Source organism: Dermochelys coriacea, chromosome 8 (genome assembly GCF_009764565.3).
Source record: "Dermochelys coriacea isolate rDerCor1 chromosome 8, rDerCor1.pri.v4, whole genome shotgun sequence".
NCBI lineage: Eukaryota > Metazoa > Chordata > Testudines > Dermochelyidae > Dermochelys > Dermochelys coriacea.
Window position 1 is genome coordinate 26,125,346 of NC_050075.1, and position 72,089 is coordinate 26,197,434.

The window sequence follows — 72,089 nt, forward strand, 5'->3', positions numbered from 1 at the left end:
TTTTTCCTACGTTTAGTTTTCAGTTGTCTAAAATTTCTTGACCAGAGTGGAAGTTGTGTACACAAATGTTTGTGTGAATTTCATTTGTGTGCCTAGATTCAGAGCTGCACCCACTCACCATCTGTTTTAGTACAATGATGGACTACTGTAACAATCCTGCATGTGTGCAGGTTAACATTCCAGTATTTCTTAAGGATGGCTTTAGGCACACACGTACTGGATTTAGCTATGCAAATGTGGGGCAATATACTTAACTGTATCCCTTAACATTAAATAGTTAGACAAATGTTGGTGCTTACATCATCTAGTTCCTCTGCTTTTAAGTGTGAATGAAAGCCATATGTAGTCTCTGACACTGGGCTCCTATTTCAAGCTCTTATCTCAATGGGCAAGTGTCACAAAGGCTATAATGTGACTTTTCAGCCACCTGTCTGAAGCCAGCAGCAGCAGGCTCAGAACATGCACATTTAAATATGCAAGTTCATTTTCAAATCCATTTATAAACAGTGAGCTGAGTTGCTCATGCGCTGAGCTTTCAGACTGCTGCATGGAGCAGTTTACCTTTAACCAAATCTGACAGGAAATTTAGTCCTGGCTTGTAATTTGGATCCTCTGTGTTTTCCGTCACCATAAATTTTGCATTAATTTAATAGGTTTAAGATATTCTTCCTTTATAAAGCTGTTTGACTGATGCAGTCAATATTTTTGAAGCTGCAGAATGTTTATCTTCTGTGTACAAGGGGAAAATAAAATAAAAGGAACTTTAAATAGTCTAGACCAGGGCGTATCTGTAATGAAGATCATACAGTATTGTGTTTTATTATTGAGCACTATTCATCATCAGTATTTTAAAGATGATTAGCTTTTGCATGATTTAGACTTAGAGGGCTCAGTTGTTTTGTTTTACCACCAGCATAGGTAAGTGTCTCAGCTTTCCAAGCAGACTTATTCAAGAGAATCTACTGTATTGACTTTTAGCCAATGGGTAATTATAGACAAGGGTTGAGGAGCTTCTCTATAAGGGGATTAGCATTCTTCTCTTCTAAATACTAAATGGGAAATGAGCCTTTAAACACTGGCTCATTCACTGGTGCCACATGTCAAGCACAGGTAGAATGCAGACTTGTCATACTATAAAAGAGAAAAGTATCTCTACTTCCTTGTGCTCCTTTGCCTTTTTTCCCCCTCTCTGTGCTATTCAATACAATATACTTCAGCCAGCTCTAGCATGTGAACCATAAGAAAAAGCCATGTGGCCACAAATGCCCGCTAGCACAGAAGTGAGCAGGCAGCTGGCCCTCAATATCAGATGGGATGGAGCTCACCAAGAAAAAAAACTAAAGAAAAATTCAGTATTGTGTAAAAAAAAAATTCCAGCCAGAAAGGAGCATAAATCATTCAGTGATTTTATAAAGGGTCATAAATATAACAATAAAAATGAGTAATGATCCAGCTAGAATCAGCCAACTGCTTAGTCTGATGTTGTTCATGTGCACAAATGCAGCTCACTGTTTGAATGTATGGGGGAGGGCAGAAGATTTCCAAGGCCATTTTCAAACCACTATTAGTTCTAATGTGGCTAATTTAACAGCGATAAGATTAAAAACAAACAAACAAGCAAAACTTTGCTGTAGCTCAGGGAAATCTGGAAAGCTTTCTGCTGCTTTCATGTTTTCAAAATGCTGAGCTTCCCCTCTTGCAGGGAAGAATCTACAAACTGGTCCTGAATAATACCTGACCTAACATAGCACTTTGCATTCAAAGGTATCATTAATGCCATTTTACACATGGAAAATCGAGGGATAGAGAGGGTGACCAGATGTCCCATTTTTGGAGACTTTTTCTTATATAGGTGGCTATTTCCCCCCCCCCCCCATCCTGTTTTTTCACAGTTGCTATTGGGTCACCCTAGGTAGAGAAAGTGATTTGCCAAGGTCACATGTCAGGCCAGGGGCAGAGCCGAGAATAGAATCCTGGGGTGAAATCCTGGCCCCATTGAAGTTGAGGGCAAGACTTCAATAGGGGTTAGGATTTCTGATCTTCAGAGTCCGATCTAGTGACCTGTTCATTAAAGTAGGTGATCCTGTTTACTCCTTCTGTGGTTTGTGGGAGGTCTCTTCCCTGGCAGTGGGCAGGGGCGTTCCCTATTATAGGCCATTGTGTCCTCAATCTTTACAGGATGTCCTAGGGAGAGGAGGACAGGTTGTAGCTTGCACACTCCACTATCCCACTACTGTGCAGTGGGAACCAGAATAAACTCCTCTGTCTCCTTCACTGCTAGTGTGACTGGGGCAGAAAGGTGTCCTGGTCCCTTACAAAAGGTTGCTAGGAATCCATGTGTGGCTTTCATGATCACTGATGAGCTCAGTGGGGGCAGTTTTGCTGGGGCTGCGGGTGGATTAGTTGAATGATTTATTTGCTATTTTGTTCCCTCCTTTCTTCCCCCCATGCAATCCGCAATAGAGATCACATATTCCATTCTGGATTTGAACTCAAACTTAAAAGTTGTATTTTACATAATATTGTGCACACACAAAACCAAGTTAGAAGAACATTATGAAGATTGCAAAGTCAAACACTGGAAGTTGGGGAAGTCAGACTTAAGGTTGCAACCTCAAGTCAGCACCCTTGTATGTATGCATTATGATAGTCTTTAATAACATAATCACCTACTATCGTTTTCAAAGGACCCTGGCCTCCAGTCACACCCCCTCAACTCACATTCCCCATCCTCCCTATCTCCTAGACCCAATCACCTTTTTAGGGCTCCTCTTACAATCTCAGTATTCCCCTAGCTCCTTGAACCACTCTTTCCCCAGCTAGTGCCAGTTGTGTCCCCATGCCTCTCCCTGATTCCTTGTCAGATCTGTCTCCCCTCACCTCTTTCCTGCACCCCACCTAGTGTCAGTTCCCATATCCTTACTCAGCCTGTCCCAGTCTCGTTCCCCAGCTTCTCATCTAATCTCTGGTCCCTCCTCCCCACCTGCTTGCTCTATTTCCCTCCCCAGTTCCCTTCCCAGCTGTCAGTCACAGTCTCCTGCCCAGCCAGTCACACTCCCCCTGATTCCAGCTCCAATCTCTGCACAGCCAGTTCAATAAATGACGTGGGAAAAGGGGTAAACAGTGAGGTGGCAAAATTTGCAGATGATATAAAATTACTCAAGTTAGTAAACCAAAGCAGACTGTGAAGAGTTACAAAAGGATCTCTCCAAATGCGGTAACAGGGCAACAAAATGGCAGATGAAATTCAATGTTGAGAAGTACAAAGTAATGCACATTGGAAAACATAATCTCAACGATACATACAAAATGATGGAATCTAAATTAACAGTTACCGCTCATGAAAGAGATCTTGGAGTCATTGTGGATAGTTCTCTGAAAACATCCACTCAAAATGCAGCAGCAGGAGTGCTGGAACTAGACGGGGTGGGGGTCCAGTAGAACTGTCTGGCTTGAAGTGGTTTCCATCATATACAGGGCTTACAGTTTTGTTCAATGGCTCTCAGCAGCCCCACTATAAAAATTGTTCCGATGCCAGGGAGCGGCAGTCAAAAAAGCTAACAATGTTAGGATCCATTAGGAGAGGGATAGATAATAAGACTATAAATATTATAATGCCATGGTATAAATCCATGGTACGCCCATACCTTGAATATTGCATGCAGTTCTGGTCATCCCATCTCAAAAAAGATATATTAGAATTGGAAAAGGTACAGAGAAGGGCGACAAAAATGATTAGGGGTATGGAACAGCTTTCATATGAGGAGAGATTAAAAAGAGTGGGATTTTTCAAGCTTGGAAAAGAGATGACTAAGGGGGGATATGACAGAGGTTTATAAAATCATGCCTGGTGTGGAGAAAGTGAATAAGGAAGTGTTATTTACTCCTCATAACACAAGAACCAGGGGTCACCTAATGAAATTAATAGGCAACAGGTTCGAAACAAACAGAAAAGTTCATAGAGAATAGGTCATTCAATGGCTATTAGCCAAGATGGTCAGGGATGCAACTCCATGCTCTGGATGTACATTGCCTCTGACTGCTGGAAGTTGAAAGTGGCCGATGGGATGAATCACTCGATGATTGCCTGTTCTGTTTATTCCCTCTGAAGCGCATAGCACTGGCTAGATGTACCATTGGTCTGACCCAGTATAGCCATTCTTATGTTTGTTTTCCTACTCTCCACCCTCTTCCACCTCCCAGTCCCATTTTCCCTACCTCTTCCCAGCAGCCTCTAGACCCAGACTCCCCCCAAAAGCAATTATTGTTACCAGAAATCAAAATGTCCTTCTGCTGAAAATTTTCAAATGAAATGAAACACTTTCCACAAAAATGGTCATTGAGAAATAAAAGGCTATTTTCTGTTGAAAAATTATTTTGATAGAAAATCTTTGACTAGTTCTGTTTATATCCCAGCAAGCACAGGGAATCCATGCTAACCCAGAATACAAAAGTTGAGAAATACAGATGGAATTACAATATGTAGCACTGCTCTGTTACTGTATTTAGACTGCAGCAGATTTTTTAAAAAGCAATAGGGGTTGTAAATTCCAATTTTAGGTGACAAGTAGGCTGGGTAATTAAGATCCTATTTTCCTAACCCTGTGGGGTAACTTGGAAGTGTGGATAGTACAATGCCTGCACATTTCTAGCTCCTTTCCTTGGCTTGAATGTTGCACTCAGCCTTTATTATGTGTAAGGAAATGAGCCTCATTTGAATTTATGACAAGTCCTTTCTTCATAATAGTTGGTAGCAAAGCATAATTTTTACCTTCTCTGCATAAAATGTTATGCATATTGCGACAATCTCAATTTTACTTTCTCCCCCTTTTGCCTTATAAGGAGTGAAACAACCACTGTTCTTTGTTTAGAGAAAATCCAAGAATAATTTATTTTTAAGGTGACATTTTTAGTAGTGCTTGGGTGACTCAAACCCAGGGGAAGACCATGCTATTCACTGCCAAACAATTGGCATTTTTCAAACAGCTGTATAGCTCTTCCCTTGCTTTCTTCTATGTTATTTGTAGTCTTAGATATTATTTGTATAGCAGTAGCACCCAAAAGCCCCAGTCAGATTTGAGCCTACATTGTATTAGATGTTGTACAGACGTCACACACAATACCACAATCCTACCTCAGGAGTTTACAATCTAAGGTGCTGATCATGCAAGCTGCTCTGCTGTGTCCACATGCTGCATCTTGCAGGATCAGGACCTAAGGAATAAAGAATGTTATCTCTGCCTCCATTGTTCTCCTTCCTTTTTGCTTCTTACAGTCTCAGCTCTCTGTCCCATTCTCTTTACTGTATTCCATTCCGCTCTCCCAATAGCCCCTACTCCTTTATTACTCTCTTTCCCCCTCCTGCAGTTATCTTCATTTTCTTGCTCAGTTTTGTTCCTCTCATTCCTTGCAAGTGAACTTCATCTCTTCTATGAACCCTGAGATCCAACACTCCCACTTATACCCCAATATGATGGATTCCTTTTTGATATCTCTGGCTGCTCTAACTTGTGCTAGGGACAGTTTGGCCCCAGCAATCTGCAGGATTGGGGGAGGCAGAAAGATGGATTAACTCTACCTTTGCCTCCATCCACAACCCTCAAAAGAGCTTAATGCAGTTGGTTTGAGCCGTGGTTCTAGATTGCCGGAAATACATTTGTTTAATAACAGCAATGCTCTTTGTAGCATGTATCTGTTACTCTCTCAAGTGTTGGATGGTACAGTGCACGGACTCCATTTATCCATCCATGTTCTCCCTATTGTTCTAGCAGAAACTTGAAATCAAGTGGGTTTGATTCAGCTGGTAGCACTTTACCCTTTGGCAATTTAGTTGTATTATCACTCAGTCTAAAGCAGTATTCAGTGACAGTAGTGGCTTTTTGCTCTCTTAGGAACATGTATTTTGCTATGCTGTGAGACCAGTGGTCCATCTCGTTCAGTATCCTATCCTTACATAAAACCAAAATGATAAAGTCAAAATGAAACATTTTGATAATTTTCTTTTGAAAATTTTGACGAAAGCAGTATATTCCCATGAAATGTTTTGATTTTGTGGAATTGGCATTTGCTAATGGAAAACTGTGCTATTGGAAGATACTCTACTGCTAAGCTCTGGGCTCCAATGCTATCTAGTGGCAATAAGTTCCACAGGTTAATCCTGCATAGTAACATTCTCATACTGAAATCTGTATTTTTAAAGTGTTTTAGCAAAGGTGGGAACATCCAGTTTCCAGTGGTTTGCCAAACTCAGAAACAATCTTCTTTGGATGTTTTAATGATTTTTTGCTTCTTGTAAGAAAGTCTTTTCCTCTCTTTTCACAGCATTGCAGCATAGTCCTAGAAGGCAAGAGAAGGGTTAATACATTTAGTTGATAGGTACTGCAGGGAATGTAATAGTCTGAGTTTTACAGCATTATTTGCCCATAAAGCATGCTGTACAACTACTAACAAGACTGCCATTCATTTTTTCAATAAATCCTGCACAGGGGTATTAGGGTCTGTGAACTGACAATTGATTTACTGCCTGGAAAATTATTCTTTATTGATTTATATAACATTGAGGCGACTGCAAATGCTAAAGTTAGTGACACTCTTATTTAGTCAGGCAATTACAAGTAAGAGAATTGGTTTAGTACCTCTAGGTGACAACTACATATTATTCAATTATGAATTTCAGTAATCCATGAATTATAATACATAAAAGTGAGTGAGATCAGGTTAATTATTTTTTTTTGTAATATAAACACTGTCCTTTGTGCAAGCAAGTGGTTTAAATGTCAGCCTAGAGTTGTATTTTTAATGTAGCACAATGAACCAGGAATGGTTTTAATGAAGATTCTTGGATTCTTTATCTCACCCAATTTGTTATACTGTATATGTGTTAACAAATTGGGTAGAATAAAGAATCCAAGGATCATAGTATGCGCACACACACTATAATATGTGTATATAAAATGTGTGTATCAAATTTTCAAATGTGAAAATTGGTACTGATTTGGTACCTCCGTTTTTGAGCTCCCAGTATTAGATACCTTAACGAGACCTGATTTTCAAAGGGAGGAGCCCAGAAAGTGAAACTTCCACAATCACTAGAGAGAGAGAAACTCAATTTAAAGAAATACAATCTTGTTTTAGGGGAGAAGAAAGAAGAGTTATTCCTACCAGTGTGACTCACTTGACCAGGATGTTTATTAGGCATATCTTGCAGATGTGTAAATGAGCAATTGCTTTGTTCTGACACAAGGGAGTACTTTTTCTAAGAGGAGTAATATCCACTTTTACAGCTCAGGGAGTGGGGGTTAACCGAGCTGCCCAAGGTCATACAGCATGTCTGTGGCAAGCAGGAATTGAACCCATGTGTTCCGACTACCACTTGAATCCATGTGGTCTGCCACAGATACCAAATAAAATTCTCTATCGGGGTGAGATGAGGAAAGAGCTCAGGAGGGATAGTGGACAGGTTATAGCACTTAAATACACACGAGTAATCAGTCTTGCTGATTGTACAATATAGCTTTAGTATCTACAATTATCCCTTGCTGTTAAGTGTACTCCCATCCTCAGCCCTCTCCTTTTTAGCTCTATTCATTGATTGACATTGAGGGAGTGAACAACAGCTTCTACAAGTCTACCTATTCCCCCTCTCCCTCCCCCCACATCTGTCCTGAATCTCAACAGATGTTTAGGAGGACTTGAATGTGAGGAGAAAGAGGAGAGAGGCAGCAAATAAGAGATTTTAAGGTTGTGAGCCTAGGTCATGGGAATGATGGTCAGTGGTGATAAAGGGTGAAATCCTGGTGTCCCATTGAAGTCAACAGTGAAACCCACACTGGCTTCAATGAAAGCAAGATTTCACCCAGATAGTTCAGGAAGGAAGCTTAGGAGTTTGCTTTTTACCACATTGATTTTAAGGTTGCAGCTACCAAGAAATACCAGAGTATTCTGAGTCAGATTCCCTCTGCACTGAAATCATTTGAAATTTAAAATGTGATGTAAGTTACACATTGGTCATAAGTGAAAACAGGGGTAAGTTTTGTAGCTGGAAAAGTAGTTCAATTTAAACCAGTTTGGCTCTGAATGGATGAGCAAAACGAGAGTTAAATGGTGTTTCTGGGGACTACCAGGGGCTTAATCCTTCTTACAAGAGGTCTGAAATGCATTTGAAATAATTTTAACTGGGAACTTGCTTGAACAGGGAATTGCATTTTACTGCACAGCTCATGAAACTGTATTATATATTGCACTGTACAGTGATGAACCTGCCCCAGGAGTCTTCAACCTGCTTCATTATACTGAGTTGTTCTCCTTAAGCTGTAGATGGTGCCACTTTACCTTTAGCAGGGAGAGTAGGACACACCACCGATTCCAAGGCTGTTTCCAGTAGCTTTGTATGGCTGCCATTGAGCCTCTGACCCACAAAGAAGGAATCCTGAGACACAAGCTGGGTCTCTTCTACATACTGCTGTTATGAAAGATTCCAAGATAGCAGTAGTTGCAGGCGTCAGGTCTCTTGTGTGCATACAATTTGGCTGCTATGCTATTGGCTGAGCTATAAAAAGCATTCCCTTTTGTTTGACAGTTCAGAATAATAGCTGATTCTCAAAATCTCAATGAATAAAAAAAGCTACCCACACTTCCTTTTTGCAGCACAATACACCATTGTGTTCAATGCTTTTTTCATTCCATTACTTTTTTCAAAGAACAGAGATATTGGGTTTTTAAAAACAGAAAATGAGGGGGGAGAGGGTGGTGGTTGTTCTAGACAAGCAATTTAATAAAAATGCTACTGAAATGCTTTTTGCTCTATGAAAAGTAGTAAATCAATTACAAAAGCAATTTCCTTACCCAGTGTGATTTTATTGTGTTTGACCAGGGCATTTGATAAGTATTAGTTCTTGCTGAGAGCAAAGAGTACATTTTATTTCAAGCTTTGCTTTCATGTGTTTGGAAAAGGGAAGCATCAGTTGGGGAGTTGGACACTCATGCTTTTAAGATCATTTTCAGTAGGACATGGGTGTCTGAGTGCAATAGTCACTTGATTGACTGTTTCATATTTATAGTAAATAAAGCAAGAGAGGGAAGCTTTCTAGTTGTAATGGGTGCTCTGGGAAACTGCTGCAAAATTTCACATGATGTTTTTGATCTGTTTTGCTTGTTTTTCAAGTTTTGTTTTGTTTTGAAATGTTGAGGATTCCAAAACATTCTGCAGATCAGTTTGGGAAAATCTACCTCTTACCTCAAAGCAACGTGTGGCATATTCACATCTTCTCAAGGAAATGTAATGGCATCCATCTTTTAGCTTAGGAATTGATTAAAACAACACAGAGGGATACGTACACATTTATAATAGTATTTATAACTGTATGCAGATATGTGCCAGGTCATGCAAGGACAGAAATGGCCTGAGAAACAGACTTTCTGGTTCCCTGCAGTTGTGTAATAGAAGCAAGGTGTAGAACATCTCCCTATTAATCTAGTATTGGGGGAACCTGAGAATTTTGGATGTTTAGAAGCATACAGCAGGAGCCCCGCCAGGCTGTAACTGCAGTCACTAGTCAATGAACACTGATCGCTGCCATGTGTCAGGGATATATCCTTTTGTAGCCCTACCCATGTCATGTGACTGGGACCAGGCAATAAAGATCATCAGCACTTCTGTGTGTCACACCATTACTACATAGGCCATGTACCTTTTAGTCCCCTACAATCCCCTTCCACCCATAAACGCCCTGCAACAGACCCTCTTTCAGTGACCTTCATAACTCTTACACCAGTGGTTCTCAAACTGTGGGTCGTGACCTCATTTTGATGTGGTTGCCAGGGCTGGCTTTAGACTTGCTGGGGCCTGGGGCTTCGGCTTTAGGCTCCCCCACCGCCCCATCTAGGGTGGTGGGGCTTGTGCTCTGGCCCTCCTGCCCGGGGTGGCAGGGCTCATGCAGGCTCAGGCTTCGGTTCCCCATCCTGGGGTCATATAGTAATTTTTGTTGTCAGAAGGGGGACACGGTGCAACAAAGTTTGAGAACAGCTGCCCTACACTGATGTTCCTTGCAAGGAAGGACCTGTGGAGGGCCTTCCCCATCTCTAGATCTTTGATGGATGCATGGCTATCACCTTGTAAGCCTTCAGAATCTGCCAGGCAGAGTCACTACTCTGATTTTCCATTCCAGATTGCAGTTTGGTAAAGAGTAATAAATAGCTCCCTGCTAGTGCCACCAACTGTCTTTTCTAAGTAGCTTACAGACAAAATGCAAAATACAACAGCTCCCCCTGAGACAGCCAGTTAAAATTAGAAGAAGGGTAACTGGGAGAAATCAGAAACTAGGAGTAATATCATGTGACTTGTGTGACCAATCACAGCTGAACAAACCAGCTCAAAGTTCTAAAACGCAATGGGAAAATTAGCTGCAAAAATTTCGAAGTCATCCTAATACCGAAAACATCTTCACATAATATTTTGGGTGAAACCTTGGCTCTGCTGAAGTCAATAGCAAAACTCCGCTTGACTTCAGAGGCCCAGGATTTCTTTGTCTTGAGAATCTTTTTTTGAGCATCTGATGCCTGATTTGGGGCTAAGTCAGCAGCTGCTGACAGCAAATGGCACTCTTCTTATGCTACTGACATTAAACCTTGTCTGGGGCCTGATAGGAAGTATAGCCCTTGTCTACATTAGGATTTGTACCCATTGGAGTAGCTGCACGAATGTTACAACATTGATAGAGTGCTGCATTGGTACAAGTCATTATTTACAGCAATGCATCAATGCATCTACATGAACGAGTAAAATCCTCAGTGTACACAAGTGCTTAGGAATCCGTAGATTGTTTGCCTATTAATTTAATTGTGTGCCCAGGTTGTGAACTTTATCTATAAAAATGAACATCCTGTCCTACTAGTACATCTTCTCACTCTGTTTTTCACTGAAAATGGGAATCACTGACGTATGAATACAACAATAGAAATAAGAAAATGTGTATAAAATAGACAATTATGGTTAAATTCTAAATAGAAGTAGCTTTCTGATTCAAAATACTTGTTCTTACTCAATATGTCATATGTGACACCAAGAACATAAAGTGATAATGCCTTTTGCATTGTTAGCAAAACCACAATTTATAAAGTTATTAATGACTGAAAACTTTACCAATGCCATCACCACACCTAGGTGATGAAGATGTCGTCCAGTCTCAAACAGGGTTATATTAACGTGCACTAGGTACCTCTTAGAACACACCAGCAGGGTGCAAATGGGCAATTGAAGGACAACACATTAGAGAACTTTAGAAATCAACCCCCCCCAGTTCGCACCGTGGCACCATGTAGACAAACTCCTAGATGTGTACACAGCAACAGAGACTCTCTCACCATTTTTCTACCATTTTTCCAACATTTGAAAATAGCATGTATATAATATTTTGGTTATATTTATTTCTGGGAGCTACAGTTTTCACAGTTTTCAGAGTAGCAGCCGTGTTAGTCTGTTAGTTAGTATTCACAAAAAGAAAAGGAGTACTTGTGGCACCTTAGAGACTAACAAATTTATTTGAGCATAGGCTTTCGTGAGCTACAGCTCACTTCATCGGATGCATGTAGCTCATTTCATCGGATCTGAAATATGCTCAAATAAATTTGTTAGCCCTGGTCTACACTAGGCGTTGAGGTCGAATTTAGCAGCGTCAAATCAATGTAACCCTGCAGCTGTCCACATGACAAAGCCCTTTTTTTTCTTCTTAAAGGGCTCTTAAAATTGATTTCCTTACTCCACCCCCATAAAGGGGATTAGCGCTGAAATCGGTTTTGCTTGGTTGAATTTGGAGTACTGTGGATGCAATTAGCTGGTATTGGCCTCCGGGAGCTATCCCAGAGTGCTCCATTGTGACCGCTCTGGACAGCACTCTCAACTAGATGCACTGACCAGGTAGACAGGAAAAGGCCCGCGAACTTTTGAATTTCAATTTCCTGTTTGGCCAGTGTGGCAAGCTGCAGGTGACCATGCAGAGCTCGTCAGCAGAGGTGACCATGATGGAGTCCCAGAATTGCAAAAGAGCTCCAGCATGGACCGAATGGGAGGTATGGGATCTGATCGCTGTATGGGGAGAGGAATCCGTGCTATCAGAACTACGTTCCAGTTTTTGAAATGCCAAAACATTTGTCAAAATCTCCCAGGGCATGAATGACAGAGGCCATAACAGGGACCCGAAGCAGTGCCACGTGAAACTTAAGGAGCTGAGGCAAGCCTACCAGAAATCCAGAGAGGCGAACGGCTGCTCTGGGTCAGAGCCCCAAACATGCCGCTTCTATGATGAGATGCATGCCATTTTAGGGAGTTCAGCCACCACTACCCCAGCCATGTTGTTTGACTCCTTCAATGGAGATGGAGGCAACACAGAAGCAGGTTTTGGGGACGAGGAAGATAGCTCACAACAAACAAGCGGAGAAACCGGTTTTCCTGACAGCCAGGAACTGTTTCTCACCCTGGACCTGCAGCCAGTACCCCCCCCGAACCCACCCAAGGCTGCCTCCTGGACCCATCAGGCAGAGAAGGGACCTCTGGTGAGTGTACCTTTTAAAATACTATACAAGGTTTAAAAGCCAACATGTTTAATGATTAATTTGCCCTGGCATTCGTGGCTCTCCTGGATATACTCCCAAAGCCTTTGCAAAAGATTTCTGGGGAGGGCAGCCTTATTCCATCCACCATGGTAGGACACTTTACCACTCCAGGCCTGTAGCACGTACTCGGGAATCATTGTAAAACAAAACATTGCAGTGTATGTTTGCTGGCGTTCAAACAACATCCGTTCTTTATCTCTCTGTATTATCCTCAGGAGAGTGATATCATTCATGGTCACCTGGTTGAAATAGGGTACTTTTCTTAAGGGACATTCAGAGGTACCCATTGCTGCTGGGCTGTTTGCCTATGGCTGAACAGAAATGTTTCCCGCTGTTAGCCACGTGGTGGGGGGAGGCAAAATGCGACCTTGGAATGAAAGCACATGTGCTATGTATGTAATGTTAACAGCAAGGTTTACTGTGAAAGAGTGTACCCATTGTTCTATAAAATGTGTCTTTTCAAATATCACTGTCCCTATTTTTTCTCCACCAGCTGCATGTGTTTCAAGGATCACAGGATCTTCTCCTTCTCAGAGGCTAGCGAAGATTAGAAGGCAAAAAAAACGCACTTGCGATGAAATGTTCTCTGAGCTCATGCTGTCCTCCCACACTGACAGAGCACAGACGAATGCATGGAGGCATGTCAGAGTGCAGGAAAGCACAAAATGACCGGGAGGAGAGGTGGCGGGCTGAAGAGAAGGCTGAAGCTGAAAGGTGGCGACAGCGTGATGAGAGGAGGCAGGATTCAATGTTGAGGCTGCTGGAGGATCAAACTAATATGCTCCAGCGTATGGTTGAGCTGCAGGAAAGGCTGCAGGAGCACAGACCGCCACTACAGCCCCTGTGTAACCAACTGCCCTCCTCCCCAAGTTCCATAGCCTCCTCACCCAGATGCCCAGGAATGCGGTGGGGGGCCTCCGGCCCCCAACCACTCCACCCCAGAGGATTGCCCAAGTAACAGAAGGCTGGCATTCAATAAGTTTTAAACTTTTAAAGTGCTGTGTGGCCTTGTCCTTCCCTCCTCCACCACCCCTCCTGGGCTACCTTGGTAATTATCCCCCTATTTGTGTGATGAATTAATAAAGAATACATGAATGTGAAGCAACAATGACTTCATTGCCTCTGCAAGCGGTGATCAAAGGGAGGTGGGGAGGGTGGTTAGCTTACAGGGAGGTAGAGTGAACTAGGGGGTGGGGGGTTTCATCAAGGAGAAACAAACAGAAATTTCACACCGTAGCCTGTCCAGTCATGAAACTGGTTTTCAAAGCTTCTTTGATGCGCACAGCACCCTTCTGTGCTCTTCTAACAGCCCTGGTGTCTGGCTGTGCGTAACCAGCAAGCAGGCGATTTGCCTCAACCTCCCACCCCGCCATAAACGTCTCCCCCTTATTCTCACAGATATTGTGGAGCACAGAGCAAGCAGTAATAACAGTGGGAATATTGGTTTCGCTGAGGTCTAACTGAGTCAGTAAACTGCGCCAGCATGCTTTTAAACATCCAAATGCACATTCTACCACCATTCTGCACTTACTCAGCCTGTAGTTGAACAGCTCCTGACTACTGTTCAGGCTGCCTATGTATGGCTTCATGAGCCATGGCATTAAGGGGTAGGCTGGGTCCCCAAGGATAACTATAGGCATTTCAACATCCCCAACAGTTATTTTCTGGTCTGGGAAGAAAGTCCCTTCCTGCAGCTTTTGAAACAGACCAGAGTTCCTGAAGATGCGAGCATCATGTACCTGTCCCGGCCATCCCACGTTGATGTTGGTGAAACATCCCTTGTGATCCACCAGTGCTTGCAGCACTATTGAAAAGTACCCCTTGTGGTTTATGTGCTCGCTGGCTTGGTGCTCCGGTACCAAGATAGGGATATGGGTTCCGTCTATGGCCCCACCACAGTTAGGGAATCCCATTGCAGCAAAGCCATCCACTATGACCTGCATATTTCCCAGGGTCACTACCCTTGATATCAGCAGATCTTTGATTGTGTTAGCTACTTGCATCACAGCAGCCCCCACAGTAGAATCGGCCTTCCACCGCATGAACCTGCCCCATTAGCACCGTGATGTCCACATTGGCAGGGCCCGTGCTTTGAGAGAAGTCTGTGTCCATGTCCTCATCACTCTCGTCACCGCGCTGACATCGCCTATTTGCCCAGTTTTGCTTTGCCAGGTTCTGGTGCTGCATATACTGCTGGATAATGCGTGTGGTGTTTAATTTGCTCCTAATTGCCAAAGTGATCTGAGCGGGCTCCATGCTTGCTGTGGTATGGCGTCTGCACAGAAAAAAAAGGCGTGGAATGATTGTCTACTGTTGCCCTGACGGAGGGAGGAGCGACTGACGACATGGCTTACAGGGTTGGCTTAAAGGGAATTAAAATCAACAAAGGGGTTGGCTTTGCATCCAGAAGAAACTGAATGGCTGCCTCAAGGATAGAAATCAAAACCTCAAGGCCATAACTCAAAACTGGGTTTAGCAGGCCGTTGATTTCACAGAGGGAGGGAGGGAGGAGAAAATGAATACAAAACAAGTCTGGTCTATTTCTTGTTTTGAGCCACTTCATCTATCTTTATACGTCATGCCGGCAGCAGACTGCAGTATGACTGCTAGCCATCGTCACCTCCTGGGTGCTCGGCAGAATACAGTGCAGTATGACTACTGGCCATCGTCTTCTGCTAGCTGCAGATTAAAAGACACTGCACTGCCGGTAGGACTCAATCGCCAGGAGACGAAACAAGGGAAATGAGCTGGCTGAGTCACTCCCATGTTTGCCCAGGTGTCCAGTTAAAAGAGCACCCAGGACTACGTCGATGATGGCTACCAGTCATACTGCACTGTCTACTGCCAAAAGGCAATAAACTGCTGCTGTGTAGCAATGCAGTACCACGTCTGCCAGCACCCAGGAGACATACGGTGACGGTTAGCTGAGCGGGCTCCATGCTTGCCGTGGTATGGCGTCTGCACAGGTAACTCAAGAAAAAAGGCGCAAAACAATTGTCTGTCCTTGCTTTTACGGAGGGAGGGAGGGAACGGGTGCCTGACGATATGTACCCAGAACCACCCGTGACAATGTTTTAGCCCCATCAGGCACTGGGATTTCTACCCAGAATTCAAATGGGTGGTGGAGACTGCGGGAACTGTGGGATAGCTACCCACAGTGCAAAGCTCCGGAAGTTGACGGTTGCCACAGTCCGCCGACTATATGCATTTAGAGCATTTGTGTGGGGCACACACACTCGACTGTATAAAAACACTTTCTACAAAACCGACTTCTATAAATTCGACCTAATTTCTCAGTGTAGACATACCCTTAGTCTCTAAGGTGCCACAAGTATTCCTTTTCAGTTTTCACAACATAAAGCATGGCAGATGGAATCATTTCTGGCAATTCAGCCCTAAAATTTAATTTGCTTCCATAAAAACATAATAAAATCACATCACAATAAGTGCAACTTCTTGGCCAAAAAGATTAATTGATCTTAATTTGTAAAATGATATTTTTTTTCTTGCTGAGGTTAAAGAGAGAGAGAGAGAAAGGCAGGGTGTTGTGTGATTAGAGCCACAGCCTGGGACTCAAGGGATCGAGGTTTGATTCCCTGCTCTGCCACAGACTCCCTGTGTGACCATGGGTAAATCATGAAGGGCCAGATTTCAATGGAAATTTCTGTGCCTAGGTGCTTTGGAAATCCCATTAGCTGCTTATCTGCATTTTAAGGTACCTAAACCTGGCCTTTAGTCTCATTTTGCCTCAGTTCCCCATCTGTAAAATGGGTTAACACTAACCTTCCTCACAGGGAAAATACATTCAAGATTGAGGCTTTCAAGTACTATGTTAATGGGCGTCCTATAAGTACTTGAGACAGAGAAGCACTCTTCTTACTAGGATAATCCTCTCAGCCACTTCTTTTGCTGAATCCAATAGGCTGGATCCACCCATAATGTTAATGGTTAATTTTACTAGTCTGTGGATTTACAAAGCAATATGTGGTAGAGTTTTTTCTCTGAACTAAAAGAAGGCAAAAAATGGATATGTCTCGTGATAGCTGGCACTGAATTTCTATATTTATAGAAAAGTATCATCCTTTGGGGACTCGACTTGGTTCACCTCTAGATGCTACTTCAATATAAAAGTTAAATAATTGTATTTATTAATCATGTGTGCTTCTGCTCCCCTATGCAATAGGTTCTAGTGGATGTGGAGAGCAGAATTTGTGGGACAGCTTCTTGTCCTCTTACACAGGTGGGCAGGGATTGGGAGTGGGAGGAGCAAACCCTTCCTCTCAATGCTCTAAGCTAACCAGTGCACCTGAGTCAGCATGGAGCAGAGCGCCAGTAGCAGATTATCTTCTGACTGGAGCAACAGTCTCTGAGTCACCGTTGTCTCCATGGTCAGTCTGTCTCCCTTGGGCAACAGAGCTCCACATTACCCCTTATTCAGGGCAGGTTGCAAATTCCCAGTATAGCTCATACACGGTGAATCTTTGAATTTTAATAAGACTGTTGTTCTACACGTTTAAAATTTATTCCATCACCCCTTTGATGAATCTGGTCCTCCCATGTCATGCTCCCCGTTCTGTGATCACTCCCTCAAAGGAGCCCTTCCCCCAAGAGCATCCCCAGTCATCCCAATGAGAGACTGATATGAAATAAGGCCAGTGAATATAATTCAGTAACCTTGAATGTGCTGCCCATGGACCTCAGTGACCCACAAATTACAGGTAATAACACAATAATAAGAGAGATGGCTTTTATCATGAGTCATCACTTCAGCACAACTCATTTCATTTAGAGCATCTTTGCAGTTAGGTATATTAATAAGATTAATATGTGATTAGAATAATAATAAAATGTTATCTGTCTGGTGATGGTTTGACACTACTTTCTGGAAGCCCTTTCTTGGGGTACTGTGTAAATATAACACTCAATCACATGTGGATCATAATATAAGTAGTTTCTGGCAGTCAACAATACTGTTTTAGTCATTAGGGTAGCCTCTGAGATGCATTTGTACTAGCCAAAAAAAATCAAGAAATCTCTCTCTCTTTTTTTTTTTTCTTAAATTCCAAATTAAGGCATTTTGATCTCATTACCATGGATCACTTTCTTTAAACCTAAGTAGACGCTACATATCATGTAATTGCAAAAGGACCTTTTTATAGCAATTAAAATTATTTTTTCCTGTGATCTACTGTACAATTAAGATAACCTTGATAAATTTATTAGGATATTAGAACACTAATTACATTACAAACATATCCACTTATTTTTGAAATGTTTATGCTTTAATTGACTTGTTTAAACTAATTTTAATGTCCCTGTATAAGTCATCATTAACTGAACTTATTTACACACGCAAATAATAATACGGTGCTCCATTGTTCCAGCTCAGATGGAAAAAGGAGTTAAAGTACCAGTTAAATGAACTGAATTTGACATATGTCTACACTCACATGACATTACAGTCAGAACTGTGTGTGTGTGTGTGTGTGAGAGAGAGAGAGCGCAAGAGCGCTGTAGTGACATATCTTCATCCAGAAGAAATATCACCTTTTAAGGCTGGCATTAATTTTCAAAAAGAAAAGGAGTACTTGTGGCACCTGAGAGACTAACAAATTTATTAGAGCATAAGCTTTCGTGAGCTACAGTTCACTTCATCGGAAATGCATCCGATGAAGTGAGCTGTAGCTCACGAAAGCTTATGCTCTAATAAATTTGTTAGTCTCTAAGGTGCCACAAGTACTCCTTTTCTTTTTGCGAATACAGACTAACACAGCTGCTACTCTGAAACCCATTAATTTTCAAAAGTGCTTCATGGATTCAACATTAAAACTTCTTGTGTATGGAATAAGATTCCACCACAGAATGAAAATGTTAGAGCTGACTATGGGAAGTCCAGCATTTTCTAGTATTTTAACAGAGTCACGCCAGATTGTTCATATTCCCAACTGAATGACTTTGTAATTACTGGAGCGACACCACTGTACAGAGCAGTATGTAAAAATAATATTGAAAAATATAAAGGGCAAAAATTAGGAGATCGTGATGCACATTGGAAACTTCTAGGGGGCCTTATCTAAAGCCCGTTGCTGTCAACAGTATTCTACTCACTTCAAAGAGCATTGGATCAGATGCAGAGTAAATTTTTCAAAGCTTGAGTAAAACAGCTTTGCTATACTAAATATATCCTGATGCACACTGAGGCTGATAGAAGGAATCCTCAGCTTCATCATATGCTTCATGGCAGTAGTACACGTGTAGGTGGTCCATGGATAGGCACAGCTGGTGCTGGATCACTCAATGAAATTAACAGGCAGCAGGTTTAAAACAAACAAAAGGAAGTACTTCTTCACACAATGCACAGTCAACCGGTGGAACCCATTGCCAGGGAATGTTGTGAAGGCCAAAACTAGAACAGGATTCAAAAAATAACTAGATAAGTTCATGGAGGATAGATCCACCATTGGCTATTAGCCAGGATTGTCAGGGATGAGTGCCCCTAGCCTCTGTTTGTCAGAAGCTGGGAGTGAACCATAGGGAATGGATTGTTTGATGATTATCTGTTCTGTTGTTTCCCTCTGAAGCACATGCCATTGGCCACTGTTGAAAGACAGGATACTGGGCTAGATTGAGCATTGGTCTGACCCTGTATGGTCGTTCTTATGTGTGGGATGGGAAGGAGTAGAAGACATGTACTGTTTCTGTGCACTTTGCAGTTTTGGCCCTAATGGATTCACACGGTCTGTAAACCCACTTCCCTTTGTACCTAGCAAAGGGCCGTCATGGAGGTGATCCATGATGTCACCCTTCTGCCCAGGGGAAATTATCCATTTCACTGTGTTTGGCCCTAATATGCCTGTGTAAGTGGGGTAAGGATTGGGCTCTGTAAGCAGTAGTTTGCTGTAACCGATCCAGTCCCCTGAAACGGTCGGTCATGGAGTTTCACTGAGCAGTGAACACTTCACTGAAATACTCACCATCCTTTAAAGTACTGGCTTCTAGAAGGGAACCATTCTACATAAAACATAATGATCTGGGGAGTTGTTTTTATACAGCAACTTTATTCAAATCCTGCTAATCAGCAGAAGAAGAGCAAGGAATTTTTAGAGAGGAAATCACATCAAGGTTGCTCCATCCCAAAGGTTGTGCACTATAATAACAAAATGGGCTTGATCTTGAGCTTCAGGTGTGTGGAAAGGCATTTCTATGAGTGTCTGGTAAAAAGTAACAAGCAGGACAAATTGTATGGGGAAACCTGATATTCCTTAATGCGAGTGCTCTTGTGAACACCAAATTACTCATGCCCAGTCTCAGGAGTAAGGGCAAGAGAAGGGTAGGCAGCAAAGCACCATATTTGCATGCCAAGGTTGTCACTTAAATCCATGACTCCTCAGACATGCCCATTCTCTGCCCTACTTTTACCCTGCACTCTTGAGTAAGGGAGTGAGCATACAAAAAGACCAAGACCAAAATCCCTTCAAAGTAGAGGACTATGATGAGTGCTTGTACTTATGCGGACTCTGCTATGATGGCTCTATACCACCTGGTTTCTTCGATGCAGGTGAATCCTCAGTGACCTGGATCCTCTGGCTTTCAGCTGCTGTGCATCTTCCAGAATACTGGAAAGCAACTGGAGCAGAGGCAAAAGTTTGGCTCCGTAGGTCTGTGTTAGGCACGACTCTTCTGGGACTGGCCATTGCTGTGTCTGCCTTTTTCTTCCCTTTCACCCCTCAGTTCAGGCAACAGAATGAAGCCCAAAACATTGCCCTACACATATAAGATGATATGAGCAACTGCATTAGAAAAAGGATAATTGATTCTTGATGCATCTTTACCAAAAGATTTTTTTTTCAACTTTTTGCTCTTTAAAATATTTACATTCAACACATTGCAAAGGTGTGTGTGTGTGTGTGGGGGGGGGGTTAACCTGGCAGTTTTCCTCTGCACTGTTTTATCTTATTGCTCTTGGAAAGTAATCAAGCATGTCTGCTGCTAATCCACACTATGAAAAAAAATGATTTTATAGAAACATTTCCAGAATAATAAGTACACTTTTAAAATAATACTTAAAAAAGAGCTGCTGCATATGTAATTTGTCCCCTAATATGGAAATTAATAATAGTGGGATTAAAAAAAAAATCTTTAAACTACTTTTCACTATATATCATTATTCTGTTTTTGTAAAGTATCTGCCACAGTGCGATCCTGGTCCATGGCTGGGACTCCTAAGCTCTACTGCAATACAAATAATCATACTCAAGAGAAAAAATATAATGATATATATAATACAGTATATTCTAGTATAAAAAGAAGTATAGGTTTTATTACTAAAATATACTCTTCTCCAGGAAGAGGAAACTTATAGTACACTATCTGTTGAGCTCTATGTTTACAAATCTCTGTTTTAAGTTATTTTCCTATGTATATGAGAGAGAATGTGAGGACATAAATACTCCATTGATATTTTTATGAAATAGATATAGGTTTTGTTTATAGGAAAATAAACCCTCAACCCATAATCTTTAAATTAAACTCCAAATAGCTATTCATAAGAAACCTGGGAATTGTCAGCAGGCTATAATTTTCTGGGAATCTTCATCATCAATTAGGTAGAACTATATAATAAACAACAAGGAGACCATCTCCCCACCCCGCCAAATAAGTATCTGCAGCTTGTATCATGAATTCCAATAAATAGCTGCCTCCAATAATATCCTGTATATGGAAGCTATGGAGTATGATGCAGGAATAAAATGAGGAACCATAAAAAAATATACCTGAATAGACAAAAAGATGCTGGGTAAGTAAGGGGGAGGTGTGTGTGTGTATTACATACATACACATTCTATGAGTGTTTCTTTCAATCTAAATTTAAAAAAAATAAAGACATCATTTTAGGTCCCTCAAGTCTGGGTACTTAACTTGAAACACCACACAGAACTTGATTTTCAGAAATTTCTGAGCACCACCCTCTAAATTTTTGCCTGTCCAAAGGTGTCTCAAGTTGGACACACCAATACTGGAGCATTCAAAATGATGAGTCACTTCTGAAAGTTTAGCTTGTCTCATAAATGACAAGCAATTTGTCTTCTGCCACAGTCTGATTTAATTAATGTTGGAGAGGTATTGAATAAGGCACAGATGTCACTGCATTAACTCCTATTCCCCACCTGTAGAGGGTGGAAGAACTATTCCAACCTTTTATCTTTATATTCCTCATGCTTCATGGGATGTCATGAAGTCATGAGCTAGAATACCTAGGGAACCTCTGACTGCTTCCCTCTGCCTCCCACTCCTAGACTTTGCCTGAGATTATACCACATCAGGAGTCCTGTTAAAAATAGTTTTCAGTACAACAGCCTTCTAAATTGACAATTACAAATACTGGCTCATAAAGAACACATTTTGGTACACAGAACCTATAACAGAGACAATCAAATTCATTCTGTTTAATCTCTTCTAAAAGCCCCAACACTTTTTATTGCAGGCTCCTAGTCTTTATTTATATGCATAGATTTCTTAAATTAGCACATTCTATAAATAGCTACAAAGCTATTGTGATAAGAACAGAAGTGGTCACTAAAATCTTGACATTTTATGGACCTAAAAGGATATCCTGTAATCTGCCTTCGATATCTTGTGCATCAAATATCACTTACCAAACACTTTAGGATGCTCAAGATGCAGCCTTGACATACAATTTCATTATTAGAAGGGACTAGACAGAAATGCACATAGCAAATGAAAAGGTCTCTATGCCACACTATCTGTGATTCTGCTGCTGCATAAATGTTTAAATTAATGATGCAATTACTACTCCCTTTGTGGTTAGCACTAGCTGCAATGTAACAAGTATTCACATGTTGCTGAGTTATCAGCAGTGTAATAATTATTCAAATTTGCCTGATTTACTTTCTGTTAGGAGCCCAAAACTTTTCCCAAGGTCAGCAATATGTTTGCTGAGGATGGCAATCTAGAAGCAAGCTTCAGAGAACTGAGTTTATTTTTGGGCAAGAACTCTCAAGGAGAGGGGTTACCACAGAAAGATTTATGAGCGTTAATAAACACAGTGGTTATAATAATAGTAGTTAGATTTGGCATTAGATCTTAGGAGTCACATGTTCTCGCACGTTGCCTTCCATTTTACAACTTTATGCAGGAGATTATTGTGGTAAATTAGCACTTCTGCTTCGGTTCTCAACTGTATCCTGGCCAGTATGAACTCTGCATCCAGGTTGAGTAGAGGAAAGCAAGGCATGAAATTTGTAAATCCACATGGAGATTTATATATCTCACAAATGCACAGTAATCTAGAATCATCTAGGGCAGGTGGGGGTGTCTATGTGTGTGTGTGTACACACACAACATACATACTCTACAGGGATTTTTTAATTATTCAGAAATCAAGCACTATGTTTCTATAATGCTTATACAATGTGGCTCCATTCCCTTGGTTCCTAAGCATTACTGTAATAATAAAAAATAATAGATGCTAAATTTCTTAATGGCATAATTAACAATTTACTGTTACATTTGTAAAAAAAAATCATTCTGTCCTCAAAGAGTAAGTGCTGTAAGTTTGGGGAAGATATACTGTATTGTTCATACACAGCAAAGGAGTTGAATGCCCTCTTTTATTGCAAAATAGAACTCAGCCTTAATCATGGAGTCAGGACTGGAGCCTCCATGAAATATGTGAAACACCACATATGTGTAAGTGATGTCCATGGATTAAATTCCAGACCCAAGAGGTTCATTTAAAACAGGCTGAAAAAAAATGATACAAATTTTAATGAAAGTGTTTTTTGAAAAGTTTTCCTGATTTTCTGAAATTTCAGAATCAGTGAAAATAATAAATTCCACCAACCATAGAACCAGTAACAAAAATATAATAGATATAAACTTAGGTATAAAGTATAGTATAAAGTATAGGTATAAAATTGAAATTCAAAAAATGTAAACCACTATAGAAGATTAAATATCTTATGCCACATGGTAAGATTTGTCATGCATCTTTGGCCATTTCATCTGCCCTCTTCCCACTACTTCATCTCTCCAAAACCTAATATTCCATCCCTGACAAACATATTTAAACAACTGCCACCATTTAAAAAAAAAAAAAAAGAAATCAACCTGCCCTAGAAATATTGCTGCCTTTTTCCTGCAAATGTGGACTTTGCTCCTGCTGACATCTGCCTGAGTCCCAGGATGGCTATGAGTCAGACCTTGTTTTCTATGACATGTTTTCTAGATGTAAAAGTATCTAAAATCTAGTATCGTGTGGACCTGCAGGGCTAAAACTGGGTGAATCATACCTCCAGAAACAGAAAGCTCTGAGCTTCCCATTGGGATCTAATTCTCACTTCTAGCTGTGGAAGGATCCAAGATTTTGGGCATTAAAGTTGATATTTTAGGGCATACAAAAACTATTTTTGGTCATGCTGAGAGATTTTATGATTCTTACTAAGCCCTGTACAACCGGTTTCAAAGTAACAAAAATTCTTCGTTTTACAGGTGTAGTGATATGAAAAATAGCCCAATAAAATGTTTTAAAACTCTTCAAGACATTTCTAGAATAGCAATTCTTCTCTAACATACGAGACCTGATTTGCAAAGACCCTGAATTCTAGTATCTCCTATTGACTTTAACTGAAACTCTGATGCTGAGAATTTCTGAAAATGTGCTCATGTGGCATATAAGAAAATATAAGAAAAGGTTTAATAACATTCATTTGGAATATCTTACATAACTCACTGATGACTTTGCCACTCATGCATAATGCCCCTATCCCTAACTCATGCTGATAAAACCATAGCACAGCATCATGTGTGTGGGTGTGTATATATGCATGCGTATCTGATTCAGTTTGATTTCCAACATACCCTGCATTTCATGAATAAAATGACAACTCCATTTATTTTTCCAGATGCCAGATTTGAAGCTGGTGTCTCTATTTCTTGTGCTCCCAAACTCCTGCTAACTTCACTGGAAATTTTGGGTGCATAAAGAATGAAGCATCCCATCCTTCATGCTGTGCTTACTGAAAGAGATACTACAGTTGTCACCATTTAAAAAAAATCAACATTTTTTTCCCCCAACAGATACGACATGGCTGGCACAATCTTTTTCCTTTCTCATTCTACAGAGAAACCGTGGTATCTTAGTATATGTGTGATGGGGTATACAAACTGCATGCTGGGCTTAAGGAGGTTAAAAGGCAATGCTCCAGCTGGAGCTCTGGCTGGAGGAGTGGGTTAAAAGGAGCTCAGAAGCCCAGCCAAAGGATGGTGGACAGGCCGTGGGAGAAAAATACTTTGCTGGGAAACAAGATAGAAGGCTGAGCCTGAGAGGGGGCCACAGAATGGCTGAGGGCCCACCACCCTATTGAGAACCAGGAGGTCCTACATGGCCCTGCTCATTTGGACTCTTTTATTAAACTATTGACTGTTTGGACTATAGGGGCCATGCCCCAAACTGAAGGAGCACATAGGTGGGAAGTAGCCCAGGGCAGTGCACTTAGACTCTCTGCAGGGAGGACCCAACTGACGTTGCTTTCTACATATTGCTGGTCTGGGACCCAATGGAGAGGGAGAGCCTGGGTCACCTTACCATGGTCTCCTACAGGGCAAAGTCCCAGATGTGGGTGGAGGCCAAAAGACTCTGAGCATAAACCAGGCATCTCTACAGCTCTGACAGAAAGCCAAGGAACAGGAAGTCAGTTGTGCTAACTGGTAGGTAGCCTGGCCCTCCAAGCACCCTATCACAGTATGTAGCTCATGAAAGCTTATGCTCTAATAAATTTGTTAGTCTCTAAGGTGCCACAAGTACTCCTTTTCTTTTCACTGCAGTGTTCGTCTGAGGTATAACTCGAGTATTGCCCCTAGCCTGATTCGTGTCCACACACAAAAATCTCCAGCCTGAGTTAAATGGTGCTTTAAACTTGAGCTGTCTGGTCCATCAGGGCATGAGGGTTGAAGCTTGAATGCTGCTGGTTCTCAAGCTAGTAATGCAGTGGAGTTAGCTACTCTCTGTGCTGATGGTACACTCAGTCTATGCTGCTTGAGTGTTGTTTTGCAGTGTACCTGCTCTCACTTGAGCTAGATTAACTCAAGAGGAGCAAGGGTGGACAACTCTAGCTAATACTTCAGTGAAAACAAGCCTTTAGCTCAGTGGTTCCCAAACTTGTTCCGCCGCTTGTGCAGGGAAAGCCTGGTGAGCCGGGCTGGTTTGTTTACCAGCTGCATCTGCAGGTTCGCGGCTCCCAGTGGCAGATGCGGCAGGTAAACAAACCGGTCTGTCCTGCAAGAGGCTTTCCCTGCACAAGCGGCAGAACAAGTTTGGGAACCACTGCTTTAGCTCTTCATGTATGGTGAGTGTTTGTAAATGCTAAGTTTTTAAGAGAATTACCATAGTGGATCAGACCGGTAGTCTGTTTAGTGTGTCTCCAGCAGTGGCCAGTACCAGCTGTTTCAGGGGAAGATGCAAAGAATCCTGAAGTGGGCAAAGTTTTTTTTTCTGATGTTCATTAATTAGAGGTTGGCTTATGCTCTATATGAAGGACGTGTGGTTGAACTATAATAATGTATGAATAGTGTATATGACTTGGTTATTGGGGTAGTTACTGTATGTCTATATGGAGTAAATTCACTATATACATAGTGAATTTAATATCAGGCTGTTAGGAAACAAGCGGGAAGGCAATACAATGGATCCAGATAAAACACTTCCTGTTAACCTTCTGATGTGTTTAAGGGACAATACCTGAGCTGTTAGCTGTGAAGATCCAAATTCCAAGCTCCAGCCAAAGTTACCCAACTGTTTTGCCAAAGCTGGGAGCCTACAGATAAAAAGAACAGTAACAGTTATAAAGCCACTCTCTAGAGAGGTGGTGGTAGAGTGGGGAGGGTTAGCTGTCAGGATCAGCCTGACTCAGACATAACTCCTGCTTGGGGTTATGGAGCAGCTAAGCCTTCCTAAGCTTCCAGGGCAATGGTAAGCCTTAGGAAAGATATATATGCTTATATAAACTGTTGGGTTAAAACCCCTTTTCTCTGGTTATGCTTTGATGTTTCTACTGTTCAGATTAAACAATACTTTTTCAAAAGGTGTTTTTTCACTGTATTAACCACTGGTCACACCTCCTAGAGGGAAGACTTTGCAGGTGCTGATAGTCAGTCAGCCCTGCTGAGTATTCGTGGAAGGTACATATTTTGCTGTAGCCCAGTGACCTGGGAGAGAACCTCTGGATATTCTCATTTACTAATAAATGTCCAGTCTTCTTTTGAATCTTATTAAGCCTTGGTTTCAGTGATATCTTGTGGCAATGAGTTTCACAGGCTAATTGTGCATTGTACAAAAAAGAGAAGTATGGTTTTGTGGAAGGTTAATTGCAAATTTATCATTTAAACAAATAAAAAACTAAGTAAGTCTGTCCTTTCCCCAGTGCTCAGACCTATGAATACTGCAGAGAAACCCCATCTAGCTGTTATAATTCATCTTGCATAGGGAAAAAAGTGCCAAAATAAGAGCAAATGTTTTAATTACAAGAAGCAATTTTCTTAGGTAAGACAATTGCTATGTTTGCTAAATTAATTTAATATGCTACACAGTCTAGCAGAGTTTTTAATGAATGCTAAGTTTGAAAACACCACATGAAGCAGCAGTAGTTGTATTTGCATATTTGCTCAGGATAATTGATAGAATTGTTTAATTAAATATTTTAAGAGGCAATAGACTAATTCACTCTATGCAGAAAAAGTAAAACTGTGAGACTGGATAATTTATCTTGTTGAACCTTTTGTATATTTAAGCAATAAGTCCCAACAGGCAATGCATTTCTGGGCAATTTTAGCTCAGCTTGGGTGGTGGTGTAAAATTTCATGAGACGGAAAGCTGAGTAGCTTTAACTAGAGATAAGCCCCAATAAAAAGCCTGGATTCAAAATAACCCAGTCTTTGTTGAAGTTAATACAAAGTTTGTGGTTCATGCCTGTTTCTGATTATAAACACGCCGAAAGTGCAACCTGCAATGGTGTAGCCTCTGGGCACACTACAGGTGTGTTTGATCCTGTGCCCATTGATACCAAGAGCAAAGCTCCTAATGATTTCAGGTTCAGGGCCAGCATTTGGGAATAAATATATATACTTAGGACTATACCCTGGTCCCACTGAAGTGACTGATAAGATTCCCACGACTCTATTTGGAGGCAGATTCTCCATCGTTCAGTGGGCATATCTCTGTGTATATTAATGTAAACCAATAGGAAATACTGAGTTGTGTCAAGCATTGCAAACCTATTTCATCAAATGTAGTTATTTTAATGTCAAAGGCTCAAATTCCACACTGTTCAGTTGAGCAGAATTCACATTGACTTCAGTAGGAGTTATGTTTGTTTGAATAGAGCAGAATTTTTCCTAAAGCAGGAATTCCCAATTTTTTTTAATAGCATAGACCATGCCTTAACAGGGAGATTTTGTTGGATAAACTCAATTTCCACTTACGCTTCTGTGGACCACTTCCCTCCTTTTTGCAACTGCAAAACAGCCCTGTAATAACTCCAGCAATCACTTTCATGGAAAATCAAATCAGAAAAACACTTAATGAATTGTTACCTCCTTTTAATGAGTTTAGCAGGTGAAAAGAAGGGGACTTAGAAACACATGACCCACCAGCTCTTATTGATCCACTGATTAATGTGATCCACAGGTCAAAATTTGAGCATTACTGACAAAAAGCATTAATGGCAGAAAGATGCTGACCCCATAGAAGTCAATGACAAAACTCCCATTGACTTAAATGATTACACCCAAAGTGTTTAGTATTCCTCTGGTTTTCTGACTTTTGGGCTTATTTTGATAAAATTATTTTTGTATCATATTTTATAGATTAAATTTCTGCCCATAGCTTTCCAAATTGAACAGGCACTGAGCTGTTTGGCATGTAATAAAACAAATATCTTTTTTATAGGTCTCAGTTTAGCTTAAAGAGTGAATTTATACCAAGTAGGAAAATCAATGATAAACTAGTAAGGCCAGGTATGTTTGCCTTTCTAAACTGGACATTATGAAACACAACAGTGGAACAGTAAGGGCCTGGCTCTTAAAAACCAATGTATTGATGAATGTTACTAGTATTCCTTCTGAAATATGGTTTTGGTTATTTGGAGCCCCCACTCTACATATCAACAGTGTGAAAGGGGATAGCCCTCCACCCCCGAGAGCCCTGGTTGGTTAGAGAGCTAGCAAGCAATCCCACCCCTCCTGCCTGCAGCTGGGGAGCTGGTATGCCATTTGCTGCAGGGACACAGGAAAGATGAGAGTCTGGGCTGGGCGCTGGCAGCAGCCTCAGTGTGTGGCCACTATGGGTTTGTCTATGCAGCAATTAAACACATGCATCTGGCCCAGGTCAGCTGATATGGGCTCACAGGGCTTGGGCTGTGGGGGTGTGAAATTGCTGTCTTGACATTCGGGCTCAGGCTGAAGCACAAGCTCTGGGTTCCAGCAAGTAGGGACCCCAGGATCCAGCAATTTTACAGCCCCACAGACCTGAGCACAGGTCAGCTGACATGAGCCAGGCATGGCCATGCTATGGGTCTTTTAGTCCAGTGTAAGTGGACCCTCTGAGCTTATGCTGCACATCTGAATCAGTCAGAGCCCAAAGAGAAGGAGGTATACTGAGAGGTGACAAAGGGACTGATGCTGGAGGGAATAGTTGGATGGTTTGTTTGCTCATTTGCAGATCATAGACTCCAAGGCCAGAAGGGACCATTATGATCATCTAGTCTGACACAGGCCATAGAATGTCCCCATTACAACTCCCATTTGAAGTGGGGTTGGAGTGATTTCTGGGGAATTCCTGCCTCTCTACAGGCTGTCCGAGGGTTCATCACTCTCAGGCAGTGGGTGGGAGTTAACAGGAATTTGTGGCATAATGAGTAGGCAGCATTAGAGACAAAAAGAAACATTCAAACGGAGAGGAAAAAAAAACAAACCTTATTGGATCAAATTCTTCTTTCAGTTTTATCTGTGGATGTTACAGTTGATATGGTTTCCTATCAGATATCCTACAATAAACACACTTAGCTATGAGTTTAAAGTAGCTTTTTAAGCACTATATCTAAATAATGCATTGAAATTAATCATCAAATTTCTATATAAACATTAGCTGGTTAACTCGATCACTAATACCAGGAGAAGAAGAGTTATTTTAAAGGTATTGTAACAGGGTTGGCTGACTCCCATGTGCCCCCTTGTAGCGAGGACTGTCTCTGTAATGTCCTACTTCTACTTTCCTCTTCTTCAGTTCTCCTAAAATACACTCTCAACAGTCAAAAGGCAAATAAAATATTCCCCAAAGGAGATCCAGTTTGTTCAGTCTGAAGTACACACTGGCTCTCCAGGCTCCAGGCCCCATCCCCAATTCAGTATATTTTCTCCTGTCATTGGGGAGTTTCCAGTCCTCTTTCTCAGAGCTGGGTCACAGTTCACTGTCTCTGCAGCTGCTTCTTCAAGACAGCTACTGCTCCTCAAGCTTCTGTTTTCCTGGGCATCCATGTGCACATTGCAGCCACCTGCTGCCCTTTATAGGAAATTACCTGATCCCACTCAGGTGGGGCTCATCCTGTAATCAGGGCTGGTTTAGCCCCAGGCTCTCAAGGCAGTGGGGCAAGCCATCCTGTTACAAATATGCTAAATATCAAACATTATTTATTCAGGTTTAATGATTGTTACAGCCATTTGTCTACAACATGGCTTGGTAATCATCACACAAATTGTTATACTTCTGCAGTGACTGCAAATCACTGATTTTATTCTGCACTTTGGGTATCTCACCTGAACTCTGTACAGCCAGCTGGGGAAAAGGTCCATCCACCTATGTTTGGTTCTCTTCTGTCTGCTGACTTGGGGTGGGTGTTCAGATTGTTTCTTGGCACCTTTCAGGGTAAAGGAAGCCAGGGGAGTTGGGCTAGCAAGGCAGGTGTGGGCTTTGGTTGCTTTGAGAGAAAGGGTTTGTTACATGATACTTTACTCAAAAGCTGCTTTTAAAAAGGTGTAGTTTTAAATAATTAGCACCTATCCCTCTTTCACCTACCTGTGAAGCCAGCTGGATGCTGAGATAGTCAGCGATTCATGCCATTTGCGATGATGGCTTTGGTGATGTAGACACTTATTCTGTAGCCACTGGATAAGGGCTCTGATCTTGCACCACTAAAGTGAATGTTAGCATGCAAATCACTAGGGGTCAGATTCAGCAAAACATAAACATGCACTTAACTGTAAATGTGCTTAAATCCCAATTAAATCAATGAGATTTAAGCATGTTCTTAAAGTTAAGCACATGCTTATATACTTTGTTGAACTGGGGCCTAGAATAGGAGGAGCAGGTCCTAGGCCCACAACTAATTTTATTAAGAATACCAAAGAACAGTTCTGTTTGCATAAATGTTTGAATGCTAGACACTGTGTCTTGCTTTAATTTCCTTTTTGTTTTCTTTTTATTTGTCAAAGATTTGTCAAAGATTATTAGATTCAGAATAGCTTCCTTAATTGGCAGTCTTAATATTATCTTAGATAAGCTGTCAGGCTTTAAACTCCTTTCCTGATAAATTTGAAATACAATTTAGTTTCTTCTCCTTTAGTTTCAAAGTACACAGGTATCATTATTATTTTATGAGCTTTTATTTTCCTTTGGTCTTTTCACTTCTAACACTTAATCAGTTCACTTACTACTTTTCTAGGATTGCAGTGGGAAGAAATAGATATCTGGCTGTTCACTTGTATTCCAGAGACATGCATGTATATATGGGGAGAGAGAGAGAGAGAAATGGTGTCTCCTTTGCTAAGCAGCGCCTGCTGGTAGCAGTATGTGCTACTATGTTTGATATGGCATTAGCTTTTTGTTTGTTTCCAGGAAGAGTTTAAGTTGTTGGTTATGATGTGTGAATCCCTAAGGAATTTAGGTGCCCAACCCATGGAAATTAAAGGGAAATTAGGCACCTAACTGCCTTTTGCTGCTTTGAAAGTCCTGGGTTAAAGGACTTGGGACCTGCTTCTTCCCGTGTCATATGGCTACCTTTGCAATCATAAGGGTCTGTTGAGATGGATCCCCCTTATTGTAAAAGAGAGGCGACACCTGGCAGAGCAGTCTCTGCAACACCCCTTCGCCATCCCCTTTTTATTTTAGGAAATGTTCTGGCCTCAGTCTCCAAAATGAGGCTAATTTATTTACATACTGCCTGTAGTGCAAATCTCTTCAGTTTGAGAGGACATTCTCAGAAGATTGGGACAGCTGATGGTGGGAAAATGCAAGGGAGGTAGAGGTGGGATTAACCTGTATTGCTCACATGGCTGGTGATCAATGATACATGGTAGAGTGAGAGGAAAAAGTGCTGCTCCTCTGGTCAGTTTTTATTTTGTATCTCTTATGTTCTTAAACGTACATCAAGTGGGCTCAGAGATATGGATAGGTGCCCTTTGGGGTAGAGCTTTTGTGAGACTGAAATGTAATAAATACGTGTTTTGTCTGTCTGTCTGAAGCTATATTTCACGCTACTATTTAATGCTCCTGAATCACAGGAAGTCGGGTAGGGTGATACTGGTAGGAAGAGAGAAGAGTTTGAAGAACTTGCATTCCCCACCCAGGGATCCCCAGCAGAAAAAGGATCCTCCAACACTGTCCTCTGAAAAGTTTGGTATCGATTGGGAAGAACTGTTCCAGGCATGTATATGTAGGGACTGAATAGTGACTATTCATTCTTCTGGTCCTACTACCAGTTCTGTGATCTATTGTTGCTTACAACTAATTCTGTTCCTTCTGAGACATTTCTCAGTGGTTCCTTTTCAAGACGGTATTGATCCATTTGCAGGATCAAGAAGCAACATTTTCAAAGAACCACAGTTCCTGGTAACTTCTCTTTATTATTTCTTGAGCACCTAAGTGTGCATAGGACTTTACAGAATACTTAGGAGTCACAGGGGCTGCATCTGATCTCAATTACACCTGTCTATATTAGGAGAAACTCCACTGAAGTCAATGGAGTAAACGAGATTAGAAACAGGGCCAAAGTTTATACCTTGAGAATTGGACAATCTAACTCTGAAATATGACACAACAACTAATAATTCATATGCTGACAGGAGCAGATGCTGTTGATGAGGAGTTCAGTGCTGGTATAAGGTCAGCACTGGAAAGTGTCAACATTGTATATTAAGCCCTCCAGAACTTTTCAGTTTATGCCTTATTTCTTGGAGAAGAAAGTATATAGACAATTATGTGAAGGCGAACTGGGAATTTATCACACTACATCAGATTTTTTTTGTAAGACTGAAGCTACTGTACAGTTACAAAATGGGAATTCTTTTTGGATAAAATGCTTTTTTGGAGACGCTACTATTTAAGATTTACCAACTCTTTAACAACAGGCATAAGGTTGTATATTTGAAAGAAGAAAATGGGTGACAAACATTTTTTTTCCAAGGAGATAAATTACCCAATCTGATGTATCCATCAGGCTATGAACATAAATTTTCTTTGAGACTGAATGGTTTTTTATTAATAACTCCATCTTGCGACTGTTTTCATAGCACATATTCAGCTTGGAAAAAGGAATAAAATACATGCAATCTATGAATGATTTGACAACTCCCTGGCATTAAAAAGTTTGTATTATTAAATTCCATCCCCAAGAAGAGTTACTTCATATACCAATAGTTTCTTAATAGTGTGAGAGACTTTCCTAGCTTTCTGGCAGACCTTCTCTGATTAGGACATGGAAATTTTACTTTTTTGATAGTAAAAAAGTACAGCACCTAAATACATATAGGTTATTTATCCAGTAAATTATTGCTTTGGAGTTCAATTCCATTTGTTGCTTCTTGATTTATAATCATTGTAACCTGCAATACGGTGGATGCATGAAGAATACAAAAAGTAGCTGAGTTTGATTTAAGTATTCTAAGCTGAATGAAGCATTCTCACTGTAGTCGGGGGGGAGGGGAGGGAGACAAATAAAATCATGGATGATTATGCATCACTTTGGTATGTCCCTGACTCTTCTCCAGCTAGGGTAAGCCATTGCTACCTTTCAAGAGACCTATATTTAATAGATAACCTTTGCCACTCATAATTCAGAAGCACAGATTTGGAGCACTGTTGAGAATCAATATGCATCTAGAGGAAGCATCTCCCTGCAAGAGACCCAGTGAGTTGTTGGGGCAATGGTTCACTTCTGATCACCAGTGAACTCAGAAGTTGTCAGAAGAATTGAATGAAGGGGTGCCACTACGTTGGCAAAGGATGGAGCCTAGTATGACCCACATCATCTTTATATATTAGATATGATCTTTCCCCCAGGTAGACACATACAAAGAAGTAAGCCCCAACCATCTCCATCACATACCCTCAGGGGCAGGTTCCACATACCTTATGTTCTGTTCTTTTTCCTTTAGCAAACTGCTGCTCCTCTCTGTGGCTCCTTGGTCCCCTATGCAGGGAGCCCCTTCCCACATGAGCTAGCTGCAGATTCTGCTGCTCTTGAGCAGCCTCAGAGAGCATCAGCGCACAGAAGAGGGTCCCAGGCCTGGCAGGAGTCCCAACAGCTGCTGCCACATCCTATGAGTGGAAAGCTGTTATAAAACTTTGTACCATGTATCCATTGCAATGATGATCAGTCTAGTCTCAGAGCCAGCAAAATAAAATTAGTTTTCAGGGTTACAGGAATTGTAACTAAATAGTAGTCCATTCCTACCTGTTCCCCAGTTCATAACGGGCTACAGTGTGAGGTCTAACTTAGATTCTTTAGGGGCATGGACCATCCTTTTGTTCTGTGTTTGTACAGCACCTAGCACAAAGGCCTCCAGGCCTATGACTGAGGCTCCTAGACACTACCTCAATAGAAATAATTAGTAACAAAGGTCTGGCTACCTTGGTAGGGCCTATAAGGAAGGAGACTCTCTCTCTCTCGCATCACTTAAATCATTAAACTACCTGTCACCGAGTAAAGCACATTTTAAAAAATGCTCGTGTACATGTTCCAGTGGATGGGTAACATGAGTTTGAGTCTAATGGGATTAGAGTCCAAGTGATGTAGTTCTTTGGAGACCAGTTCTATATATGCTGAAGTTTGGCAGCTCAGTTAGAAACTGTACTAATATTAACTCTGTGGCTATTCCCATTGGATTATACAGCATGTGCACTTCCTCAGTGTGTTTACTCAAATGCCAAGCACTGGCCAAGTGTTCCCCTTTCTCTGAGGATTTTTTTTTGTATCCTGTGTTGACCTTGGTGGCCTGTCAATGGCGGGGTTGCCAGATCTGTATTATGGTGGCTACTATCACTCGCTCCTTACTAACAGGGATGTGTCAGAGAGATAACACACACAAGAAGTAAAGCACAGAAGGAAGGGGATTTATCTGTGCTGTCAATGATGTATGTGCACTTTGAATGGGAAATGAACAAGTGAAAGTAGAAACCTCTGCTACTGACTTGCTCACAACTCCAAAAGAAATTAATGGGAATTATTGCATACGTATATGGGAGAACAGACCCAGTAGACTGGGATGAATGAATTAACTATGCTAAGAGAGAAACACTTTTTCTTTTCTAGCAGATATTCTTCTGGCACTGGGGAAATATAGGATTACGAGTTTGAAGTTAGATAATGTTTTCCTACTAGAAAAACATGTAGTGTCATTGGAATCAAAGCTCCAGCACTGGAACTTCTCTATCATAGTAGCCACATCATTTCAATAAGTTAAAAACAAGGCAAAGTTGGAAAGTGAATTTTACCATAGCTCATCCCCATCATACCTTGCTTGTTTCAGACAGTTCACAAGTTGCAAAACATACACCTTGGCCTTTTTTTCTCATTGTTCCAAATTAGAGCTACACTCAAATCAAATTAAAAATAAAAAGTTACATCATATGTTCATACGTAATTACAAAACTTTCTTGAAAGATGAGACTTAATATGTAGTTGTATTACTCACTTTTCAGCCATAGCGAATAACCTCCATTTGTTATTTTATAGCACATAGTAGCTGTGTTTGAAACAACATGTTGGGGACTCTGTTAAACTGTAAGGACAACTCCTGTTAAAGGCTAAAGGAAGAGATGCAATTAGCCTCCTAATTCAAACCAGATGATTGAATTCACATTATCCTTTGATTTAGAACAGTGCTGAAAAGACATCTTAATGCATAGCTGTGTCCACTGGTGAACAATTAGAGCTGTCAGTTTAAGCGGTCAATTGAAGAGGTAGGTTAAACTGCACTTTTTAGCTGTTCTGTGACCTTGCAGTTGGAAATCTTCCTTTGGAATTACAATCATGGACATTGACATGGTAGCTGAAGTGGCAGAATGTAATTAAATCTGAAATACCCATGACTACACTCTTTTCCTATACATCACAAACAAATGACTCGAGAAAGGGCTGGCATTGGATGGATTGGTATGAGAAAGTATTGGTAATGGAGGCAATCTGTCAGCAAGCAAGAAGATCAGACAATTAGGGCAGCTAGTGTCTCAGGAAGGGGGGAGTGGAGGTGGGAAATGAGTCCATCTAAAGAGACAAATGAAGATGCTTTTGTTATCTCCTTAAATGAGATTTCATCTTCCCAATGGTTGCTAACGAAACAGATGAAACTCATACAGGACCAAATTCTGCCTGCAGATGAGCACAGGCAACTTCCACTGATTTTATCCAAGGGCAGCATTATGGATAGAGTCTCAGGACTGTGCATAAACCACATTATCTGTTGACTCAAATAAACCACATTATCTGTTGACTCAAGGGCCAATCATGCAAAGTGACAAGCACTCCAGTGAGGTGCTGAGTAGAGATGTTGTCAAGAATTTTTCAGTGACATGTATTTTCATTGGAAAATGCTGATATGTTGAAACTAAAACTTTATACAAGAATGTACCAGTTTCTATGAATCTTTCATCAAGGAAGGTTTCTCAGGTTCAGGATGGAATATCAGGAGAGGGAGGAGGGAAAGAGAGCTCACCCCTCCCACAATAGTCATAGATAGTGTAGGAAACCTAGGTTCAAGTCCCTGCTCTGTTTGATTCATACCAGGAACTTGAGCCTGAGTCTTCCACATCTCAGGTGAGTGCCTTGGCCACCAGGCTATTGACTACACTGGGGCAGGGCTCTTTCAGTCTCTCTTGGTGGAGCAGTTCCATTTTGTATAAATCATTAAACAATTTTGGGCCCCAGAGAGAGAGAGTGTGACTCTGCTTCCCAGTGGTTAGAGCAGTCACCTGGAAGGTGGTGACCCAGGTTCAAGTCCCTGTGTCGATAAATATTTTATTATTTATATAAAGTGGAACAGCTCTGACAGGAGAGATTGAGAGAGACTCATCAGAATAGGGAACAACCTGGTGGTTAGGGCCCTCACCGTGTAGCAGAATGGCAAAGTAGGAACTTGCCATATCCCAAGCAAGTACCCTAACCACCAGGTTATTGTGGGGTAGTGGGCAGAGTTCTTTTCTCTCTCTTTCTCTCTCTCACACTTATCCACAAAAAACTTCAAAGCTCTGTTTCATCCTTATGTGGAATGGGAAAATCTAAAAAAATTTGCAGGACAGGAAAAATGTTTCTTGCCCAGTTCTAGTGCTGAGTGTCCTCCACTGTCACTAATTTTAATAAAAAAAAAAAAGGAGTCTGGTGGCACCTTAAAGACTAACAGATTTATTTGGGCATAAGGTTTTGTGGGTTAAAAAACCCATTTCTTCAGATTCATGGAGTGAAAATTACAGATGCAGGCATAAATATACTGACACACAAAGAGAAGGGAGTTACCTTACAAGTGGAGAACCAGTATTGACAGGGCCAATTCAATCAGGGTGGATGTGGTCCACTCCCAATAATTGATGAGGAGGTGTCAATACCAAGAGAGGGGAAATTGCTTTTGTAGTGAGCCAGCCACTCCCGGTTCCTATTCAAGCCCAAATTCATGGTGTTAAATTTGCAAATGAATTGTAGCTCGGCAGTTTCTCTTTGAAGTCTGTTTTTGAAGTTTTTTTTGTTGAAGTATGGCTACTTTTAAATTTGTTATAGAATGTCCAGGGAGATTGAAATGTTCTACTGGCTTTTGTATGTTTCCATTCCTGATGTCTGATTTGTGTCCATTTATTCTTTTACGTAGAGACTGTCTGGTTTGGCCAATGTACATGGCAGAGGGGCATTGCTGGCACATGATAGCATATATCACATTAGTAGATGTGCAGATGAATGAGCCCCTGATGGTGTGGCTGATGTGGTTGGGTCCTCTGATGGTGTCGCTGGAGTAAATATGGGGACAGAGTAGGGAACAGGGTTTGTTACAGGGATTGGTTCCTGGGTTAGAGTTTCTGTGGTGTGGTGTGTAGTTGCTGGTGAGTATTTGCTTCAGGTTGAGGGGCTGTCTGTAAACAAGGACTGGCCTGTTTCCCCAAGGTCTGGGAGAGTGGGGGATCATTTTCCAGGAGTGTGACTTATTTATTTATTATTTTAGAGCAGCTACACCAGTGTCCTAGGCAATAATGAGTTAGGCAGGATGAGAATGTCCCTGTCTTCAGGGTCTGATTGTCCTCTCTCACTGACTGCTGCAGAATTGTTATAACTCCAGTGGAGTACTCCTGAAGTACACTTGGTATCCTAGAAGACCTGGAACCCTGTTGTGAATTTTTTTGAATGAGACCATTAAAATGCAAATCATGATTACTCTACTTGGATAGTAAAGATCCCATGGCATTTTTTTGAAACATGGGATTTGCCAAAGTTGTTCATGGCCAACATTTCACTTTCCCCAGTAGTGTGCCCTCTGGCACCTATCTGTTCATGAGACCTTTGTATCATCTGTAAAGTGCTTTGGGATCCATTAGGATGAATGGCACCACAATAAGAATAGATATAAAGATTGTATTTGCTGTTATCACTTTTGAAGTTCTCAAAGTACTGCTATCTCCCTGGAAATACCAGTAGTTTTTTGGCAGGTCTGTGCATGTACTCATGGACAGCTAACTGTTCCTTATAATTTAACATCCACAAATCTATATAAAACAAATGACTTAAATAAACTAGAGACAACTAGTGTGAAATTCTGCTGTAAGGTATACCCAGTATAACTGTACTGATTTATATGGGGTCTCATGGGATGCAAGTCAAGACACCTAGAATTTTTATGAATTTTAATTTCTACCCTCTGCAATCCAGCAATGAGTCAAAATATGCAAGCCTTATTTTGATCTTTCCTGATGTTTTCTGCTGCAGTCGTTGACTTGTCAAATGTCATTACACCATTTTTCCTAATGACAATAAAATATCTACTAGAGATGGGCCTAATGACCTGGAAGTAATTGGAAGAGTCTGCAAACAAAGAGAGCTGCCAGATCACAAACAGTCCTGATATTTTATTCACACAAGCTTAGAGATACTGCAATAAATCTGGATCAGCTACTGTACTTATTAAGTGAACAGATAATTAAAGCTTGAGAGAGCATGGATATTCCACCTGGGAAGATGGCACTCTTTATAAAGCAAGACAGAGAGCAAGATTGTGAGCCTGCAAAGAGCTTAATTAAAGTAATTCACTGTTACTTTAAAAAAAAAATCTGACAAACCACTGCTCTCTTTACCTGAACGCAGCGCAGGTCACAGATTTAGGGATGGAGTAAAACTTATTTAGAGTTAATTGGATGGTATAGAGAGGATCTGAGTCTTCGGTTCCATCCTGTGTGTTTATTCATTTTAGCACCTTGAGGCTAATTTGACCTGTCACTCTAAATATTGTCCATGCATGCTTTGTCATAAATTTAAGAAGTTTTTCTGTTAATATCTTGTTGAAACAAGATCTGGCAAATTTTTACATGACACTATGAAAGTCTAATAATTTTATTGTTTGGAGGATTAGATCCACTAGTATCCCAGGATGTTCTCTTTACTCTTTCCTTTCTTACTGAAGGCACTCAGTGACCTAACCCTTCTCTTAGGAGAAGCAGGAGACTCCTAAAGTAGCAAGATAGATAAAAATGGAGGTGGGTGTAAACCATTATTTTTCATGCAAGCCTCCTAGATAATGTTCAAGAAGTTGATTTGGGCGTAGAAGCAGATATATAGCCACTGCAATTTATAGAATGCAAGTATCAAGTAGTCATGCTGAGCTGCCCCCACCCCCCACCTAGATAGGAGCGCTGCATTATTTCGCATTAGATGAAATTTTTTAATACTCAAGGATAATCCCAAGTAGAGCACATACTTGAAGGATGGGGATTCTACCCTGGGAATTAGTGACTTTGAAAAACACTTCAGGGTTGTGGTGGATAATCAGATGAATATGAGTTTTCAGTGTGATTCTGTGGCAAAAAGGGCTAACGTGATCCTGTGATACATAAACAGCAGAATTTTGAGTAGTACTAGAGAGGTTATTTTATCTCCGTATTTGGCACTAGTAGATCACTGCTGGAATATTGTTTCCAGTTCTGGTGCCCACAATTTAAAAAGGATGTTGATAAATTGGAGAGATTGAGAGAAGAGCCATGAGAATGATTAAGAGATTGGAAAACCTGCCTCATAGTGATAGATTCAAAAGAGCTCAATCTACTTATTTTAACAAAGAGACGGTTAAGGGATGACTTAATTACAGGCTAGAAATATCTATATGGGGAGCAAATATTTAATAATGGACCCTTCAATCTGGCAGAGAGGTATAACACAATCTAATGTCTGGAAGCTGAAGCTAGAGAAATTCAGACTGGAAATGAGTAAATTTTTAACACTGAGAGTAATTAACCATTGGGACAATTTACCCAGGATTGTGGTGGAGTCTCCATTACTGGCCATTTTAAAATCAAAATGGGATTTTTTCCTAAAAGATATGTTCTAGGAAATGTTTTGGGGGAAGTTCTATGGCCTGTGTTATATAGGAAGTCACGCTAGTTGGTCACAATGGTTCCTTCTGACCTCGGAATCCATGAATCATGTTATATTTCTGATAAGAAGAATAGTGTATACTTTTAGGTGGCTTCAAAGCTATCTCATGAACCTTAGGTACTGTAACAGGGTACATCACACCATATCGATAACATGATCAGGAGTTACCAGATGACATGGTTACAGATAGTTTTACAAATTCTGTTTAGCTGATTCTATACACAGTAGATCTGGTCAAAAAACTAGGAGGATTGGGGGGAAAATGAGATTTTTTTCTTGTCAACTATTTCCTTTTTTATCAAAAAACATCAACAATCTGTATAGCTGGTGGAAAAAAGGGGTGTGGGGTGAGGTGAGAGGGTAGGGAATTCCCCCCCCCCCAAAAAGTTGATTTCCTCCATCCTTTATTTTTATTGAAATTCTAATTACTTTGTTAAAAATTCTAAAGTACAATTTGTTTTTACCTATTCTAATAGGCAGTTAAGTCTTTGATAAAAGCTTAATGTTAGTTTTGGTCCAAATCTTTTTAGAAACTGTCCATGTGACCAGTGAAGTCGGTTCTCCCTGTCTTTATTGTCTCTGACTGAACAGTTTCTTAGATGAAGAGCTGCTACTTAAAAGTTATACCGATATGCATGAACTAAAAGTATTGTAGTGTCAAAAGATTGCAGGAACTGAACTTTACTTAATCATTACTGTGTGGTTTGCTGCAATATCTTGCAAAATATTCCAACCCAGTGAAGACTGATTAGCTGCAGAGAAAATTTAAGAAGGAAGGGATCAAGGCCCATGCCTTGCAGTTTAGACAGGAGTTCTACTGTCTTAGTAAATTTATTAAGCTTGCATCTGATGTGTCACCTATCAGGTGTGTTCCTCCTGCCTGTTTAATAGGTTGTAATCTGAATTTAGTCCTGAAAGGGAACCATTCTCTGGAGCTTATTCTGTTTAAGGGCAAAGGCATAAAGAAGTAGGGAATCAATCATGCCATTCACTGGATCAATAGGTAGTATAATGTGGCTTAGTAAAAAAAAAAAAAAAAAAACCAGCAAACCCAAACACTGTCAGCTTGCAGTATACCATTGTGGCATTCAGCACAGGTATAAAGATGCTGATTTAAGTTCTATTTTGGCAGATAACCAATGCCAGGAATTATTGAAAGGGATTTAATTATTATAAAACATTTAGATGTATGATTTAACAGTAGTTTTCTATCTGTAATATTCTTTTGAAATAGGAGATATAAATCTTTTTTTTTTAAATTAAAAGTCCACCTGAACAGCCTGCCTGAAAGTTTGAGAAACAGAAAAAACAAAAAGAAAAGGAGTACTTGTGGCACCTTAGAGACTAACAAATTTATTTGAGCATAAGCTTTCATGAGCTACATCTGAATGCATCCGATGAAGTGAGCTGTAGTTCACAAAAGCTTATGCTCAAATAAATTTGTTAATCTCTAAGGTGCCACAAGTACTCCTCTTCTTTTTGTGAATACAGACTAACATGGCTGCTACTCTGAAACCTGTCATTAGAAAAAACAAACATTTTCAATTTTCTTTTCAGTTTGTTTTGTCCAGGTGAATTTTGCATGAGCTGAAAGAGGCTGTATTGGACTGAGAAATAAAGTCCTCTGTTTATCTAAAAAACAGATACAGTGCAAATCTCTCCCATATGACCATGCTAACGTGTTTCACTGCTTCTGTCAGGGATTCCTTTTACACATATGCCTTAATAGCAAGTCTATTCAGTGTTTGTCTGGACCACACAGACTAAGCCTGTAAGTGGTCTGGTCTACACTACGAGTTTAGGTCGAATTTAGCAGGGTTAGATTGATTTAACCCTGCACCCATCCACACAACAAAGCCATTTTTTTCGACTTAAAGGGCTCTTAAAATCGATTTCTTTACTCCACCCTCGACGGGGGGATTAGTGCTGAAATCGGCTTTGCTGGGTCGAATTTGGGGTAGTGTGGACGTAATACGACAGTATTGGCCTCCAGGAGTTATTCCAGAGTGCTCAATTGTGACAGCTCTGGACAGCGCTCTCAACTCAGATGCACTGGCCAGGTAGACAGGAAAAGGCCCGCAAACTTTTGAATCTCATTTCCTGTTTGGCCAACGTGGCGAGCTTACCTGCACAGGTCACCATGCAGAGCCTATCAGCACAGGAAACCATGCAGTCCCAGAATCACCAAAGAGCTCCAGCATGGACCGAATGGGAAGTATGGGATCTGATTGCTGTATGAGGAGATAAATCTCTGCTGGTAGAACTCCGTTTGAAAAGAAGAAATGCCAAAATATTTGAAAAAATCTCAAATGGCATGAAGGCTATAACAGGGACCCAAAGCAGTGCCGCATGAAAATTAAGGAGCTCAGGCAAGCCAACCGAAAAAACAGAGAGGAAAACGGCCGCTCCGGTTCAGAGCCCCAGACATGCCGCTACTGTGATAAGCTGCATGCCATTCTAGGGGCTGCAGCCACCACTACCCCAACCCTGTGCTTTGACTCTGTCCAAGGAATGGGAAGCAACACGGAAGCAGGTCTTGGGGTGAGGAAGATAGCTCACAGCAAGGAAGCGGAGAAACTGGTTTCCCCAACAGCGAGAATCTGTTTCTCACCCTGGACCTGGAGCCAGTACCCCCCGCATCCACCCAAGGCCGGCTCCTGGACCCTGAAGGCGGAGAAGGGACCTCTGGTGAGTGTACCTTTGTAAATATTATACATGGTTTAAAAGCAAGTGTGTTTAATGATTAATTTGCCCTGGCATTCGCGGCCAGTACAGCTACTGGAAAAGTCTGTTAACGTGTCTGGGGATGGAGCAGAAATCCTCTAGGAACATCTCCATAAAGCTCTCCTGGATATACTCCCAAAGCCTTTGCAAAAGGTTTCTCGGGAGGGCAGCCTTATTCCATCCTCCATGGTAGGACACTTTACCATGCCAGGCCAGTAGCACATAGTCAGGAATCATTGCAGAACAAAACATTGCAGCATATGGTCCCGGTGTTTGCTTGCATTCAAACAACATCCGTTCTTTATCTCTCGGTATGACCCTCAGGAGAGTGATATCACTCATGGTCTCCTGGTTGAAATAGGGTGGTTTTAGTAAGTGGACATGCAGAGGTGCCCCTTCCTGCTGGACTGTTTGCCTGTAGCTGAACAGAAATCTTCCCCACTCTTAGCCACTTGGTGGGGGGAGGGGTGAAGCCATTATCCCAGAGAATTGTGTGTGTGTGTGTGTGTGTGTGTGGAGGTGTTAGTTGGGTTTCTGCTGCACATTAACTCGGAAGCCGCAGCCACTCCTTTTAAATTGCCAACCCATTTTAAATGGGCCAACTCAACGGCTACTTTGTATGGGAAATGAGGGTGCTGCTGTTTGAAACCATTCTCACACGTTATGAAGGTTAAAGAAGCCAAAATACTGTGGCTTATCATGGCTGCTTGCAAGCTGAATTCTGTTGCCCGGCCCTGCGTGAGTGATCTCTCACACCAAACTGGCATACCCTCAATAAGAGGCAAAATGCAACCTTTTAATGAAAGCACATGTGCTATGTAATGTTAACAGCAAGGTTTACCATGAAAGAGTGTACCCATTGTTCTATAAAATATGACTTTTTAACTACCCTTCTCCCTTTTTTTCCCCTCCACCAGCTGCATCTGTTTCTCCTTCCCAGAGGCTAGGGAAGATTAGAAGACGAAAAAAATGCACTCATGATTAAATGTTCTCTGACCTCATGCTGTCATCCCACACTGACAGAGCACAGCAAAATATGTGGAAGCAAACAATCTCAGAGTGCAGGAAAACACAATATGACTGTGAGGAGAGGTGGCGGGCTGAAGATGGTAAGTGGCGTCAGCTTGCTGAAAGAAGGCAGGAGTCAGTGCTTAGGCTGCTGGAGGATCAAACTCATATGCTCCAGCGTATGGTTGAGCTGCAGGAAAGACAGCAGGAGCACAAACCGCTGCTACAGCCCCTGAGTAACTAACCGCCCTCCTCCCCACGTTCCATAGTCTCCTCACCCAGATGCCCAAGAACTCGCTGGGGGTGCCTCCAGCCACTCCACCCCAGAGGATTTCCCAAGCAATAGAAGGCTGGCATTCAATAAGTTTTAAAATTTTAAAGTGCTGTGTGGCCTTATCCTTCCCTCCTCCACCACCCCACCAGGTGCTTCCCTCCTCCACCATCCCTCCTGGGCTACCTTGGCAGTTATCCCCCTATTTGTGTGATGAATATATAAAGAATGCATGAATATGAAGCAACAATGACTTTATTGCCTCTGCAAGCGGTGATCGAAGGGGAGAGGGCAGGCTGCTTAGCTTAAAGGAAAGTAGAGTGAAACTGGGTTGGCGGGGGGTTTCTATTAAGGAGAAACAAACGGAACTTTCCCACCGTAGACTGTCCAGTCATGAAACTGGTTTTCAAAGCTTCTCTGATGCGCACTGCGCCCTCCTGTACTCTTCTAACCGCCCTGGTGTCTGGCTGCACGTAATCAGCAGCCAGATGATTTGCCTCAACCTCCCACCCCACCATAAACGTCTCCCTCTTACTCTCACAGATATTGTGGAGCGCACAGCAAGCAGTAATAATAGTGGGAATATTGGTTTCGCTGAGGTCTAACTGAGTCAGTAAATTGCACCAGTACGCTTTTAAACGCCCAAATGCACATTCTACCACCATTCTGCAGTTGCTCAGCCTATAGTTGAACAGCTCCTGACTACTGTTCAGGCTGCCTATGTATGGCTTCATGAGCCATGGCATTAAGGGGTAGGCTGGGTCCCCAAGGATAACTATAGGCATTTCAACATCCCCAACGGTTATTTTCTGGTCTGGAAAGTAAGTCCCTTGCTGCAGCTGTTGAAACAAACCAGAATTCCTGAAGATGCAAGCGTCATGTACCTTTCCCGGCCATCCCACTTTGATGTTGGTGAAACGTCCCTTGTGATCCACCAGTGCTTGCAGCACCATTGAAAAGTACCCCTTTCGGTTTATGTACTCGCTGTCTTGGTGCTCCGGTGCCAAGATAGGGAGATGGGTTCCATCTATGGCCCCACCACAGTTAGGGAATCCCATTGCAGCAAAGCCATCCACTGTGACCTGCACATTTCCCAGACTCACTACTCTTGATATCAGCAGATCTTTGATTGCATTGGCTACTTTCATCACAGCAGCCCCCACAGTAGATTTGCCCACCCCAAACTGATTCCCGACTGACCAGTAGCTTTCTGGCATTGCAAGCTTCCACAGGGCTATCGTCTCTCACTTCTCAACTGTGAGGGCTGCTCTCATCTTGGTATTCATCCGCTTCAGGGCAGGGGAAAGCAAGTCACAAAGTTCCATGAAAGTGCCCTTACGCATGCAAAAGTTTCACAGTCACTGGGAATTGTCCCAGACCTGCAACACTATGCGGTCCCACCAGTCTGTGCTTGTTTCCCAGGTCCAGAATCAGCGTTCCATGCCATGAAACTGCACGATTGACACCATGATGTGCACATTGCAGGGGCCCGTACTCTGTGAGAAGTCTATGTCCATGTCCTCATCACTCTCGTCACCCCTTTGCAGTCGCCTCCTCACCTGGTTTCGCTTTTCTTGCAGGTTATGGTTCTGCATATCCTGCTGGATAATGCGTGTGGTGTTTATAGTGTTTATAATTGCTGCAGTGATCTGAGTGGACTCCATGTTCCCAGTGCTATGGCATTTGCGCTGAAAAAAGGCGCAAAATGATTGTCTGCTGTTGCTCTGCTGGAGGGAGAGGGGAATGACAACATGACTTAAAGGGTTGGCTTACAGGGAACTAAAATCATCAAAGGGGGTGGCTTTGCATCAAGAAGAAACAGAATGGCCCCCTGAAGGATAGAACTCAAAACCCTGGGTTTAGCAGGCCATTGATTTCATGGAGGAAGGGAGGGGGGAGAAAATGAATACAAAACAAATCTGGTCTATTTCTTGTTTTGATCCACTTCATCTATCTTTATACATCTTAGGCTGGCAGCAGATGGTGCAGTAGGACTGCTAGCCATCGTCATCTCCTGGGTGCTCACCAGAAGACGGTGCAGTAGGACTGCTGGCCATCATCATCTCCTGGCTGCTCAGCAGAAGACGGTGCAGTATGACTGCTGGCCATCGTCGTCTCCTGGCTGCTCACCAGAAGACGGTGCAGTACAACTTCCGGCAGGACTGAATCTCAATGAGACTAAACTTAAAAAGGGAAATGACCTGGTTGAGTCACTTCCATGTCTGCCCAGGGGCCCCTGACTGACCTCACTGAGGTCGGCTAAAAGAGTACCCAGGAGTACGACGACGATGGCTACCAGTCATAATGCACCGTCTTCTGCCAAAAGGCAATGAGTTGCTGCTGTGTAGCAATGCAGTACCGCGTCTGCCATCACCCAGGAGACATACAATGATGGTGAGCTGACCGGGCTCCATGCTTGCCATGGTATGGCGCCTACACAGGTAATCCAGGAAAAACGGCATGAAACGATTGTCTGCCGTTGCTTTCAAGGAGGGAGGGAGGGAGAGAAGGGGGGGCATGACGATATGTACCCAGAACCACCCGCAACAATGTTTTTGTCCCATCAGGCATTGGGATTTCTACCCAGAATTCAAATGGGCGGCAGAGACTGTGGGAACTGTGGGATAGCTACCCACAGTGCAACTCTCCGGAAGTCGATGGTTGCCTCAGTACTGTGGATGCACTCCGCAGATTAAATGCACTTAGAGCATTTGTGGGGGGACACACACAATTGACTATATAAAAATGCTTTCTAAAAAACCGACTTCTATAAATTTGATCTAATTTTGTAGTGTAGACATACCCTTAAGTGATACCTATCACTGTTGCATAGATTCTATGTTTTGTCTTGGTATGAGAGGAGTCTAATTCTCAGTTGCCTGCTCAGTTAATGAGATCAGAACAGCTTCATCTACACTGGAGTCTTCTTGTTAAAGTACCTCAATGATTGATATGTTCTGAGGAAGGATGCACGTCTCAATGTGATGTAAACAAAGATAATTAGTTTCTAAGGCCAATTCTCAGGTCTGATGTGGCCTTTTGTGTTGGGCTGGTGTCATAAAGAGGCTGTAAAGCTGGCACAATCCATTTGAGAAGTCCCTCTGATATGGGGATATCTCCAGGTGTCAAATTCTTTACCACTCCCCTCCCTTTCCCTCACTGTAGGGCTTACTGGGGTGTGCCAGGGATAGAGGAGTGTGGCTGAAGCACTGCTGCACTTTGTCAGTCGTCATTTGTTGTAATTGTACTTTAGGAGCCATTGCACTTGGAAGTAACTTAGAACGGCCCTAAGGCTGCTCTTAGTTGCCCAGGTGACTGTACAGGCAGTTCACTAAGCCCTGTAGGTCATAAAAACTGCATACAGCCAATTTTCTCCAGCCCCCCCAGCCACAATTGGTTCCTACCACAATCATCACTTGATGTGACCCAAGTATTGGGCCCATAGAATCTGTTAATGGTTTTGTAGTCTCCTGTACAGTGCATTACAATAATCTTGTCCCCCACTGTAAAAGGCATAGAAGATTTTATCAAGGTCTCGATCTGAAAGCAACAGTCCATCTCATGTTCCAGACTCTAATGGTTAATAAAAGTGCTCCTGACTAAAGATGCTACCTGAGAATCCAGTAACACCCTTGCTTCTAATTAGACCCCAATCTGGCATCTTTCTTGAAAATCATCCCTTTGCTTCTATCCAGATTAGTACCATTACTTCAGTCTTCTCTGTACTGAACCTCAGTCAAGCCCGCCATGTCATCCAATACAGAACAGATTTTTTTAAGAGACTATGGAACTGATGAAGGGGAACTGATCTGAGGCCATACTGCAGGCACATAATAGAAAGTGCTGTTTCCTTACTGTTACCTTGCTTAACTATCCTTTCATTATGAAGCTGCACTATCAGCAGCTGTTATTGTACACTTTATTATGTCAATCTAATCAAAGAACAATAGAAAGTGATGCGGAACAGACCTATTGGATCCAGTGCAACTTCTTGTCATTGGAGTATTGTTCCCCATGGTATATTTCCTAGTACTTTGTCTGGTCTAGTTTCAAAAACAGCTGAGCACACAGAATTTCTACACACTGTGCTAGAATGGGAAAGAAATTATCATATTTATGTGCAGTTCTGAATGTCTGTTTTAAAGAGCAATCACTTAATGTTATATGTATAACTTCTTTTTTTTTTAAAGTGAAAGGAAAATAATTTTCCTAGAAGTTGTCTTTGGATTACCACAGTACAGTAATTACCTTCCTTATAGTTTGCCCTGAAGTAAAAAGCAACAAAGGGTTTACAAGCTTAACTTCAGACCACAGAATGATACTTGAGAATCTTTAGCCTTAGCAAGCCCACTGTCCTGCATTTTAAGGTAGGCCTATTATATAATGACAATACCGTCTATTGAGCCATTTGAGTGTCCTTTCTCTGGCTACATATTGTGAAATCTGAGCTAACTCACTTGAAAATTACAATAGGTGAGGTTTTTCTTAGGAATGGGTGGGTGAGATTCTGTGGCCTGCGCTGTGCAGGAGGTCATACTAGATGATCACAATGGTCCCTTCTGACCTTAGTATCTATGAATCTATGAAAAAAACAGTACAACAATTTGAAGTGTTCAGCATTGTCTTCTACAGTTTCATGGCAATACACTGAGTCAAATGCTATAAAGAAAATCTAAAATTCAAGAGAAACTGTCTCCTTAGGCAGGATTACCTTTTGCCTCCCTTGGATTTGACAATACAACATGAGTAGTCAAAAGCTACATCTACACTACATATCACTTTGGTGGCATGTAGGGTACTAGTAGCTATAGTGTATAGCTATACTTGTCAGTGAAAGGCTCTGGTAAGGGGGAGGCAGCGAGGAAAGACTCAGCATCCTTTCCCCACTGCCTCTTCTAGCTCCCTCAGCTTTTCCCCACTGCCTCCCTCCTACCAGAACCTTTGCCCAATACCAGAGTCTTTTCCTGTGGTGGGGAAGGGCTCCAGCAGCGGGATACTACATGGCTAAAAATGGCAGTATAGACAAGAATGCATTGCTTGGGTGAGTAGTGAGCCATGTAGGGGTAAGTACCTGGGTACATACCCGTGCCTTTCAGGCATGTTGCCAAGCTGTGCCACATTGCTACTTAAACCCAAGCTGGGGGGCTACTCAAGTACATACTCTACATGCCGCTGAAAGAATCATGTAGTACAGACATAGCCAAATAATGTGAAAATGTGATGAGTCAGAGAAGCAAGAGAAGATAATTTTGTGTAAATGTAACTGTCTCAGCAGAGATCTCAGAAAATATACAATGTAGGATCAAAATTGTTGTAGTTGGAAAAGACCTAACTCCATGATCATCCAACTAGACAGGATATAGCCCCATGACAGAGATTGTATCAGGTGTAAAAGTGAACACTCGTTCTTATCCTAAAGGCCTAGCTTTTGGCTGTATGCCCTCTTTACATAAATAACTGAATTGCAGTTTCATACTTTTACTGCACAAATTATCATTTCATACCTCGTGAAATATTTGGCAATTTCCCACAATATCCTGGACAACCTTTACTGAATTCAGTAAAGTATTTTATGAGTTCACTGTATTAAGAATGCAATGTTTATGTATGGAATGGTTTATAACGTCTTTAAGGAGGAGACGTGGCTAATATAAATTCTGGGAAATGTGAACTTCAAAGAACTCTTTGAAACAATGTGCTAGACAAACAAAGTTAAGTGGGATTTCTCGGAAATGCTTGGGAGGAGGGGAATGTGAATTACTAACCTCTGGATCTGTCCTTTTGAAATTACTCCTTATCAGGAAATCCATTGTCTGTCTGATTATCTATTCATGGTCTGATTCTGGAGTGTGTTCTGAGCCAAAGCAGTTGTGAACTCTGTAATGCTTTTACCCTAAGAATAAATGAGGTTGCTTTGGGAGAGCAATGTGATAACTTAACTCGGCCAACTATACTGTTCACTGAGGAGAAATGTAAAGCAGATGTGCTGAGGCAGTCTGACTTTGCTGGGGAATTCACAGTGTAGGCAGGAAGCTGCGCAATCTGGAAATACTCCAGTCTGAAGGTGGAGAGATGTGTTATTGCTCAAGAGAGGGGATGGCTAGGGAGCTAGAAGCCTAGGAGTGGATGCCCTTGCTGGACCATAGAGGGGGGCTATGGGTGCATTTGCCCTGATTTGTGATACCTCAAAAATCAGCTGCTGCTGCTTTGATTGTGCAAGTAGAGGTTTCTCAATATTTGGAGCATTATGCACAGTCGGACAGGTATTCCTTGCACTTACACCCGTGCTACATTGAATTGGTAAAGATACTCCTGATTTACACCAGTGTGAGCAGAGAATCAGCCTCCTAGTACTTTCAAGAGGGATAGATTTGGATAAACGTCATTAACTTCAGCCTGCCCTTTTTGTCCCTTTCTCTTGTCATTCCATCACAAGTGAGGCATTTAAAACCATCTTCCATTCTCATCGCTGTGACTGTGTTACAGCAGTCTGCTCGATTCTCTCCCCAGCTCACTCCTTCCCTACCTCTACCCTGACATACTCTTTAGCCATGGATGCAGGGCAGAAGATGATGTAGAGTCACCTGTGCTGCCCCTGCACCACATGTGTCACTGGTAGGGCATCTTTCTCAGTTCTGGCCCCTTTCGGTTACCTGAGTGACAGAATGGTCTTGACTTTGGCCCAAAATTGGGGCCAACAGAATTACAATTTCTGTAAACCCAGTGTAGTGTGGGTGCAGTTGTAAGGTGCCATTGAAAGGCATTGGCTCCAAAGGCTTTGTCTATTTTTAAGACACACAATATGTCTCTAACTGATAGAATGTTTCCTTTTGAAAGATTCTAAACTTTTTAAATGCCATCACTCTAAGGGAGATGAGGAATAGTCTCTCTCTCTCTCTCTCTGAAGCTTTGTTTGAATGAACCCTGGATTGCACGTCAGAGAGAGCTGGGACCAATCTGTTGCTAATGCTTTGTAGTGTGAAACTGGCTTTGATTCCTCACTAATCAGTTCTAACAAGCAGGATTTCCCCTATTCCTCTTGGGAAAGCAGACTGCTTACAAAGCTCTTGTTTTGGAGTAAACCAAAGCCTACCAGTATAACTTAGTTAAGAATTAACTCCATAAGAACCAAACCAAAAATTATGGATTTTTCATCATGAAAACATTGGCATGGTTTATTGTTTTGGGCACTTGTTTCTTGAGAGGATTTTGCTATTAGAAAGGGATTCCTAAAAAGAAGAGAAAATGAATTTAAGATCTTGAAAGTAAAACAGATTTCTCTTTTTAGTAGATGTTTCTATGGCACCCATCACTGTGCTACCTGGCTGTAGTCTTTTACGCTTTCAGTTTCAGTGAATATTTATGTAGAGCTTCCAACTTTGCTACCACTAATGAAAACTGACTTCAGTCAGAGTAGGAATGGATACTGAGTAAAAAGTTGTTTGAAGGTAAATGTGATTTTAGAAACATACCCTTTTGCAGATGTCCTGGACTGTATAAATAATAATACTATTCAGCTGCAGTACCTGTGAATGGAGACTCTCAAAGTGTTTAACAAAAACACAGGGCTAGAATATTTCCCAATAAGTCATTTAAGAGGACCAGGAAAACACCTCATGAAGTCTCCGATGAATCATGCTTTCAAATGGGAAGGGCTTTGGGCATTGTAGGATGCTGCTGTCCAACCCCACAGATCCTGGAGATCTATCTTAGATGGCCCTCTTCACCATAGTATCTGAGCACCTTGCTATCTTTCATGTATTTATCCACATAACACTCCTGTTGTTATCCTCAGTTTACAGATGGGAAATGGAGACACAGGTCAAGGGTTTGTCTACACAATGCACCAGAGGGGGGTAAATTCTAGTGCACACTGGCAAATTGTGCACTAATTGTCCCATATGAACTAAAAGTTTCCTACTCCATGTTAATGTGGTATTCTTTGAAACAGGACTACATTAATATGCACTAGAGAACTTTTAATGTGTCCCAGTAGGGTTCACATGGCTCAGTTAATGTGTGGCACCCTCGATGGACTAGAGTTACTCCCCTCAAACTAAACCACCATGTAGACAAGCCTTAAATGACTTGGAGGGCACACAGGAAGTCTTTGGTGGAGCAGGGAACTGAACCCAGGTCTCCTAAGTTAGCACCTAACCGCTGGAGCAGGGCTGGGCACCTCTAGATAATCAAAGGTGGCTCTATGGAAGCCTGCCTGCTCTGTGCTGCTCATTTGCCCCTTGCCCTCTTAGAACCATCGGGCCAAAATCTGTAATGGTCAACAGTAGCAGCTGAAAAAGAAACAACACAGGGCTAAAGTTTCTTGGAGCAGTATTACTCCTGATGGGAAATTCCTTCAGCGGGGAGCCGGTCACTCCATCAGTCTAATACCCAGCAGATCGTAATTCCTGCAGTGCACCTGCAGAGGAGCTTTGGAAAGAGAGAAAGTGTGAAGACAAACTCCTGTCTTTATGTGAAATTAATAGCACAGGAGAAGGCTGACAGACACATCTACCATTTGTTCAAATACTTTTTTAAATAACTCCACTTTTATATACAATACCATCTGTTGAGCCTTTCTGAAAATTGAATTCTATTCTTGTGTATAGCCACAAAACCTAACTGCAAATGTGGGGAATGCAGAGGTTACCTGTTAAATCTGCTGAAAGTGCAGCCAATGTTTCTGGAAAAAAGTACATCTGCAGTTCTTGTTTGTATGAATTATTTAATAGATTGCAAAAACGCATTTCAGCCATGCTATTTTCCCACTGTGGAGAAGAGCATTGCTAAACAGGGCCAGATTTTTCCAGCCTTGCTCACAGCATAATGTCCTACTCAGCATGAATAAAGATGACAGAATCTGATGCTAAGCGTTTTCTGCAAAGTACTCACTTGGGGTTACTTGCGCTAAGCCAGTTTGATCATAGAGGGGACATTCTGCATTTCATCCTGTTTTATAAGCAACTAGGAGTCTTTTCAAGTTAATTTATGGACTTGACATTCCCTGGGTTGCTACATTCTAGGAGCTGTACCGTAACAGATCCTTTCTTGTCTTCTGGCCCTCCTCTAAGTTGTAACCTGCACTCTGTAGCTCAGCCAGATGTTCACGAACACTTTAGACTTTTAAAATAAGATGTAAAATTGTCAAGCCCTTTAAGAATCTTTAAGAATCTGGCCCTAAGTCACTTTTAAAGATTTTTAGGCACCTAACTCCCATTAATATCAGTAAGAGTTAGGTGCCTAATACCTTGAGAAATCTGGCCCTTAGGCACTTAGGATCCTAGGACTCACTGACAAAGGGCTTGTCTAAACTCAAAAGTTGTACCACTTTAACTATGAAGTGAGCTGTAGCTCACGAAAGCTTATGCTCTAATAAATTTGTTAGTCTCTAAGGTGCCACAAGTACTCCTTTTCTTTTTGCAAATACAGACTAACACGGCTGCTACTCTGAAACCTATACTGGTATAGTTAGAGAGTTACGGCCCCTTTAATGTGGATAGACAGATACTAGCACATGAATATTTTATACCAATGTAGTAATTCCTACTCAGGAAAGAGACTAAGATGTGCTGATATAAGTATTTTATACTGGTATTACTGTATCCATACTAGAGGTTGTACTGTTATAACTATGTAAAAAAAATCACCCCCTTCGCTGAACTAGTTATACTGGTAAAATGTCTGTGTGCAGACAGACCTCAAGGCTCCTAAGTTACTTTTGGAAATGAGAATTTTTCTGCACAATTGCTTCGGTGCTTTTGAAAGTTTAATCCTAAGTCTTTATGATTAAACTTTAACAGTACCCCTCACAAACATTTTCTCATAATATTTTAGTTTGAACCTGTCTGGGCAAATGGCCATATTACTTGTTTATTGGGTCTCCCAGCTGCTCAACTTCTGTGAGATCAAGAGCCAATAAAGTAAACTGCCTCCCTCATCCTATTTTGCTTAAAATACTTTCCACAACCACTAAACAATAATATCTCAATAATTTGCATCAAAAGCTATGCTGCATCCCCATGTTTCGCAGTTACAACAAATGTTATATATACGATCTCCATTAGGCCTGAGAGGTGGTCACAATGCTTATGTTACAAGAGAAACTTTTAAATGAGTCTATGAAGCCTGTGTAGGCTCACCAGCTTCTCCAAAGAAATCACAGGGTCTTTAGCATGACTAGAAGAATTAAATGCCAGAAGTCACCCTTAAAAATTACCTTGCTCACTCTGAGAAATTTTATCTTTGCAGAATGGGTTTGAGTAAAGTTGCCTTCAGCTGAAGTGCCCAGATTTTGAATGATTACTGAAGCATCTTAATTTTTATTGCCACTGTACTTCCTCCGCTCCCAGATCTAATCACTATTGTTTAAGCTCTAACGCAGCTATTACATGTCTGGAGTTGACATGAGAGCTGAGGAGAGAAGAGCAGACTGTCAAAACTAGCTGTCAGTCTAGATGGGGGAGTGTGAAATTGAAGTAATAACTGGAATATCCACAGCATCTGCTCAAAGATTTTGGAGAATTTGGCCAGTTGGCAACCTCCCAGTCCCAGCTGAGTGGCAATATTTAATATCAGTCAGCTCCCTTTGTCTTTCATCTGTACACATGATATAGTGTCAGGTGCCAGTACATTGGAGAAAAAAGCTTTAAAATTACAGGGGAAAATTTAAAGCTGACAGTTCAGCCAAAGAATGATTGGTAATGACGATAGTTATTGTATACAGAGGGCAGACATGGTTGTGAGAATACTTAACTGAGGCCCTTGTAGATGCAGGGTTCTATGAAGACAACTTTGACCCTGGAGGGTTATATGTTTGTATGTACAGAAGTAAATGAGATGGGTAGATAAAGTGCATATTAATAGGAATAGTCGTATGTCATTGTTAATTAACCACAGCTTACAATTTGAGGTGACAGGACAAACAGAATATATGGTCTTCACAACAGAGATCCAGAAACATCTAGAATATTTAGAATGGAGCAGTGTGGTGGATAATGAATGCCAAGGCCGCCAACTTTATAGGCCAAACTCACCCTCTGGTTTATGTTTATGTAAATCATATCTCTGTGCCCAAGGCTGAGCCACTGTGGGGTCTCCTGCCTTCCCTTGGGTTTCTATCAGTCAAGGAAGGAGCAGTAGCTTAGCGGAACCTTCACTCTCACCTGACATCATTCACTCATCTCTGAACCTTGGATTTAGGAGATTAAGTTTATAGCTGTTCATTTGCTGTATTGCCAATTATTTGTTTGTCCCCTTTATCTGCAACCTGTTACCCCTAAGCTGCTTAACCTCACTTTCCTGATCATTGTGCTTTTGCCTTTGTTCTCTTCCTCTTTTTCTCCCATTCTACCTGCTCTGTTTCCTTCTCTCTTTCTCAACTCCCCTTTCTTACTCTAATAAATCTTTTCCTTTCCCCACTTCAGCAACAGTGAATGACACCTCCACCCCCTCAAGCCACTGACACTAGTTATATATAATATATATCTATCACTAGTATATATAATTGATATAAAAATAAAAATGCCTAACATTTTCCTCCACTTCCCCCAAAAGAACTAACAAGTGTTGCACTTATCAGTCTGGTCTCATTGCTTGGGTGTTAGAGACTTTCCCCTGGTCTTTTGGCTTTGTGCTTTTGAACTATAAGATCTTTGTTAGTAATCATCCTGTAATGCCTTAGTCAGGTCCTTGATATTATCCCTTATGTCTTGTTTACACTAAATTGTTCTTTTTTTCTAGAATGTCCCACCCAGTTTAGTTCCCCGAGTGGTGACAGCAATAATAGAACCTTAATGTAGACAAAGTGCAGGTGCTTTTAACAACTGTGCCATCCAGACCTGTTGTGAGCAGTGTTTAGAAGACATGATGGTGAAAATATGGATAGCCACTTGGCACGCTATCTGTGCTAATGCCCCAACCACTCTGTGTAGCAGAATCAGTGGTTGGTATGGTGGGAAATTTTAGCAGATAAAGGTCAGTGGTAGACAAAACCAGAGAATGTCACCTACTGAATCTTCAACACTGCTTCCTATAGTACCTGGAGTTTTGTTTTACAGGACTCCCATCTTAGCACCAATTGGGCCCATGTCCCGTGAGATCTTACCCCAAATTTGTAACATATAACCACCTGCTGTCATTCACTCTTCATCTCTAGTACCATAATGCAGGGATTGGCAATAAAATATAAAAGGGGTCAAATGTTCTTGTATTTTTAATCTCTTTTTAAAGATTCATAACAGTGGTCAGATTTTCCTTTGAAACCAGTGCATGTATAGTTTTTACTGTGTGTGTGTATGTGTTTGTGTGCGTGCATGTGCACATTCTCTGTTTCACATAATTTGTCAAGTTTTTTTGGAACACAAACTTTCTGCTTGTCGAAATGACTGCTTCATGCCTCACAGCTATTCTTGAGTATCAGGAAAGAATCTAGCTGGAATTAATCTGACTCCACTGACATCTTGCTGACAGACATATCAAAAGGGCTGGAAAGGATGTCATAATCTTTGGTTATGTACATCTCTGAATCGAGATTGCTCTGAGGCAAACTGCAGAGCAGATGATAATGCAACCCTCCTCTAGTACATCAACAATCATTTTGACAGATGAATCTGAATGCTAATATTTCAAGAATAACATTTTGGGGGAGAAGGAGGCATTGTGTGCTGTATGGAAACTTATCAGCAAAATACATCTTAATATCAGTAAAACACAGTTATTTTTTTCTACTCACTTTAACAATTTGTTAAAGGAAAGGAAATTTCTCCTGCTATATTCCCTCTTCTGCCTACCTCTTCCCCACAAAGAAAATAGCACATGAAATGCAAAGATTAAACTGACTCAGATGTTGAGGCTTATCTAGTGGCTTCATGGTGGTGCTGCGCTTGGTTATGTGCCAGACTCTGGTTGGATTCTTGAGCATGTTTGAGGCTTTCCCTGGTTCAGGAGGATGGAGATTGCTGGCAGGGCAGTGCACTCATGCCACTGAAGGACATCTGACATCATTCAGTAGCAAGACTCCGGCTGATGATGGAGGAAAATAACAGTCATCTGCCCCCTCCTTTGGCCTGAAGGGTGACACCCATGATATGGGACCATCAGAGTTAAAGGCTATAACAGGGATCAGCAACATTTGGCAGGCGGCCCCCATTGGCCTGGAATGGCGAACTGGGGCTAGTGGGAGCCATGATCGGCTGAACCTGCAGATGCAGCAGGTAAACAAACCGGCCCGGCCCGCCAGGGGGCTTACCCTGCTAGGCCACATGCCAAAGGTTGCCAAACCCTGCAATAAACAGTGACGTCCAGTTGGGGAAGTAGTGGATGTGGATGATGGCTAACTGTTTAGGGAACTCGTGGAAAGAAGTGTCACAGTAGAGCCTGCTTACATGTAGCCTGGTTGTAGCTTTCAGCCATGGTTCCATATTTGGATGGTGCTCCCTAATGGGAAGGGAGAACTTACCTACTACTGCATGATTTAATCAGTGCAGCATGACCTTCCCTGTGCACCTGGCCAGTCTGACTGCCTTGTGTAAAAGGGAAGGGACAGCTATGGCTGTTTCTATCCCTGAACTCTTTCAGTTGGCTGGAACTCACTAAGAAGCAAACGTGGCATTCCCTGAGGTCAGAGGAAAGGACTGTGATTGTGCCCCACTGAGGAAATCCTCAAACGAGAAAAACAATCAAATCTACATGGTTTCTTACACCTTCCAGCTGTGCGTATCAGTGCAAAGTCTGGGCACAAATGGCCATCCTTTAAATAGATCAAGATGATTAACTGTGTCATTTTAGTGCATCAAATAAAAGAAAAACATGAACAGAAATATAGAAGTGGGGAAAAGAAGTGAAAGGTAAATGAATTTACATGCAAGGTTTAAAACTGGCCGTGGGAAAGATTTTTCCCAGAACAAAAGTCCCACATCAAAGATACCACAAGAGTCATCATTCACCCTTGTTGTGCTTCACGCTTACATCCAAGAGATAAAAAAGCTTTCCTCTAATGCACATTTTGATTTAAGATGGGTTCAGTGTAGGAATACAGGTATAATTTACAAATTCTTTGATCTTGCTTGTTTTTCACAATCAAAATCAGCCAAGTTAATTAGTATAATTTATTTTTGTGAATAATGAAACTCCAGTAGTTCAGATTTTTGGATCAGAAAAGTATCCAAAATCTAGAGAATTTTAAATCCATTGTAATTCTTTTATCTGCCTTCTTTTACATTATATTGTAATTTGAGACATTTTGAACCTCTTTGGTCTTCAAAACTGAAGAGCTCATAAAAGCAGACTTTCTCAAGCAATTACTTTTAGTTCTGTATCTGTGCTGCAAAAGTAGACCTCTTCTCATAGGACTTAGGACATAGCCCTTATCTCTCTGTATTGGCATGAACCAAGAATCAAGGTGGTGGGCAAAAATTAAAACACAGTGAATAGTACTGAACTCTTTTGAATCTACGAAGAGATTTAGGCCCAATCTAGCTAGAAGATTGTTCTCAGATCACTACTGTTAACTCGTGTTGACTTCCAAGACAATTCTGTCTAAGCAGTGAGTGCAAAATCCGTGCAAAGTTTCAGGTGTACAATAATTGGTCACTAGTCTATTCCCTGCGTACTCAAGAATAGTACTTTGCACTGATGTACAGTAGAGCCTTAATCCAAGGGTATCAGAGTGATTTATCAGAATTAATACTCATTGCCTCCTGTCAGGTAAGGAGCTTAGTACTGTTATATGTGCTTTACATATGGGAAAGTTGAGGTACAGAGAGGTTGAGGGCCAAATCCTATAGGGTAGCACCTACATTAGTAATTTGGCTGGACCTGGCACTGAGCAGATGCTCAGGAGGAGTTAGGAGAAGGAATACTTCTCCAGTAGGCATAGCACAAAGGCTACTGCAGCTTGTGCCACTTCTTGGGGCACCCAGCACCGTGAATCACCTTATTATTACCTGCCTCCAGTATGAGGAAGTCTTGCCTGTACTAGCTGGGTCTTAGCTCCCTAACACAACCAGCCTGTCAGCTACTCAGGCACTCTGCTCTGGGCTACACAAGCCCTGTCTTTGTCCTGCAGGTTGAACAACAGATGTACCCAGGTGCACCCCAGCTCCCAAGTCCCTTCAAAGTGTCCCCTTTGAATAGTCCCTGATCACTGGATACCCACAGAAATGTCAGATCCTCTGCTCCCAAAGGAACAGTGTACCCCAGTTTAACCTTAGATCACTTGTCCTGTATCACACAGAGCACTGGAGCTCAATATAAAACAAAAGGAAATGTATTTAAGGAAGAATAGTGATTCAAATTAAAATCATTGTGAGAGATGGGAACAAATTGTTATATATAAAACAACCTCATGACATGCTCTCTAAAGACTAAACTTAACTAACAAGGCATGCCCTGTCACCTACAAGATAGCTTACCTCAAGTTGTTTTTCCAGCTTTCTCTACCAGCTTGTCCTCACAGATTGAAAGAATGCTTTGTCTTTTTGCACCCTCAAAGATGCCCAAACAGACTGTTGATGTTCACCTCAAAATACGGTCAGCCTGCCACTGTTTACTTCTTCCTGGTAATTTCCATCTGAAGTCTCCACTAGCTGTTCATTACAATGACTTAGAATGCAAGTAGATTCCTACTGAATAACATATAATATACAATGGTCCACCCTGGAGATCCGTGCCTCCCATCCCCAGTCTGGAGGAGTGTGTTTCAGGACATGCTTCCTTTGAGTGGTCTGCTTTTAACTACAGATGTACAGGGCAGAATTTTTAGCATATATCCATAATTCCTCACATATTTTCCATACAGATCTCTCTCTCAATGGTTATGATATCCATTGTGACACAGATTTTCATTGTGACTAGCTTTTGGTGAATCCAGGGGATCCCTGTATGCTGTGTACCCCTGTGCCCTTTTCTGAGTCACATAGTTCAATGGTTCAAGTAGCCTTCACAGCTCATTGCTCAGCCCAGTGTGTGTGCAGAATTCTTTGGTCCTACCCTGTATTTCTCCCTTGATGTGCAGAAAGTCCGTGTCTAGCAAGGCTCTATGCTACCCATGTGGTTAGATGTTGATAGATGTTTGGCTGCATGTGTGTTCCCCTTGTGTGCCACCCCAGTCCTGCGCAGACAGCTGGCACAGCAGACCTCAAGCGAACCACCCAATGACCACAAGATTAATTAAGGGACAAAGGCACCCAGCCAGGTTTATTGTCGACAAAGCATGGTACTAGTATCTCGCAGACTCTACCAGACCACTCTACCAGTGAATGGCGGGACTTTCCATTCCTCCCTAAGGCCAGACAAAGATACTCCCTCTGAGATGCATCTTTATACCCGATACAAACAAGTTAGTACTGCCCCTTTGACATAGTTAGTTTCTGCCATGTGATGTCGCTAGTTATCACCCATCTTGTACATGTTAGTTCAATTAAAACATCTCTATTACATACTGTCATCCTGACCTTATCTTTTAGGAGGGGTCACTATGTTCTTGTTATCCTTGGGGAATGTTTTTGTACCGTCCTTGATATCCAGATGTTCTGGTACCACTTGATATCAGGATGTGTTTGCATGAGCACTCTGTGACTAGCACTTCTTAGGAATGTGTATTTCTGCAATATCAGCCTTGTTCTTGCCAGATTCTGTGAGCAGGTCCTGCCTCAATCCAGGCTTCTGATACAAGGGGTTATGTCTCAGGCTCTCTTCTTACTACAACCCATAGTGAGTGCAAGTCCTGTGCAAGCACCCTCTTATTTCTAACCACTCCCCTATATCGGTGGAAACCCTTCAGTTCCACTGCCAGGGGATCTTCTGTTATTGAGGCAGCAGGGGCAGGATTTGCCTTTGATTGAATGCCCAGCGTAATTTGCAGTGTCCAGAATAGACCCTAGGAGCTCTGTCTCCCAGTCCCTCAATCAGCATAAGACCACAGTGAGTGACAAAGCATTGTGACAAGCCATTTGCAGTGGCTCTTCTCTTTGTGTGTGACTAATGTCCATTTTTAACATCCTTGCTGGTTACACAATTTATTTTTACCCAGATGCTGCTGTGAAGTAAGTTTGTTTTACACTATGATCTCAGTGTGTGTGTGTGTGTGTGTGGCGGGGGGGGGGGAAGGGTAGCAAAGGCATTACTGTTCCCTTATCCTGAATCTAGAATCCACTGGAATGCATAGTTTTTATCAAGAGTGCTATTACTTTTTATTTTTAAAGTTTCTTTGCAGCCCTTAGGGGCTCAGATTTGCTGAAGGGCAAAAGAAGTTAAACGTACAATTTTACATTTTATTTTTGCCATCAATTTTTTTTGTTCATCGATGGAGGCAACGCCATTAAGGACCTGCTAAACAAACCTGGATAAATGATGGCTAATTTCAAATGAGTGAAAACAAGTATATACCGGTTTGGGAGACAAGTCACCTTGGATGCCATCTGTTGTTCTCAAAGGGGTGTTTGTTTTTTATTCCTTACAGCAACTGTATTCTGAGCTTCAGAAAATTCTTTAAAATCATGTCAATGATGCTTTGTTGTGAATCTGTAAAGCAACACAGAGGTCACTGCCTTGTTATTGCCTTCTGCCTTCCTAGACCTCTTCTAGCCATCCTTAGGAACAACAAGTGAACTCAGTCACCTTGCAAAGAAACAAAGGGGATGTGTTAGTGGAGATGGTTGATTTCTTTTCTAATTTTTAAATGCAATTTCCTTTGGAAAGAGGCAGATGGGTAGTGGGGTAGTTGGCAAAAGACAAACTCTTCCTGTAATTATACCTTTCATTAACATCTTTCTCTATTTGTTTTTTGCTTGCAGGTTTAATGTTGATACCCTCTAGCTGCAGGAGAGTTCAAGGAGGGTGCCTGATGACTGATGAGGGAGATTTTTCTTTAGCTCAAGAGGCAGGACTCTGAGGATCTGAGGTTTCTCAGTTCAAGCCCCACTGGGGGGAGATTTCTCACAGAGGGGGCTGGATCTTACAATGATCTGGTGTTATTTTCAAATGTCAGTGCACCTCTCACCTCTGTGATGTTGACTCGAGAAGCTGAGCTCATGGCTCCACAATGACACTGGAACAAATCCACTGGGTTACCAAAGATTGGACTGAAAAAAACAGCAGCCACACAACTGTATTCCATGGCAGCAACAATGGTGAGTGTCAGGACACTGGTGTTGTAATAGTGTTGTGAAGGAATTTTGTAACATTATGCCAGTCAGATTTTTTCCCATTGGCAGCTGTACGGAAATGTACAAGCTGTGCTTTTTTCCTGTTCGCTTAGCTGAAGCAGTTCACAGAGGTGGTGACACAGCACTCTTGGTTTGCTAGGAGCTGGATTGCACAAAGATGAGAGTATACTGGGCCCTTAAACCTCTCGGACCAAATCCTGCTCCCCTCTCCTGTTTAAACAAACCTATTTAAATCAGTTGTGCTACTTGCTTAGTAAGAAAATCAAGATTTGTCCCTCTATTTGGGCAATGTATTGGCCTGATTTAGGATTTAACCCAGCCTTTTTACAGCTATATGTCCGTTATTAATTGTTCCACTGTATGGCTGTCCATTGTATCTGGCAGTGATGTCCTGGCATTTTATATGTTCTCTTGTGGCTATGCCTATACTGTGCATGCAGCTAACGTGATCATAAATCTTTCAATTTAACCTTCTGTGTACCTGATGGCTTCTACAAATCAAGGCTCTGATTCTGCAGTTGATAGCATGCAGGTAGATTGCAGTGGGTATGTATATGTCGAAGTAAAAGGATTTGTGTGGAGAGATCATTAGTAGTAGGCACAAAAACGAGACTGCAAAACTGCACCCACATTAAAAAGGGAAAGCAGTTCTGAAATTCTAGCTGCATAACCAACAGCACATGCTGATAGAAATTAGCCACAGAATTAAAAATATTGCCCTCTCCATCACAAGCATATTGGGAAGAATGCTCTGGGGACATGGGTTGCGTAAGTGTAATAAGGGGCACATGCTGCTGAACAGAGAATGGGCAGGATCTGGATCGTATTCCCACCCTGGAATGCAGCTCTGTGGGTGCTCTCCGTGCCTCGCCACACAAAGCTTTGAGAGACGAGCAGACATAGATCTGGCGATTCGGAGCCTGTGGATTTGCCAGCCATTTTCCCCTGTGAAGTGGGAAGCTGTTCCTGTGCAGAGCTGATCCAGAGCTGAGGTGACAACAGTGGCTGAAGAGTGGTTCTACTGCCACTCAGGGTATGTCTACACAGCCCATGGCAGCGAGCCTTCCAGCATGGGTTGACAGACTTGGGCTAGTGGGGCTGGCACTAGCATTCTAAAAATAACTGTGTGGACCATGCTTTGAAATTGCAACTTTGGCTAGGCAGGGAAAAACTCATTAGCATTGTAACTGATTAGATGAAACTGACCAAAGACAAGCTTCCTGGAGGAAAGCAGAGAAAAAAGCAGACTTTAAACCTATAGTCAAAGGCATTTTTTCACATTAATCTTCAGTCAGTGTTGACATAAATAAAGTTGTACATAACGAGATCTTATCCTCATTAACTGTAAGAAAGGTCATTTTAGGTAGCATGTTGCAGCATATGTCACTTAGTGAACAAAGAGGCCCATCAGAGGTAAAAAGGATTTAATATCTTTGGGATATGTCTCATTAAATTATTTTATTTCAAATCCACATTGTAATCAGAAATTGACCTTTACAATAAGAGAAATAGCCTCGCTGACATTCTCATGATAGGGATAAAAAGAAATCCAGTCTCAGACCGCAGCATTGTACAGTTTATCTATGTAATTGCTATTATACAAGTCAATAAATCAATCAATCCTCTTATAAAAAGAAACAAAAAACAACAGCAAGAGAATTTAGCAGATGAAACTCGAGATCATGATAGATGTTAACAATGTTTAGTAATTAACAATAAATAAATAAATAACATTTCATTTCTATAGCCCCCTTTAAGCAACAAAAATCCCAGAATGATTTATGCCTAGATTTTGTTCTCATAGATCAGTGGGAGTTTTGCCTGGATCCAAGACTGTGGGCCAGATTCTTATTTGTGCACCAGTGAAAAGAGGCTGGATTCTAGTTATGAATGGCCAGAGGGAAATTCTCCTGGGTGAGGGAAACTCCTCATTGGCATAAAATTTGCTGATACAGCTCCAACACCTGTCACCTCACTCTCACTTGATGTAAGGGATGTATTGGGGTTTTGAGGGGATGAGGAGGAACCTTATGCCAGCATAGTAAATTAGAGGAGCTCCTAAACTGCTGTAACTGATACCAGGACTGAGCCACCACTGGATCAGGGAGATATGACCTGATCTGTCAAGTAGAAGAGGGGAAAATTGAGCCTGATTGCAAGGACTACTTACTAAAGTGCACCCTTTCTTTTCAGAGATGTTTTATACGTGAAGTGTACAGTGATGCCTATAGCTAAGGATGAACAAGCATTTCCATCCTAAGGGGTCATTTTTCTGTTTCTTAGAACTTTTTTAGTGTTACACTTTCCTGGCTGAAATTTCACAGTCAGGGAATACTTTTTTTTTTTTTTTTTTTTTTTTTTTTTGGAGGGAGGGAGGGAGGGGAGATTCAATCTAAACTGTCTTCATCCATTTTTCATTAAAGTGAAATAATTATGGGCTTTCCAGTATAACTGAATAAAAATGTTTGTAATGTTGTTAAACAGATCTAGCAGGAAGGTGGTAGACAGTACAAACTTCAAACTGGTAGGTAGGTAGTTCCTAGTTGCAGATGTGCCTTTTGTTGGGCTGATTAAAAACTGATGGTGATTTGTCAAAGTTACAGGAAATTTCAAAAATATTCTTTGTGCTTTTGTATTGGATTTTGTGACACAATCTCCAATGGTCTGCCAGCCTTCTATTTGTTCTGAGCGTGTGTGCATAGTTTAGGAAAGTTTGTAGGTGGTGCTATGTATCTCTTTATGCTCACTGGAGTTGTGCAGAGTAGGAGACAGGCTTCAGAACAGGCCTGCCTTCTTTTATGTTATGTAGAAGTAGAGGTAGTTAAAAATGGGAGAGAAATTACTGAAAATTTACTTGAAAAATATATCCTTCTCTTATTAAAATGTTTCAAAAGTTTATATGTTTTGATCAGCTCTGAAGTTTGTTTAAAAAAAACAGAATGCATTTTTGGCTAAAATGTGCATCAAAAATTGGTCAGTTTTTCATCCAAAAATTCAAAATTGGAAATGTTTTGAAATGACCAGCTGTATATAGATGAGTTTGCATGATTCTTGTCTAATCAGTTGCACATACCAGGCAATATGGGGCATTCTGCTGCTGTCTAGCAAATAGTTAAACATGGTGGAATTTCTTTCCTTCTTCATTTTTTTTAAAAATGTAGGAAACTCCATTAAAAATATCTTTAGGGTACAAAGCGAAGCACTTAAAAAAATAAAGTATTTTATTCCATGATAACATTCTGTTTTTCCTTGGGAGGGCCTTTGCCTCATCCAGTTTTCATGATGGAAAGTGAATTAGGCATAGCTGTATTGTGAATGTTTTAGGGTTCAAAGAACCCTGGAACTTCATGTATTGTATGGTATTTTGTGAATGTGATGGTGTCCATTGTACCCTTTTGTTATTCAGAGCCTGATCAGAGAATCAGAGAACTGGATGGGACCTCGAGAGGTCATCTAGTCCTGTCCTCTGCACTCAAGGCAGAACTAAATATTATCTAGACCATTCCTGACAGGTGTTTGTCTAACTTGCTCTTAAAAATCCCCAATGATGGAGATTCTACAACCTCCCTAGGCAATTTATTCCAGTGCTTAACTGCTCTGACAGTTAGGAAGTTTTTCCTAATGTCCAACTTAAACCGCCCTTGCTGCAATTTAAGCCCATTGCTTCTTGTCCTATCCTCAGAGGTTAAGAAGAACAATTTTTCTCCCTCGTCCTTGTAACAGCCTTTTATGTACTTGAAAACTCTTATCATGTCCCCTCTCAGTCTTCTCTTTTCCAGACTAAACAAACTCAATTTTTTCACAACCTATTAAAGTCAATGGGACCTTTTCCACTGACTTCAATGGCCTTTGGATCCAGCTCTCATTGCAGAACGTGTATGGTGTTTAGTGAATGGGACAGGAATCCACTGGAAGAATTAATACGCCACTAAGGCACTGCACTTAGTGTCTTCCTTTTTCTGGCTCTGCCACAGAATTGCTGTGTGTCCGTGGGCAAACCACTTCATCTCTTGGTGCCTCATTTATCCATCAGTAAAAAAAGGGAAAACTGCATCCTGAGCTCCCAGGGAAGCTTGTTGGAACTCAGAATTTAAATGGAACTATACATTGAGTAATTAATGGAATGAAAAGGAGAAAATTCAAAATTTCCCACAGAACAGTAAGTCTGAAGAAAGATCTAAATGTTTCCTTTCAATTTGTCTGGAACAAAACAAAGCAGCCGCTGCCCTGACTCCAGGAGATTCTTCACACTGTCCCCCAGGGTCAGGCCGGGGAGCCTGATGGAGTCAGGGGCAGGCAGGGGTGTCGCAGCTCTATAAAGAAAGAAAAACCCTTCTGTATGCAGAGCAGGATTTGGCTGGTGTGCAGTAATGAGATATGGGGCCACTTACTGGGCATTGAGTATAAAATGAAATATTTCATAGTTGCCTCCTTTGGTGAGCGCCGTCCATCCTGCGCCCTGCATGAAGCAGGGTTCCAGAAGAGCTGAGTGTCATCCACAGCCTGATCTTTGTCACCCTTTCCTGACTTCTGAGCTTTCCATTGTGCAACCTGAATGTTCTTTTCATGCAATTAATTTTTGTCAGTAATGTATAAAATATCTAGAATATCTGCACAGCCTTACGGATGATAAAATGGTGACCAAAGTGGCTGAGGAGAACTCTGAGCAGGGTCTGTGACTTTTCCTGTTTGTCACTGGTTTGAATTTGGCCTAGGAGAGAAGTAACTGGAAGTTGTCATCTCTCAGCTTTTTGGTAGCTTATTTGAAAATGATTCATTATTTGTATCTCTTTTTATTTATACAATGCTCACCCTGCTGTGCAGGCTTATAATAAGTACATACATACATCAATAATATATTTTAAATATTGGTAGTTTTAGTCCAGAATTCATAGTGGTATTATGTGCATATCATACTTTCCCAGCTCTATCAGTCTGCACTGATTGACAGACCCAGCCAAGTTGCCTGGAGACTGAACTGTTCTCTGATTCTCAAAGTGATTGCTCTGGAGCAGAACTGAGATTCATACGTTGGACAGCATATGGCAAGTTTTCCCTGTGTACTGTGTAAATGCTACTTCTGTCACTCCAGCTTCAATTAAGGGAGGTCAATCTCACTCCAGCCCTTGAGTGAAAGGGCCTAGCTGCCTCAAGAGTACATCAAGCAGAGCAGTGCTGGGGAAGGGCAATAGGAGCTCCAGCCTGGCAACTCCCCAGGCTGAGGCCTTGTTAAAGGCCCAAGGAGGTACTGGACTGCAGAGGTGCAGCCCAGAGATAGGCAGAGGCAGCTGGTCCAACCCCCTTGCCAGTGATGAGTGGCCATTACAGACTGCAGTTTGCCCCAGAGAGAGGGAGCTAGATGATGACTGGCAGTAGCCACTGGGGCAAGGTGGGTATAGGGGATTGGGGTTCTCCGAGAAAGGAAGACCCAGAGTGTGGGGCGCTGCTGTGGGGCAGTAGCCCAAGGTAAGGGGCACCAGGGTCCGGGAGGGACATGGGGCCTGCAACAGGTGAGACACCAGCCAGCAGGTGGCGCTCCAGCGTGGGAAAAGAGCTAATTCCCAAGGTAATCAGCAGGAGGCTCCGCGGCGGTGAGTGCTCACCCTGCTACAGTTACCTTTCATAAGCATTACATTCACCTTCCAATGTTGTGTAATAGAGCATGATCCCTTGGAAGGTTATAGCAAATATATACTCTCTTATACTGTGTGTGTGTGTATATATATAGATAGATAGACAGATAGATAGATATAGATATAGATATGCGCTATTCTATGCTATGCACGTTCCATAGATTATTTTGATACTGTGGCTATCTTTGGTAGTGTTTTAGGATGGTAATGCAAGATGCAACATTCTCCTTCCTATATGTGCAAGTCCACAGACCCAAATTATAAAGCAATGTTTCTGGAAAGAGACTATCCCTGGCTATTTCTCACACAACCACCCACAAACTAAACTCTCTAGGATCCCTGTCATATTGGAAAACCAGAAACTAGATTTAATGTACATCTGCATTTAATTTCTCTAGTGGACAAACTGAGCACATGCTCTCTAATGGTTTAATTAACTAGGATTTCATGCCTTTGAGTGCTGCCATTGAGCTACCCTGCTTAGGATGCAGATTCTTCACTGAGGTTCAGGTACAGAGCACCACAGCACACTCTCACTCAACCCCCCTCTTCCCCCCAAAAAAGCACCATCTGTTGCACAAAGGGAGTTTTTACCCTGTTGCACTCCAAGAAAAGGGGAAATATCAAATTTTATCTTAGACGTTTAAATAATTTATTCCTAAATTTTTGCTGGGATCGTGAGTGTAGGTTATAACTAAGAGGTCAAATCTTTTAAAATTGTTGAATTAAACTATGTTATTTTACTGTTAACAATAGTATTTCAGGTTTCAGAGTAGCAGCTGTGTTAGTCTGTATCCGCAAAAAGAACAGGAGTACTTGTGGCACCTTAGAGACTAACAAATTTATTAGAGCATAAGCTTTCATGGGCTACAGCCCACTTCATTGGATGCATAGAATGGAACATATAGTAAGAAAGATATATATATATATATATACAGATAAGTTGGAAGTTACCATACAAACTGTGAGAGGCTAATTAGTTAAGATGAGCTATTATCAGCAGGAGAAAAAAACTTTTGTAGTAATAAACAAGATGGCCCATTTAGATAGTTGACAAGAAGGTGTGAGGATACTTAAGAAAATAGATTCAATATGTATAATGACCCAGCCACTCCCAGTCTCTATTCAAAACCAAGTTAATGGTATCTAGTTTGCATATTAATTCAAGCTCAGGAGTTTCTCATTGGAGTCTGTTTCTGAAGCTTTTCTGTTGCAAAATTGCCACCCTTAAATCTTTTATTGAGAGGCCAGAGAGGTTGAAATGTTCTCCTACCAGTTTTTGAATGTTATGATTCCTGATGTCAGATTTGTGTCCAATTATTCTTTTGCATAGAGACTGTCAGGTTTGGCCAATGTACATGGCAGAGGGGCATTGCTGGCACATGATGACATATATCACATTGGTATATGTGCAGGTGAACGAGCCCCTGGTGGTGTGGCTAATGTGATTAGGTCCTATGAGCTATTTCTTTAAGTTAAGTACCCTCATACCTTCTTGTCAACTGTCTAAATGGGCCATCTTGATTATCACTACAAAAGTTTTTTTCTCCTGCTGATAATAGCTCATCTTAACTAATTAGCCTCTCACAGTTTGTATGGTAACTTCCAGCTTATCTGTGTATACATATATGTTCCATTCTATGCATCCGATGAAGTGGGCTGTAGCCCACGAAAGCTTATGCTCTAATAAATTTGTTAGTCTCTAAGGTGCCACAAGTACTCCTATTCTAATAGCATTTCAAACTTTTAACTTTATATATATATTATTAGCTTAACATTTATTTGTTAAAATCCCCAACTATTTTCTTTCCTCCGATACTTTTAATACTTGAGCTCTTTAAATAGATCATTAAAAATCTAATTTACTTTCCAATACCCATGCTGTTGTTTGGTTTTGGACCATGAAAATAAAGTAGTCAGTTTCAATTTTGCTTCTAGTCAATTTCTGATTGGATGCACTGCATTGTTGCTGCAGAAAAAAATGTGTATGTTGTAAAAATTCCATTGGCTTTTTAAAATTAATTTCATGGAAATATATCTACTGGATTTAGCTTTATAAGGGTTTATTTTTCCAGTATCTACTTTTTAGGCCACATTTACCCTGAGAGTCTCCATTTAGCGAGAGCTGTTCAAAAATATGTGCACCCATTTGTGTGCATGCAGTTGTGCATGCCCAATTTGTGTAGCAAATACCATGACTCTGTGCAAACTGGATATTTGAAAGCACACTTGGCCAGCTAAGTACCTAGCTGACCGTGATTATGTGCAAGTAATACCAAATTTGTAAACAAAATCTCAATATTAATGTACACAAATGGAAATGTATCAAAACATGGAAGCATATTATTGAAAATGTGGTCATTAGAACTTGAATATTAAGCCAATTTTAGGCTTGATTCTACAAATGCACAATCACACATGACCCTGCAACAGTGGCACTTCTCATATAATAAAGTTATGGATGTATGTATGTATTTGCATGATCAAGCTTGAATTTCCACCTTGGTGCACTGACTTGTAACTGGATTGTTCTTATTGCTTTTCCAGGATTTATACCTGCAAGTAGTATCCATGTTGACAATGATTGCTGAAGGTGGATGGATGATACTGCTCATAAATAGTCCTCACCAACACAAGTGCTGGTTTTGACCCTATTCAACCAATTCAGAATCAAAGGTACATTTCTGGGAAACACATGTGTCAGCTGTTGAATAGTGTTTTCCAAGCTATATCATTATAAGTGTGCAATATCATTATATGATTAGACTGGCTCTGTAATTTTATTCATAGTCACATAGGAGAATTTATGTTGATTTGACTAATATTGATGGGGTTGGGGGTATACCAACAGTTTTCTGTCCTTTTTTAAAGCAAAAATATTTGGAGTCAGGATTATAAACAGCCCATCTGAAAAGCTGTCCTCTATGTCAGCCAGTGAATTATATCACAGCAGGGATGTATTTCAGAATGACAAGATCAGGAGAGAGGAGAACTGCCAACACAGTATATTTCAAAAATAAGGAACAGATGTCAGCTGTCCCCAGGCTTGACTTGAGCCTCTGGGGGCAAATCCCGCCTCTTCAACCTAGGAGTTCTCCAGCTCTGGGTGCTGCATGCCAGGTAGAGGGGTGGCCAGGCCAAATTTGAGTGGCGTTGCAATCCCATGCATACACCCAGATCAAGTTGGCAAACAGTGACAATTTGCAAAGTGAAGTGCTGGAGCACAGTTCCTTGCTGCATTTCAGGTGCCGGAGTGCCATTCAGGACCTCTCTGGGCCTGGCAGCTCTGAAATAGTGGATAAAAGCTCACTTGTACTGATCTAGTATTGGACAGGAAATTTTATATTTAAATAAGAGACAGGCTTTATTATATGGAACTGCTGGCAACCCTAGCCTGAGAGAGGGACTGTCAGATGGTTTTGCTCTGAAATGTTAGAGTCCAAGGACTGATTCTCACAGAAACTTCCCCCTTTTTAAAGTAAGCTTATATTGACTTTTAAAAGTTCCTGAGAGCAGCCTTTCTGATTATCGAAAGAAAAAAGAATAATGAATAACTGGATCCTTATAACTTCCCATTCTGTCCTCTGAAGCCAGTCAAAGGATTATTTTTCTTTCAGAGCCCCCACATCTTGCTATCACTTATCCTGCTTTCATAGTTGCAGCTTTGTTTTTCTCTGAGCAATCTGATTTGATCTAATCTGTTCTGTCTTCTTATATTGAAATTAACAAGCCATATACCCTGAGGCATAGGCCATATCTACAATAGTGA

At 41.5% G+C, this 72,089-nt stretch overlaps 1 long non-coding RNA gene across 2 annotated transcripts; it reads right to left on the reverse strand.

Moving 5' to 3' along the window:
- Window positions 1-19,657: 19,657 nt before the first annotated feature.
- LOC122455533 lies at window positions 19,658-30,592 on the reverse strand. 2 transcript variants are annotated; one of them, XR_006273767.1, is made up of 4 exons: window positions 30,439-30,592; window positions 29,598-29,669; window positions 26,369-26,444; window positions 19,658-20,373 (listed from the first exon to the last, which is right to left on the reverse strand). It is a non-coding gene; the product is annotated as an uncharacterized LOC122455533 (long non-coding RNA). The 2 variants fall into 2 exon arrangements; XR_006273766.1 differs by lacking the exon at window positions 30,439-30,592 and having other exon boundaries at window positions 29,598-30,144.
- Window positions 30,593-72,089: the final 41,497 nt, after the last annotated feature.